Source organism: Lissotriton helveticus, chromosome 4_1 (assembly GCF_964261635.1).
Source record: "Lissotriton helveticus chromosome 4_1, aLisHel1.1, whole genome shotgun sequence".
NCBI lineage: Eukaryota > Metazoa > Chordata > Amphibia > Caudata > Salamandridae > Lissotriton > Lissotriton helveticus.
Genome location: NC_136063.1, coordinates 81,975,305 through 82,044,705, shown reverse-complemented (window position 1 = coordinate 82,044,705; position 69,401 = coordinate 81,975,305). Strand labels below are relative to the sequence as shown.

At 50.7% G+C, this 69,401-nt stretch overlaps 7 protein-coding genes and 1 pseudogene across 7 annotated transcripts; 2 read left to right on the top strand and 6 right to left on the bottom strand.

Annotated features, from left to right (window-relative positions):
• The first annotated feature begins 278 nt into the window (after positions 1 to 278).
• On the top strand, positions 279 to 659 carry LOC144827911 (histone H2B 1.2-like). Its single transcript, XM_078686073.1, has one exon. It carries the CDS (start codon positions 279 to 281, stop codon positions 657 to 659), a length of 381 nt encoding a protein of 126 aa, XP_078542199.1.
• An 894-nt stretch (positions 660 to 1,553) lies between these two features.
• Positions 1,554 to 2,530, bottom strand: LOC144827910 (histone H3-like; annotated as a pseudogene).
• A 267-nt stretch (positions 2,531 to 2,797) lies between these two features.
• On the bottom strand, positions 2,798 to 3,588 carry LOC144827010 (histone H1.3-like). Its single transcript, XM_078685474.1, has one exon. It carries the CDS (start codon positions 3,574 to 3,576, stop codon positions 2,932 to 2,934), a length of 645 nt encoding a protein of 214 aa, XP_078541600.1. The 5' UTR covers positions 3,577 to 3,588; the 3' UTR covers positions 2,798 to 2,931.
• Positions 3,589 to 41,682: 38,094 nt separating this feature from the next.
• Positions 41,683 to 42,084, bottom strand: LOC144827909 (histone H4-like). The gene has a single exon (XM_078686072.1). It carries the CDS (start codon positions 42,082 to 42,084, stop codon positions 41,683 to 41,685), a length of 402 nt encoding a protein of 133 aa, XP_078542198.1.
• Positions 42,085 to 43,115: 1,031 nt separating this feature from the next.
• On the bottom strand, positions 43,116 to 43,514 carry LOC144827908 (histone H2A type 2-C-like). The gene has a single exon (XM_078686070.1). It carries the CDS (start codon positions 43,512 to 43,514, stop codon positions 43,116 to 43,118), a length of 399 nt encoding a protein of 132 aa, XP_078542196.1.
• A 284-nt stretch (positions 43,515 to 43,798) lies between these two features.
• LOC144827907 (histone H2B 1.2-like) lies at positions 43,799 to 44,179 on the top strand. Its single transcript, XM_078686069.1, has one exon. It carries the CDS (start codon positions 43,799 to 43,801, stop codon positions 44,177 to 44,179), a length of 381 nt encoding a protein of 126 aa, XP_078542195.1.
• Positions 44,180 to 45,073: 894 nt separating this feature from the next.
• LOC144827009 (histone H3) lies at positions 45,074 to 45,550 on the bottom strand. Its single transcript, XM_078685473.1, has one exon. The coding sequence runs from the start codon at positions 45,534 to 45,536 to the stop codon at positions 45,126 to 45,128; it is 411 nt and encodes a 136-aa protein (XP_078541599.1). The 5' UTR covers positions 45,537 to 45,550; the 3' UTR covers positions 45,074 to 45,125.
• Positions 45,551 to 46,492: 942 nt separating this feature from the next.
• LOC144827008 (histone H1.4-like) lies at positions 46,493 to 47,271 on the bottom strand. Its single transcript, XM_078685472.1, has one exon. It carries the CDS (start codon positions 47,269 to 47,271, stop codon positions 46,627 to 46,629), a length of 645 nt encoding a protein of 214 aa, XP_078541598.1. The 3' UTR covers positions 46,493 to 46,626.
• Positions 47,272 to 69,401: the final 22,130 nt, after the last annotated feature.

Here is a 69,401-nt window from a genome sequence, read left to right as displayed (position 1 = left end):
GTTGTGTCTGGTGCCCTGCGGCTGGTCTTCAAGTAATACTTCTCTTTCTGCTGGACTCGGTTATATAAAGACTTCGGGAGCGTCTGATTGGTTGACAGCTAGGCGCTGATAGTACTTCTCATTGGAGGAGGGCTTAACATAGGAAGTGGGGAGCCTGCCAATGAGAAGGGAGAGCCGGGAAGGAGACTGCTTTGCAGGCCAAGCCCATAAATACAAGTGCCGGGCCCTCCTTCCGTATTTCTCTCGGCTTCACAGCAAGCAGTGAAAGAGCGTCCACCATGCCTGAACCAGCCAAGTCCGCGCCGGCTCCCAAGAAGGGCTCCAAGAAAGCGCTCTCCAAGCCGCCCAAGAAGGACGGGAAGAAGCGCAGGAAGAGCAGGAAGGAAAGCTATGCCATCTACATTTACAAAGTGATGAAGCAGGTGCACCCAGATACCGGCATTTCCTCCAAGGCCATGGGCATCATGAACTCCTTCGTGAACGACATCTTCGAGCGCATCGCTAACGAGTCTTCCAAACTGGCTCTCTACAACTCGCGGCGCACCATCACCTCCCGGGAGATCCAGACCGCAGTCCGCCTTCTGCTGCCCGGAGAGCTGGCCAAGCACGCCGTGTCGGAGGGCACCAAGGCCGTCACCAAGTACACCAGCGCCAAGTAAGGCTTCGAGGCGCATCACCAACAAACACAACGGCTCTTTTAAGGGCCAATCACTTCCTCCTCTAAGAGCTAATGTGCTTCTGTTATCACTTGAGAAATATGTGTTTTAGAAGGGTAATGTTGAGTGCAGAAAGGCCCGCTCTCACGGGGCTTGCTGCAGACCGAGGGCCGACAGAGCAGTCAACCCGTTTTTCCTCTTTAAATCAACATGTATATGAATGAGCCCTCGTTGGGACCAAGTGTCACATAAGCACTGCAACGATGAGGTTACATAAACCCACTGGGAATTCGCGCATCTGCCCGTGGGCTTATTCTTTTCCATGTATGGGGCGAACAGTGTTTGTGTGAGCGGGTTTAACGTTGTGTTAGTACTTTTAAGACCCTGGGGAACGGCTATAATCCGCCCCGGGGCAAACGTTCCTGAAATCGGACACATGAACCCGATGTACCGGGAGCACAGATGCGCCATAGCGCTGGCTTGTGACCAGCGGATCCCTACACAATCCTCTACCCCCGAAGAAGCTCTCTATTAAATGAAGGACACGTTTAAGAGGTGTTTGTGCACTGTGAACACGGAGTGCTCTGGTTCCCCCCCAGAGCCGGTATAAGTTGCCCAGTAATCGAGGTACTCTCAGAACCCGACGTACCGGGGGCACAGATGCCCCATAGTGCTGGCTTGTGACCCGCGGATCCCGACCACAACCCTCTACCCAAACAACGCTTTAAAATGAAGGACACATTGGAGAGGTGTTGGTGCACTGTGAACACAGAGTGCTCTGGTTTCTCAAGAGCCGGCGGTATAAGTTGCCCAGTGCTCGTGGTACTCACAGCCCACCCTCCCTGACGTGTTAAAACACATGCCATGACAGATAAGATAAGCTCGTAGGTGACAGGGTGGTGGCCCTTAAAAGAGCCGTTGTGGTGGTTGTTCGGGTCGGTCCGTCGCCTTAGGCCCTCTCGCCTCGGATGCGACGTGCCAGCTGGATGTCCTTGGGCATGATGGTCACCCTCTTGGCGTGGATGGCGCACAGGTTGGTGTCCTCGAAGAGCCCGACCAGGTAGGCCTCGCTGGCCTCCTGCAGGGCCATGACGGCGGAGCTCTGGAAGCGCAGGTCCGTCTTGAAGTCCTGGGCGATCTCCCTCACCAGGCGCTGGAAGGGCAGCTTGCGGATGAGGAGCTCGGTGGACTTCTGGTAGCGGCGGATCTCGCGGAGGGCCACGGTGCCGGGCCGGTAGCGGTGAGGCTTCTTGACGCCGCCGGTGGCAGGCGCGCTCTTGCGGGCAGCCTTGGTGGCCAGCTGCTTGCGGGGCGCTTTGCCGCCGGTGGACTTGCGGGCTGTCTGCTTGGTGCGGGCCATGGCGGGAGCGGTCTCTCTCGGCGAAGGCAGAGAAGAATGGCGTCGAACGGGGAAAGAGCCCTATTTATGCGCTCACAGACGGAGGGCTGCTCTGATTGGCTGAGGAGACCGCCCCACGTTCGAAAATAGCCCGCGGTGTGCAACGATTGGTTACTGGACCGGAGGCTGCAGCCTAGGTGTCCAATGAGCTGTGGATAAAAGAGAACCCTCCGGTTGGATGATGTAGCCGGAGCCCGCGCCCCGGCCAGCCTTTGTCTCCGTGTCCGTCCGTCCACTGGTGGTCCACCCGACCCCGGTCAACCGGGAGAGGAGCCCGAGATGTCATGAGCACGCCGCCCTGGAACACTCCCCGTTACCTGCGCTCGATGGAAAGTTCACAATCGTCTGCTTTATGCAGACACTATGTCGAGTCTGCCCGGGTACAGTGAAAGCACCAACACACACACACACGTTAGCACACGTTTATAATAAACTGAGGTCTCATAACTCCCAGACCCCCTTTTACCCGCCCCATGTCACCCTGGAGCACGCAGTGCCCTGCGCTCCATTTAAAGTTCACAATCGTCTGCCTTATGCAGACACTATGTCGAGTCTGCCCGGGTACAGTGAAAGCACCGAGACACAAACACGTTATTGCACATGTACTATGAACGGAGGTCTTATAACTCCCGGACCCCCTTGTTTTCTATGTGATAACGATTTCAATCCACTCAGCACCGAAAGAGCCGTTTTATATGGCCAAGATCACACGCAGCACTCGCCTGTGAAACGGTGCGCTGGGATGTATTGTGCGGTTTATTTTTGGAAAAGTGGGGCATTGGGTGGGTGCAAAGGTGGGGATGAACACGCTCTCTTCTAGACAGGGTGGTGGCCCTTAAAAGAGCCTTTGTGTTTGCAGTGTCTCGGTGCAAGCCCTTACTTCTTCTTGGGTGCTGCCTTTTTGGGCTTGGCTGCTTTGGGCTTGGCTGCCTTGGGTTTGACTACCTTGGCAGGGCTTTTCTTGGCTACTTTGGGCTTCGCCGCCTTGGCTTTCGCTGGGCTCTTGGCAGCCTTCTTGGCGGGGGCAGCCTTGGGCTTCTTGGGGCTCTTGGCTGCCGCCGGCTTCTTGACCTTCTTCGGGCTCTTCTTGACCCCCGCGGGAGCCTTTTTGGGCTTCTTGGCGGCAGGGGCAGCTTTCTTGGCCGCTGGCTTCTTGGTGGCTGTCTTCTTTGCCGCCTTCTTGCCCACCAGCTGCTTCTTGTTCACCTTGAAGGAGCCGGAGGCCCCGGTGCCCTTCAGCTGGGCTAGGGCGCCTTTGCTGACCAGGCTCTTCAGGGAGACCTTTACTCGGCCCTTGTTCTTGTCCGCATCGTAGCCGGCGGCGAGCAGCCCCTTCTTCAGGGCCGACAGGGAGACTCCCTTCCTCTCGGCCGAGGCAGTCACCACCTTCATAATCATGTCGGACACGCTGGGACCGGAAGGCTTCTTGGCCTTGGAGGCCCCCGCTGCTTTCTTCTGCTGCTTCTTCTTGGGGGCGACCTCAGCGGGAGGCGCCGCGACGGCTGGAGCGGTTTCTGCCATGGTAACGCAAGTCTGGGCGCAGGCACTGTCAGAGAACAGAAATGTACCGCCCGAGCCGAGCCCCGTGCATATATAGGGAGGAGCCAGCCCCTGATTGGTCCCGGGGAGAGAGGGCTGTGCGAGGCGCACTCGGCTCCCTGCTCCCAGCTGACTTTTGTGTTTCCTACCATCGGAATAACTAAGTTTTAAAACACAATCAGTTAAACACACGCTCGCAGGCACACATGAAAAGAAGCCCAGCTTCAGCCCCTTCCCGCGCCCGCCCCCGTTTCAGCTGCCCCCGTCCTCAGAGGCTCGTAATGCCCCGTGGATCTCTGCCCTCCCCCGATGGCTGACGCCTCCGTGCCTGGAATCCCGGGCCCCGGGCCCCTTTTCCCCGGTCCACCCTCGCGCTCCGAGGCCGGGAGCGGCGGCCCGCGGGCGGGAGGGGCCTCCTGCAGGGAGCGGGCCCTGTGGCGGCGCAGTGGGGCTCCGGGGGCCGCGGGGAGCGGGTTCTGGAACGGGCCGAAGTAACACAGGGCTCCGCCGGCCGAGCGCGGGGAGTGGAGACAATGCCCGGGGTCCAGGGGGGCCCTCGCCGCGCGCCCGCACCCTCGGCTGTGGCACCCACGAGTCGGGGGCAGCCGGGGGACTTTTACAAGCAGCGGGGCAAGGTCCGGGCTCAGGCATCACCAGGGGTGCTGCGCGCTGATAGCTGCACATGGAGGCAGAGGGCATTCACTGCCAAGCGCCGAGCTGGAGGAGACGGGCGCAGACTCAACATCATAAACACACAGTGGCACGGTGAAGGCAGGCGGCCGAGTCAGGCCTGCATGTTTAACGGCACCCAGAGTGAGAGCAGAGGGTGTGAATGCACCTGAAATGGTGACCCCCCCAGTACCTGCATGGAGGCACTCTGCTGAGCTGCTTTTTTACAGCTGGAGTTAGGTTTACCACTCAGGTGACGTACCTAGAAGGGAACCGACCTTAACAACGCGGTCAAAACACCGCAGTACATTTAGATCTCTGCATTTACCCCGCAAATCGTTTCCACGACTTGCACTGGAGGGCGCTCTACACTAAGGAATAGTGTGATTTACTATTCCAACACCTTCCCTCCCTGGCATAGTAAATCATACTATTCCTAAGTCTAGATCGCCCTCCCGTGCAAGTTGTGGAAAGCGCCTAAAAAAGCAATGTAATGTACCGCAATCTAATTCTTACATCATACATCCCACAGTACAGAGTGAGGCCTGTGACTATCACCGTTGTAGTGAGCCCGATTGCTGGCGTGGGGACCACTCCTGAATCAAATGGTCTGTCAAGAGTGCGACCTGCGCCCACAAATCAGATTCTGCGCCTGGCAGCCTGATTGAGATCTACTTCTAAATACCGGTTTTCGCCTTGGATGTAGGTAGAGTGAACCACAAATCAAACACTTCTCACAGTACAAAACGTACATCAACAGTTTCAGATCTTAGCCTTCAGGTACTCTGGCCCATCCCTAGCTTGTCACAGGTATAACTAAAACTGGTGCCTGTAGGCTGGAAACACTCCCAAGGCCTTGCAAGCCTTTCCTGATAATGTGAACAGGCGAAGTACACTTTACTGGACATGTGAAGTGTTTTGCTTTAACACCTCCAGTCATGGGTGAAGCCTGAAATCTTACCCTGCGCTGAGCTCCATAACCCTGGGTAGAAGGTGTGACTTCTTCCCCTTGAAGCTTACCACCACCAAATGTCACAGGTATCAGTAACATTGGTGCCTGGAGGCTGGAAGTAGGCCCAAGGCCTTGCAGGCCTTTCCTGATACTGGGAAAGGGTGAAATACACTGTACTGGGCATGTGAGGTGTTTTGCTTTAACACCTCCAGCCAGGGGGATAACCTGAAATCTTACCCTGCGCTGAGCTCCATAACCCTGGGTAAAAGGTGCGACTTCATCCCCTTGAAGCTTAACACCACCAAATGTCACAGGTATCAGTAAAATTGGTGCCTGGAAGCTGGAAGTAGGCCCAAGGCCTTGCAGGCCTTTCCTGATACTGTGAAAGGTGTGAAATAGACTTTATTGGGCATGTGAAGTGTTTTGCTTTAACACCTCAAGCCAGGGGGATAACCTGGAATCTTACCCTGCGCTGAGCTCCGTAACCCTGGGTAAAAGGTGTGCCTTCATCCCCTTGAAGCTCAACACCTCCAAATGTCACAAGTATCACAAAAACAGGTGCCTGGGGGCTGGAAGTAGGCCCAAGGACTTTCCTGATACTGTGAAGGGGTGAAATACAATTTATTGGGCATGTGAAGTTTTTTGCATTAACACCTCAAGCCAAGGGGATAACCTGAGATCATACCCTGCACTGAGCTCCATAACCCTGGGTAGAAGGTGTGACTTCATCCCCTTGAAGCTTAACACCACCAAATGTCACAGGTATCAGTAACATTGGTGCCTGGAGGCTGGAAGTAGGCCCAAGGCCTTGCAGGCCTTTCCTGATACTGTGAAGGGGTGAAATAGACTTTATTGGGCATGTGACGTGTTTTGCTTTAAAATCTCCAGCCTGGGGGATAACCTGAATTCTTACCCTGCACTGAGCTCCATAAGCCTGGGTAGGAGGTGTGACTTCTTCCCCTTGAAGCTTAACACCACCAAATGTCACAGGTATCAGTAACTTTGGTGCCTGGAGGCTGGAAGTAGGCACAAGGCCTTGCAGGCCTTTCCTGATACTGGGAAAGGGTGAAATAGACTTTATTGGGCATGTGGAGTGTTTTGCTTTAACACCTCCAGCCAGGGGCATAACCTGAAATCTTACCCTGCACTGAGCTCCATAACCCTGGGTAGAAGGTGTGACTTCATCCCCTTGAAGCTTAACACCACCAAATGTCACAGGTATCAGTAACATTGGTGCCTGGAGGCTGGAAGTAGGACCAAGGCCTTGCAGGTCCTTCCTGATACTGTGAAGGGGTGAAATAGACTTTATTGGGCATGTGAAGTGTTTTGCTTTAACACCTCAAGCCAGGGGGATAACCTGGAATCTTACCCTGCGCTGAGCTCCATAACCCTGGGTAAAAGGTGTGACTTCATCCCCTTGAAGCTTAACACCACCAAATGTCACAGGTATCAGTAACATTGGTGCCTGGAAGTAGGCCCAAGGCCTTGCCGGCCTTTCCTGATACTGTGAAGGGGTGAAATAGACTTTATTGGGCATGCAGAGTGTTTTCCTTTAACACCTCCAGCAAGGGGGATAACCTGAAATCTTACCCTGCGCTGAGCTCCATAACCCTGGGTAGAAAGTGTGACTTCATCCCCTTGACGCTTAACACCACCGAATATCACAGGTATAAGTACAATTGGTGCCTGGAGGCTGGAAGTAGGCCCAAGGCCTTGCAGGTCCTTCCTGATACTGTGAAGGGGTGAAATAGACTTTATTGGGCATGTGGAGTGTTTTGCTTTAACACCTCCAGCCAGGGGGATAACCTGAATTCTTACCCTGCGCTGAGCTCCATAACCCTGGGTAAAAGGTGTGACTTCATCCCCTTGAAGCTTAGCACCTCCAAATGTCACAGGTATCAGTAAAATTGGTGCCTGGAGGCTGGAAGTAGGCCCAAGGCCTTGCAGGCCTCTACTGATACTGTGAAGGGGTGAAATAGACTTTATTGGGCATGTGGAGTGTTTTGCTTTAACACCTCCAGCCAGGGGGATAACCTGAATTCTTACCCTGCACTGAGCTCCATAACCCTGGGTAGAAGGTGTGACTTCATCCCCTTGAAGCTTAGCACCTCCAAATGTCACAGGTATCAGTAAAATTGGTGCCTGGAGGCTGGAAGTAGGCCCAAGGCCTTCCAGGCCTCTACTGATACTGTGAAGGGGTGAAATAGACTTTATTGGGCATGTGGAGTGTTTTGCTTTAACACCTCCAGCCAGGGGGATAACCTAAAATCTTACCCTGCGCTGAGCTCCATAACCCTGGGTAGAAGGTGTGACTTCTTCCCCTTGAAGCTTACCACCACCAAATGTCACAGGTATCAGTAACATTGGTGCCTGGAGGCTGGAAGTAGGCCCAAGGCCTTGCAGGCCTTTCCTGATACTGTGAAGGGGTGAAATAGACTTTATTGGGCATGTGGTGTGTTTTGCTTTAACACCTCCAGTCAGGGGTGAAGCCTGAATTCTTACCCTGCGCTGAGCTCCATAACCCTGGGTAGAAGGTGCAACTTCATCCCCTTGAAGCTGAACACCTCCAAATGTCTCAAGTATCACAAAAACAGGTGCCTGGAGGCTGGAAACAGGCACAAGGCCTTGCAGGCCTTTCCTGATACTGTGAAGGGGTGAAATAGACTGTGTTGGGCATGTGAAGTGTTTTGCTTTAACACCTGCAGCCAGGGGGATAACCTGAATTGTTACCCCGCACTGAGCTCCATAACCCTGGGTAGAAGGTGTGACTTCTTCCCCTTGAAGCTTAACACCACCAAATGTCACAGGTATCAGTAACATTGGTGCCTGGAGGATGGAAGTAGGCCCAAGGCCTTGCAGGCCTTTCCTGATACTGTGAAGGGGTGAAATAGACTTTATTGGGCATGTGAAGTGTTTTGCTTTAACACCTCCAGCCAGGGGGATAATCTGAAATCTTACCCTGCGCTGAGCTCCATAGCCCTGGATAAAAGGTGTGCCTTCATCCCCTTGAAGCTCAACACCACCAAATGTCACAGGTATCAGTAACATTGGTGCCTGGAGGCTGGAAGTAGGACCAAGGCCTTGCAGGTCCTTCCTGATACTGTGAAAGGGGTGAAATAGACTTTATTGGGAATGAGAAGTGTTTTGCTTCAACACATCCAGCTAGGGGTGAAAAGCTGAAATCTTACCCTCCGCTGAGCTCCATAACCCTGGGTAGAAGGTGTGACTTCATCCCCTTGAAGTTGAACAACACCAAATGTCACAGTTATCAGTACAATTGGTGTCTGGAGGCTGGAAGTAGGCCCAAGGCCTTGCAGGTCCTTCCTGATACTGTGAAGGGGTGAAATTGACTTTATTGGGAATGAGAAGTGTTTTGCTTCAACACATCCAGCTAGGGGTGAAAAGCTGAAATCTTACCCTCCGCTGAGCTCCATAACCCTGGGTAGAAGGTGTGACTTCATCCCCTTGAAGTTGAACAACACCAAATGTCACAGGTATCAGTACAATTGGTGTCTGGAGGCTGGAAGTAGGCCCAAGGCCTTGCAGGCCTTTCCTGATACTGTGAAGGGGTGAAATACAATTTATTGGGCATGTGAAGTGTTTTGCATTAACACCTCAAGCCAAGGGGGATAACCTGAAATCTTACCCTGCGCTGAGCTCCATAACCCTGGGTCGAAAGTGTGACTTCATCCCCTTGAAGTTGAACAACACCAAATGTCACAGGTATCAGTACAATTGGTGTCTGGAGGCTGGAAGTAGGCCCAAGGCCTTGCAGGCATTTCCTGATACTGTGAAGGGGTGAAATACAATTTATTGGGCATGTGGAGTGTTTTGCTTTAACACCTCCAGCCAGGGGGATAACCTGGAATCTTACCCTGCGCTGAGCTCCATAACCCTGGGTAAAAGGTGTGACTTCATCCCCTTGAAGCTTAACACCACCAAATGTCACAGGTATCAGTAACATTGGTGCCTGGAGGCTGGAAGTAGGCCCAAGGCCTTGCAGGCCTTTCCTGATACTGTGAAGGGGTGAAATAGACTTTATTGGGCATGTGGTGTGTTTTGCTTTAACACCTCCAGTCAGGGGTGAAGCCTGAATTCTTACCCTGCGCTGAGCTCCATAACCCTGGGTAGAAGGTGCAACTTCATCCCCTTGAAGCTGAAAACCTCCAAATGTCTCAAGTATCACAAAAACAGGTGCCTGGAGGCTGGAAACAGGCACAAGGCCTTGCAGGCCTTTCCTGATACTGTGAAGGGGTGAAATAGACTGTGTTGGGCATGTGAAGTGTTTTGCTTTAACACCTGCAGCCAGGGGGATAACCTGAATTGTTACCCCGCACTGAGCTCCATAACCCTGGGTAGAAGGTGTGACTTCTTCCCCTTGAAGCTTAACACCACCAAATGTCACAGGTATCAGTAACATTGGTGCCTGGAGGATGGAACTAGGCCCAAGGCCTTGCAGGCCTTTCCTGATACTGTGAAGGGGTGAAATAGACTTTATTGGGCATGTGAAGTGTTTTGCTTTAACACCTCCAGCCAGGGGGATAATCTGAAATCTTACCCTGCGCTGAGCTCCATAACCCTGGGTAAAAGGTGTGCCTTCATCCCCTTGAAGCTCAACACCACCAAATGTCACAGGTATCAGTAACATTGGTGCCTGGAGGCTGGAAGTAGGACCAAGGCCTTGCAGGTCCTTCCTGATACTGTGAAGGGGTGAAATTGACTTTATTGGGAATGAGAAGTGTTTTGCTTCAACACATCCAGCTAGGGGTGAAAAGCTGAAATCTTACCCTCCGCTGACCTCCATAACCCTGGGTAGAAGGTGTGACTTCATCCCCTTGAAGTTGAACAACACCAAATGTCACAGGTATCAGTACAATTGGTGTCTGGAGGCTGGAAGTAGGCCCAAGGCCTTGCAGGCCTTTCCTGATACTGTGAAGGGGTGAAATACAATTTATTGGGCATGTGAAGTGTTTTGCATTAACACCTCAAGCCAAGGGGGATAACCTGAAATCTTACCCTGCGCTGAGCTCCATAACCCTGGGTCGAAAGTGTGACTTCATCCCCTTGAAGTTGAACAACACCAAATGTCACAGGTATCAGTACAATTGGTGTCTGGAGGCTGGAAGTAGGCCCAAGGCCTTGCAGGCATTTCCTGATACTGTGAAGGGGTGAAATACAATTTATTGGGCATGTGGAGTGTTTTGCTTTAACACCTCCAGCCAGGGGGATAACCTGGAATCTTACCCTGCGCTGAGCTCCATAACCCTGGGTAAAAGGTGTGACTTCATCCCCTTGAAGCTTAACACCACCAAATGTCACAGGTATCAGTAACATTGGTGCCTGGAGGCTGGAAGTAGGCCCAAGGCCTTGCAGGCCTTTCCTGATACTGTGAAGGGGTGAAATAGACTTTATTGGGCATGTGGAGTGTTTTGCTTTAACGCCTCCAGTCAGGGGTGAAGCCTGAATTCTTACCCTGCGCTGAGCTCCATAACCCTGGGTAGAAGGTGCAACTTCATCCCCTTGAAGCTGAAAACCTCCAAATGTCTCAAGTATCACAAAAACAGGTGCCTGGAGGCTGGAAACAGGCACAAGGCCTTGCAGGCCTTTCCTGATACTGTGAAGGGGTGAAATAGACTTTATTGGGCATGTGGAGTGTTTTGCTTTAACACCTCCAGCCAGGGGGATAACCTGAAATCTTACCCTGCGCTGAGCTCCATAACCCTGGGTAAAAGGTGCGACTTCATCCCCTCGAAGCTTAACACCACCAAATGTCACAGGTATCAGTAAAATGTGTGCCTGGAGGCTGGAAGTAGGCCCAAGGCCTTGCAGGCCTATCCTGATACTGTGAAAGGGGTGAAATAGACTTTATTGGGCATGTGGAGTGTTTTGCTTTAACACCTCCAGCCAGGGGGATAACCCCAATTCTTACCCTGCGCTGAGCTCCATAACCCTGGGTAGAAAGTGTGACTTCATCCCCTTGAAGCTGAACACCACCAAATGTCACCGGTATCAGTAAAATTGGTGCCTGGAAGCTGGAAGTAGGCCCAAGGCCTTGCAGGCCTTTCCTGATACTGTGAAAGGGGTGAAATAGACTTTATTGGGCATGTGGAGTGTTTTGCTTTAACACCTCCAGCCAGGGGGATAACCTAAAATCTTACCCTGCGCTGAGCTCCATAACCCTGGGTAGAAAGTGTGACTTCATCCCCTTGAAGCTTAACACCACCAAATGTCACAGGTATCAGTAAAATTGGTGCCTGGAAGCTGGAAGTAGGCCCAAGGCCTTGCAGGCCTTTCCTGATACTGTGAAAGGTGTGAAATAGACTTTATTGGGCATGTGAAGTGTTTTGCTTTAACACCTCAAGCCAGGGGGATAACCTGGAATCTTACCCTGCGCTGAGCTCCGTAACCCTGGGTAGAAGGTGTGACTTCTTCCCCTTTAAGATTAACACCACCAAAAGTCACAGGTGTCAGTAACATTGGTGCCTGGAGGCTGGAAGTAGGCACAAGGCCTTGCAGGCCTTTCCTGATACTGGGAAAGGGTGAAATACACTGTACTGGGCATGTGAGGTGTTTTGCTTAAACACCTCCAGCCAGGGGGATAACCTGAATTCTTACCCTGCGCTGAGCTCCATAACCCTGGGTAGAAGATGTGACTTCTTCCCCTTGAAGCTTAACACCACCAAATGTCACAGGTATCAGTAACATTGGTGCCTGGAGGCTGGAAGTAGGCACAAGGCCTTGCAGGCCTTCCCTGATACTGTGGAGGGGTGAAATAGACTTTATTGGGCATGAGAAGTGTTTTGCTTCAACACATCCAGCTAGGGGTGAAAAGCTGAAATCTTACCCTGCGCTGAGCTCCATAACCCTGGGTAGAAGGTGTGACTTCTTCCCCTTGAAGCTTAACAGCACCAAATGTCACAGGTATCAGTAACATTGGTGCCTGGAGGATGGAAGTAGGCCCAAGGCCTTGCAGGCCTTTCCTGATACTGTGAAGGGGTGAAATAGACTTTATTGGGCATGTGAAGTGTTTTTCTTTAACACCTCCAGCCAGGGGGATAACCCGAATTCTTACCCTGCACTGAGCTCCATAACCCTGGGTAGAAGGTGTGACTTCATCCCCTTGACGCTTAGCACCTCCAAATGTCACAGGTATCAGTAAAATTGGTGCCTGGAGGCTGGAAGTAGGCCCAAGGCCTTGCAGGCCTTTCCTGATACTGTGGAGGGGTGAAATAGACTTTAATGGGCATGTGGAGTGTTTTGCTTTAACACCTCCAGCCAGTGGGATAACCTAAAATCTTACCCTGCGCTGAGCTCCATAACCCTGGGTAGAAAGTGTGACTTCATCCCCTTGAAGCTTAACACCACCAAATGTCACAGGTATCAGTAAAATTGGTGTCTGGAAGCTGGAAGTAGGCCCAAGGCAATGCAGGCCTTTCCTGATACTGTGAAAGGGGTGAAATAGACTTTATTGGGCATGTGAAGTGTTTTGCTTTAACACCTCAAGCCAGGGGGATAACCTGGAATCTTACCCTGCGCTGAGCTCCATAACCCTGGGTAAAAGGTGTGACTTCATCCCCTTGAGGCTTAACACCACCAAATGTTACTGGTATCAGTAACATTGGTGCCTGGAGGCCTGAAGTAGGCACAAGGCCTTGCAGGCCTTTCCTGATACTGGGAAAGGGTGAAATACACTGTACTGGGCATGTGAGGTGTTTTGCTTAAACACCTCCAGCCAGGGGGATAACCTGAATTCTTACCCTGCGCTGAGCTCCATAACCCTGGGTAGAAGATGTGACTTCTTCCCCTTGAAGCTTAACACCACCAAATGTCACAGGTATCAGTAACATTGGTGCCTGGAGGCTGGAAGTAGGCACAAGGCCTTGCAGGCCTTCCCTGATACTGTGGAGGGGTGAAATAGACTTTATTGGGCATGAGAAGTGTTTTGCTTCAACACATCCAGCTAGGGGTGAAAAGCTGAAATCTTACCCTGCGCTGAGCTCCATAACCCTCGGTAGAAGGTGTGACTTCTTCCCCTTGAAGCTTAACACCACCAAATGTCACAGATATCAGTAACATTGGTGCCTGGAGGCTGGAAGTAGGCACAAGGCCTTGCAGGCCTTTCCTGATACTGTGAAGGGGTGAAATAGACTTTATTGGGCATGTGAAGTGTTTTGCTTTAACACCTCAAGCTTGGGGTATAACTTGAAATCTTACCCTGCGCTGAGCTCCATAACCCTGGGTAAAAGGTGTTACCTCATCCCCTTGAAGCTTAACACCACCACATGTCACAGGTATCAGTAACATTGGTGACTTGAGGCTGGAAGTAGGCACAAGGCCTTGCAGGCCTTTCCTGATACTGGGAAAGGGTGAAATACACTGTACTGGGCATGTGAGGTGTTTTGCTTAAACACCTCCAGCCAGGGGGATAACCTGAATTCTTACCCTGCGCTGAGCTCCATAACCCTGGGTAGAAGATGTGACTTCTTCCCCTTGAAGCTTAACACCACCAAATGTCACAGGTATCAGTAACATTGGTGCCTGGAGGCTGGAAGTAGGCACAAGGCCTTGCAGGCCTTCCCTGATACTGTGGAGGGGTGAAATAGACTTTATTGGGCATGAGAAGTGTTTTGCTTCAACACATCCAGCTAGGGGTGAAAAGCTGAAATCTTACCCTGCGCTGAGCTCCATAACCCTGGGTAGAAGGTGTGACTTCTTCCCCTTGAAGCTTAACACCACCAAATGTCACAGATATCAGTAACATTGGTGCCTGGAGGCTGGAAGTAGGCACAAGGCCTTGCAGGCCTTTCCTGATACTGTGAAGGGGTGAAATAGACTTTATTGGGCATGTGAAGTGTTTTGCTTTAACACCTCAAGCTTGGGGTATAACCTGAAATCTTACCCTGCGCGGAGCTCCATAACCCTGGGTAGAAGGTGCGACTTCATCCCCTTGAAGCTTAACACCACCAAATGTCACAGGTATCAGTAACATTGGTGCCTGGAGGCTGGAAGTAGGACCAAGGCCTTGCAGGTCCTTCCTGATACTGTGAAGGGGTGAAATAGACTTTATTGGGCATGTGAAGTGTTTTGCTTTAACACCTCAAGCCAGGGGGATAACCTGGAATCTTACCCTGCGCTGAGCTCCATAACCCTGGGTAAAAGGTGTGACTTCATTCCCTTGAAGCTTAGCACCTCCAAATGTCACAGGTATCAGTAAAATTGGTGCCTGGAGGCTGGAAGTAGGCCCAAGGTCTTGCAGGCCTTTCCTGATACTGTGAAGGGGTAAAATAGACTTTAATGGGCATGTGGAGTGTTTTGCTTTAACACCTCCAGCCAGGGGGATAACCTGAATTCTTACCCTGCGCGGAGCTCCATAACCCTGGGTAGAAGGTGTGACTTCATCCCCTTGACGCTTAGCACCTCCAAATGTCACAGGTATCAGTACAATTGGTGCCTGGAGGCTGGAAGTAGGCCCAAGGTCTTGCAGGCCTTTCCTGATACTGTGAAAGGGGTGAAATAGACTTTATTGGGCATGTGAAGTGTTTTGCTTTAACGCCTCAAGACAGGGGGATAACCCGGAATCTTACCCTGCGCTGAGCTCCATAACCCTGGGTAGAAGGTGTGACTTCATCCCCTTGACGCTTAGCACCTCCAAATGTCACAGGTATCAGTAACATTGGTGCCTGGAGGCTGGAAGTAGGCCCAAGGCCTTGCAGGCCTTTCCTGATACTGTGAAGGGGTGAAATACAATTTATTGGGCATGTGAGGTGTTTTGCTTTAACACCTCCAGCCAGGGTTGAAACTTGAAATCTTACCCTTCGCTGAGCTCCATAACCCTGGGTAGAAAGTGTGACTTCTTCCCCTTGAAGCTTAACACCTCCAAATGTCACAGGTATCAGTGTAATTGGTGCCAGGAGGCTGGAAGTAGGCCCAAGGCCTTGTAGGCCTTTTACTGATACTGTGAAGGGGTGAAATAGACGTTAATGGGCATGTGAAGTGTTTTGCTTTAACACCTCCAGCCAGGGGGATAAACTGAAATCTTACCCTGCACGGAGCTCCATAACCCTGGGTAGAAGGTGCAACTTCATCCCCTTGAAGCTGAACACCTCCAAATGTCTCAAGTATCACAAAAACAGGTGCCTGGAGGCTGGAAACTGGCACTAGGCCTTGCAGGCCTTTCCTGATACTATGAAAGGGGTGAAATAGACTTTATTGGGCATGTGGAGTGTTTTGCTTTAACACCTCCAGCCAGGGGGATAACCTGGAATCTTACCCTGCACTGAGTTCCATAACCCTGGGTAAAAGTGCGACTTCTTCCCCTTTAAGCTTAACACCACCAAATGTCACAGGTGTCAGTAACATTGGTGCCTGGGGGCTGGAAGTAGGCCCAAGGCCTTGCAGGCCTTTCCTGATACTGTGAAAGGGGTGAAATAGACTTTATTGGGCATGTGAAGTGTTTTGCTTTAACACCTCAAGCCAGGGGGATAACCTGGAATCTTACCCTGCGCTGAGCTCCAGAACCCTGGGTAAAAGGTGTGACTTCATTCCCTTGAAGCTTAACACCACCAAATGTCACAGGTATCAGTAACATTAGTGCCTGGAGGCCTGAAGTAGGCACAAGGCCTTGCAGGCCTTTCCTGATACTGGGAAAGGGTGAAATAGACTTTATTGGGCATGTGGAGTGTTTTGCTTTAACACCTCCAGCCAGGGGCATAACCTGAAATCTTACCCTGCACTGAGCTCCATAACCCTGGGTAGAAGGTGTGACTTCATCCCCTTGAAGCTTAACACCACCAAATGTCACAGGTATCAGTAACATTGGTGCCTGGAGGCTGGAAGTAGGACCAAGGCCTTGCAGGTCCTTCCTGATACTGTGAAGGGGTGAAATAGACTTTATTGGGCATGTGAAGTGTTTTGCTTTAACACCTCCAGCCAGGGGGATAACCTGGAATCTTACCCTGCGCTGAGCTCCATAACCCTGGGTAAAAGGTGTGACTTCATCCCCTTGAAGCTTAGCACCTCCAAATGTCACAGGTATCAGTAACATTGGTGCCTGGAGGCTGGAAGTAGGACCAAGGCCTTGCAGGTCCTTCCTGATACTGTGAAGGGGTGAAATAGACTTTATTGGGCATGTGAAGTGTTTTGCTTTAACACCTCAAGCCAGGGGGATAACCTGGAATCTTACCCTGCGCTGAGCTCCATAACCCTGGGTAAAAGGTGTGACTTCATCCCCTTGAAGCTTAGCACCTCCAAATGTCACAGGTATCAGTAAAATTGGTGCCTGGAGGCTGGAAGTAGGCCCAAGGTCTTGCAGGCCTTTCCTGATACTGTGAAGGGGTAAAATAGAGTTTAATGGGCATGTGGAGTGTTTTGCTTTAACACCTCCAGCCAGGGGGATAACCTGAATTCTTACCCTGCGCTGAGCTCCATAACCCTGGGTAGAAGGTGTGACTTCATCCCCTTGACGCTTAGCACCTCCAAATGTCACAGGTATGAGTACAATTGGTGCCTGGAGGCTGGAAGTAGGCCCAAGGCCTTGCAGGCCTTTCCTGATACTGTGAAGGGGTGAAATACAATTTATTGGGCATGTGAGGTGTTTTGCTTTAACACCTCAAGCTTGGGGTATAACTTGAAATCTTACCCTGCGCTGAGCTCCATAACCCTGGGTAAAAGGTGTTACCTCATCCCCTTGAAGCTTAACACCACCACATGTCACAGGTATCAGTAACATTGGTGACTTGAGGCTGGAAGTAGGCACAAGGCCTTGCAGGCCTTTCCTGATACTGGGAAAGGGTGAAATACACTGTACTGGGCATGTGAGGTGTTTTGCTTAAACACCTCCAGCCAGGGGGATAACCTGAAATCTTACCCTGCACGGAGCTCCATAACCCTGGGTAGAAGATGTGACTTCTTCCCCTTGAAGCTGAACACCTCCAAATGTCTCAAGTATCACAAAAACAGGTGCCTGGAGGCTGGAAACTGGCACTAGGCCTTGCAGGCCTTTCCTGATACTATGAAAGGGGTGAAATAGACGTTATTGGGCATGTGGAGTGTTTTGCTTTAACACCTCCAGCCAGGGGGATAACCTGGAATCTTACCCTGCACTGAGTTCCATAACCCTGGGTAAAAGGTGCGACTTCTTCCCCTTTAAGCTTAACACCACCAAATGTCACAGGTGTCATTAACATTGGTGCCTGGGGGCTGGAAGTAGGCCCAAGGCCTTGCAGGCCTTTCCTGATACTGTGAAATGGGTGAAATAGACTTTATTGGGCATGTGAAGTGTTTTGCTTTAACACCTCAAGCCAGGGGGATAACCTGGAATCTTACCCTGCGCTGAGCTCCAGAACCCTGGGTAAAAGGTGTGACTTCATTCCCTTGAAGCTTAACACCACCAAATGTCACAGGTATCAGTAACATTAGTGCCTGGAGGCCTGAAGTAGGCACAAGGCCTTGCAGGCCTTTCCTGATACTGGGAAAGGGTGAAATAGACTTTATTGGGCATGTGGAGTGTTTTGCTTTAACACCTCCAGCCAGGGGCATAACCTGAAATCTTACCCTGCACTGAGCTCCATAACCCTGGGTAGAAGGTGTGACTTCATCGCCTTGAAGCTTAGCACCTCCAAATGTCACAGGTATCAGTAAAATTGGTGCCTGGAGGCTGGGAGTAGGCCCAAGGCCTTGCAGGTCCTTCATGATACTGTGAAGGGGTGAAATAGACTTTAATGGGCATGTGGAGTGTTTTGCTTTAACACCTCCAGCCAGGGGGATAACCTGAATTCTTACCCTGCGCGGAGCTCCATAACCCTGGGTAGAAGGTGTGACTTCATCCCCTTGACGCTTAGCACCTCCAAATGTCACAGGTATCAGTACAATTGGTGCCTGGAGGCTGGAAGTAGGCCCAAGGTCTTGCAGGCCTTTCCTGATACTGTGAAAGGGGTGAAATAGACTTTATTGGGCATGTGAAGTGTTTTGCTTTAACGCCTCAAGACAGGGGGATAACCCGGAATCTTACCATGCGCTGAGCTCCATAACCCTGGGTAGAAGGTGTGACTTCATCCCCTTGACGCTTAGCACCTCCAAATGTCACAGGTATCAGTAACATTGGTGCCTGGAGGCTGGAAGTAGGCCCAAGGCCTTGCAGGCCTTTCCTGATACTGTGAAGGGGTGAAATACAATTTATTGGGCATGTGAGGTGTTTTGCTTTAACACCTCCAGCCAGGGTTGAAACTTGAAATCTTACCCTTCGCTGAGCTCCATAACCCTGGGTAGAAAGTGTGACTTCTTCCCCTTGAAGCTTAACACCTCCAAATGTCACAGGTATCAGTAACATTGGTGCCTGGAGGCTGGAAGTAGGCCCAAGGCCTTGTAGGCCTTTTACTGATACTGTGAAGGGGTGAAATAGACGTTAATGGGCATGTGAAGTGTTTTGCTTTAACACCTCCAGCCAGGGGGATAAACTGAAATCTTACCCTGCACGGAGCTCCATAACCCTGGGTAGAAGGTGCAACTTCATCCCCTTGAAGCTGAACACCTCCAAATGTCTCAAGTATCACAAAAACAGGTGCCTGGAGGCTGGAAACTGGCACTAGGCCTTGCAGGCCTTTCCTGATACTATGAAAGGGGTGAAATAGACTTTATTGGGCATGTGGAGTGTTTTGCTTTAACACCTCCAGCCAGGGGGATAACCTGGAATCTTACCCTGCACTGAGTTCCATAACCCTGGGTAAAAGGTGCAACTTCTTCCCCTTTAAGCTTAACACCACCAAATGTCACAGGTGTCAGTAACATTGGTGCCTGGGGGCTGGAAGTAGGCCCAAGGCCTTGCAGGCCTTTCCTGATACTGTGAAAGGGGTGAAATAGACTTTATTGGGCATGTGAAGTGTTTTGCTTTAACACCTCAAGCCAGGGGGATAACCTGGAATCTTACCCTGCGCTGAGCTCCAGAACCCTGGGTAAAAGGTGTGACTTCATTCCCTTGAAGCTTAACACCACCAAATGTCACAGGTATCAGTAACATTAGTGCCTGGAGGCCTGAAGTAGGCACAAGGCCTTGCAGGCCTTTCCTGATACTGGGAAAGGGTGAAATAGACTTTATTGGGCATGTGGAGTGTTTTGCTTTAACACCTCCAGCCAGGGGCATAACCTGAAATCTTACCCTGCACTGAGCTCTATAACCCTGGGTAGAAGGTGTGACTTCATCCCCTTGAAGCTTAACACCACCAAATGTCACAGGTATCAGTAACATTGGTGCCTGGAGGCTGGAAGTAGGACCAAGGCCTTGCAGGTCCTTCCTGATACTGTGAAGGGGTGAAATAGACTTTATTGGGCATGTGAAGTGTTTTGCTATAACACCTCAAGCCAGGGGGATAACCTGGAATCTTACCCTGCGCTGAGCTCCATAACCCTGGGTAAAAGGTGTGACTTCATCCCCTTGAAGCTTAGCACCTCCAAATGTCACAGGTATCAGTAAAATTGGTGCCTGGAGGCTGGAAGTAGGCCCAAGGTCTTGCAGGCCTTTCCTGATACTGTGAAGGGGTAAAAATGACTTTAATGGGCATGTGGAGTGTTTTGCTTTAACACCTCCAGCCAGGGGGATAACCTGAATTCTTACCCTGCGCGGAGCTCCATAACCCTGGGTAGAAGGTGTGACTTCATCCCCTTGACGCTTAGCACCTCCAAATGTCACAGGTATGAGTACAATTGGTGCCTGGAGGCTGGAAGTAGGCCCAAGGCCTTGCAGGCCTTTCCTGATACTGTGAAGGGGTGAAATACAATTTATTGGGCATGTGAGGTGTTTTGCTTTAACACCTCCAGCCAGGGTTGAAACTTGAAATCTTACCCTTCGCTGAGCTCCATAACCCTGGGTAGAAAGTGTGACTTCTTCCCCTTGAAGCTTAACACTTCCAAATGTCACAGGTATCAGTGTAATTGGTGCCAGGAGGCTGGAAGTAGGCCCAAGGCCTTGTAGGCCTTTTACTGATACTGTGAAGGGGTGAAATAGACGTTAATGGGCATGTGAAGTGTTTTGCTTTAACACCTCCAGCCAGGGGGATAAACTGAAATCTTACCCTGCACGGAGCTCCATAACCCTGGGTAGAAGGTGCAACTTCATCCCCTTGAAGCTGAACACCTCCAAATGTCTCAAGTATCACAAAAACAGGTGCCTGGAGGCTGGAAACTGGCACTAGGCCTTGCAGGCCTTTCCTGATACTATGAAAGGGGTGAAATAGACTTTATTGGGCATGTGGAGTGTTTTGCTTTAACACCTCCAGCCAGGGGGATAACCTGGAATCTTACCCTGCACTGAGTTCCATAACCCTGGGTAAAAGGTGCGACTTCTTTCCCTTTAAGCTTAACACCACCAAATGTCACAGGTGTCAGTAACATTGGTGCCTGGGGGCTGGAAGTAGGCCCAAGGCCTTGCAGGCCTTTCCTGATACTGTGAAAGGGGTGAAATAGACTTTATTGGGCATGTGAAGTGTTTTGCTTTAACACCTCAAGCCAGGGGGATAACCTGGAATCTTACCCTGCGCTGAGCTCCAGAACCCTGGGTAAAAGGTGTGACTTCATTCCCTTGAAGCTTAACACCACCAAATGTCACAGGTATCAGTAACATTAGTGCCTGGAGGCCTGAAGTAGGCACAAGGCCTTGCAGGCCTTTCCTGATACTGGGAAAGGGTGAAATAGACTTTATTGGGCATGTGGAGTGTTTTGCTTTAACACCTCCAGCCAGGGGCATAACCTGAAATCTTACCCTGCGCTGAGCTCCATAACCCTGGGTAAAAGGTGTGACTTCATCCCCTTGACGCTTAACTCCACCGAATGTCACAGGTATAAGTACAATTGGTGCCTGGAGGCTGGAAGTAGGCCCAAGGCCTTGCAGGTCCTTCCTGATACTGTGAAGGGGTGAAATAGACTTTATTGGGCATGTGGAGTGTTTTGCTTTAACACCTCCAGCCAGGGGGATAACCTGAATTCTTACCCTGCGCTGAGCTCCATAACCCTGGGTAGAAGGTGTGACTTCATCCCCTTGAAGCTTAGCACCTCCAAATGTCACAGGTATCAGTAAAATTGGTGCCTGGAGGCTGGAAGTAGGCCCAAGGCCTTGCAGGCCTCTACTGATACTGTGAAGGGGTGAAATAGACTTTATTGGGCATGGGGAGTGTTTTGCTTTAACACCTCCAGCCAGGGGGATAACCTGAATTCTTACCCTGCACTGAGCTCCATAACCCTGGGTAGAAGGTGTGACTTCATCCCCTTGAAGCTTAGCACCTCCAAATGTCACAGGTATCAGTAAAATTGGTGCCTGGAGGCTGGAAGTGGGCCCAAGGCCTTCCAGGCCTCTACTGATACTGTGAAGGGGTGAAATAGACTTTATTGGGCATGTGGAGTGTTTTGCTTTAACACCTCCAGCCAGGGGGATAACCTAAAATCTTACCCTGCGCTGAGCTCCATAACCCTGGGTAGAAGGTGTGACTTCTTCCCCTTGAAGCTTAACACCACCAAATGTCACAGGTATCAGTAACATTGGTGCCTGGAGGATGGAAGTAGGCCCAAGGCCTTGCAGGCCTTTCCTGATACTGTGAAGGGGTGAAATAGACTTTATTGGGAATGAGAAGTGTTTTGCTTTAACACCTCCAGCCAGGGGGATAATCTGAAATCTTACCCTGCGCTGAGCTCCATAACCCTGGGTAAAAGGTGGGCCTTCATCCCCTTGAAGCTCAACACCACCAAATGTCACAGGTATCAGTAACATTGGTGCCTGGAGGCTGGAAGTAGGACCAAGGCCTTGCAGGTCCTTCCTGATACTGTGAAGGGGTGAAATTGACTTTATTGGGAATGAGAAGTGTTTTGCTTTAACACATCCAGCTAGGGGTGAAAAGCTGAAATCTTACCCTCCGCTGAGCTCCATAACCCTGGGTAGAAGGTGTGACTTCATCCCCTTGAAGTTGAACAACACCAAATGTCACAGGTATCAGTACAATTGGTGTCTGGAGGCTGGAAGTAGGCCCAAGGCCTTGCAGGCCTTTCCTGATACTGTGAAGGGGTGAAATACAATTTATTGGGCATGTGAAGTGTTTTGCATTAACACCTCAAGCCAAGGGGGATAACCTGAAATCTTACCCTGCGCTGAGCTCCATAACCCTGGGTCGAAAGTGTGACTTCATCCCCTTGAAGTTGAACAACACCAAATGTCACAGGTATCAGTACAATTGGTGTCTGGAGGCTGGAAGTAGGCCCAAGGCCTTGCAGGCATTTCCTGATACTGTGAAGGGGTGAAATACAATTTATTGGGCATGTGGAGTGTTTTGCTTTAACACCTCCAGCCAGGGGGATAACCTGGAATCTTACCCTGCGCTGAGCTCCATAACCCTGGGTAAAAGGTGTGACTTCATCCCCTTGAAGCTTAACACCACCAAATGTCACAGGTATCAGTAACATTGGTGCCTGGAGGCTGGAAGTAGGCCCAAGGCCCTGCAGGCCTTTCCTGATACTGTGAAGGGGTGAAATAGACTTTATTGGGCATGTGGAGTGTTTTGCTTTAACGCCTCCAGTCAGGGGTGAAGCCTGAATTCTTACCCTGCGCTGAGCTCCATAACCCTGGGTAGAAGGTGCAACTTCATCCCCTTGAAGCTGAAAACCTCCAAATGTCTCAAGTATCACAAAAACAGGTGCCTGGAGGCTGGAAACAGGCACAAGGCCTTGCAGGCCTTTCCTGATACTGTGAAGGGGTGAAATAGACTTTATTGGGCATGTGGAGTGTTTTGCTTTAACACCTCCAGCCAGGGGGATAACCTGAAATCTTACCCTGCGCTGAGCTCCATAACCCTGGGTAAAAGGTGTGACTTCATCCCCTTGAAGCTCAACACCACCTTATGTCACAGGTATCAGTAACATTGGTGCCTGGAGGCTGGAAGTAGGCACAAGGCCTTGCAGGCCTTTCCTGATACTGTGAAGGGGTGAAATAGACGTTATTGGGCATGTGGAGTGTTTTGCTTTAACACCTCCAGCCAGGGGGATAACCTGAAATCTTACCCTGCGCTGAGCTCCATAACCCTGGGTAGAAGGTGTGACTTCATCCCCTTGAAGCTTAACACCACCAAATGTCACAGGTATCAGTACCATTGGTGCCTGGAGGCTGGAAGTAGGCACAAGGCCTTGCAGGCCTTTCCTGATACTGTGAAGGGGTGAAATAGACGTTATTGGGCATGTGGAGTGTTTTGCTTTAACACCTCCAGCCAGGGGGATAACCTGAAATCTTACCCTGCGCTGAGCTCCATAACCTTGGGTAGAAGGTGTGACTTCTTCCCCTTGAAGCTTAACACCACCAAATGTCACAGGTGTCAGTAACATTGGTGCCTGGAGGCTGGAAGTAGGCACAAGGCCTTGCAGGCCTTTCCTGATACTGGGAAAGGGTGAAATAGACTTTAATGGGCATGTGGAGTGTTTTGCTTTAACACCTCCAGCCAGGGGGATAACCTAAAATCTTACCCTGCGCTGAGCTCCATAACCCTGGGTAGAAAGTGTGACTTCTTCCCCTTGAAGCTTAACACCACCAAATGTCACAGGTATCAGTAACATTGGTGCCTGGAGGCCTGAAGTAGGCACAAGGCCTTGCAGGCCTTTCCTGATACTGGGAAAGGGTGAAATACACTGTACTGGGCATGTGAGGTGTTTTGCTTTAACACCTCTAGCCAGGGGGATAACCTGAAATCTTACCCTGCGCTGAGCTCCATAACCCTGGGTAGAAGGTGTGACTTCATCCCCTTGAAGCTTAACACCACCAAATGTCACAGGTATGAGTAACATTGGTGCCTGGAGGCTGGAAGTAGGCCCAAGGCCTTGCATGCCTTTCCTGATACTGTGAAGGGGTGAAATAGACTTTAATGGGCATGTGGAGTGTTTTGCTTTAACACCTCCAGCCAGGGGGATAACCTAAAATCTTACCCTGCGCTGAGCTCCATAACCCTGGGTAGAAAGTGTGACTTCATCCCCCTGAAGCTTAACACCACCAAATGTCACAGGTATCAGTAAAATTGGTGCCTGGAAGCTGGAAGTAGGCCCAAGGCCTTGCATGCCTTTCCAGATACTGTGGAGGGGTGAAATAGACTTTATTGGGCATGTGGAGTGTTTTGCTTTAACACCTCCAGCCAGGGGGATAACCTGAATTCTTACCCTGCGCGGAGCTCCATAACCCTGGGTAGAAGGTGTGACTTCATCCCCTTGACGCTTAGCACCTCCAAATGTCACAGGTATGAGTACAATTGGTGCCTGGAGGCTGGAAGTAGGCCCAAGGCCTTGCAGGCCTTTCCTGATACTGTGAAGGGGTGAAATACAATTTATTGGGCATGTGAGGTGTTTTGCTTTAACACCTCCAGCCAGGGTTGAAACTTGAAATCTTACCCTTCGCTGAGCTCCATAACCCTGGGTAGAAAGTGTGACTTCTTCCCCTTGAAGCTTAACACCTCCAAATGTCACAGGTATCAGTGTAATTGGTGCCAGGAGGCTGGAAGTAGGCCCAAGGCCTTGTAGGCCTTTTACTGATACTGTGAAGGGGTGAAATAGACGTTAATGGGCATGTGAAGTGTTTTGCTTTAACACCTCCAGCCAGGGGGATAAACTGAAATCTTACCCTGCACGGAGCTCCATAACCCTGGGTAGAAGGTGCAACTTCATCCCCTTGAAGCTGAACACCTCCAAATGTCTCAAGTATCACAAAAACAGGTGCCTGGAGGCTGGAAACTGGCACTAGGCCTTGCAGGCCTTTCCTGATACTATGAAAGGGGTGAAATAGACTTTATTGGGCATGTGGAGTGTTTTGCTTTAACACCTCCAGCCAGGGGGATAACCTGGAATCTTACCCTGCACTGAGTTCCATAACCCTGGGTAAAAGGTGCGACTTCTTCCCCTTTAAGCTTAACACCACCAAATGTCACAGGTGTCAGTAACATTGGTGCCTGGGGGCTGGAAGTAGGCCCAAGGCCTTGCAGGCCTTTCCTGATACTGTGAAAGGGGTGAAATAGACTTTATTGGGCATGTGAAGTGTTTTGCTTTAACACCTCAAGCCAGGGGGATAACCTGGAATCTTACCCTGCGCTGAGCTCCAGAACCCTGGGTAAAAGGTGTGACTTCATTCCCTTGAAGCTTAACACCACAAAATGTCACAGGTATCAGTAACATTAGTGCCTGGAGGCCTGAAGTAGGCACAAGGCCTTGCAGGCCTTTCCTGATACTGGGAAAGGGTGAAATAGACTTTATTGGGCATGTGGAGTGTTTTGCTTTAACACCTCCAGCCAGGGGCATAACCTGAAATCTTACCCTGCACTGAGCTCCATAACCCTGGGTAGAAGGTGTGACTTCATCCCCTTGAAGCTTAACACCACCAAATGTCACAGGTATCAGTAACATTGGTGCCTGGAGGCTGGAAGTAGGACCAAGGCCTTGCAGGTCCTTCCTGATACTGTGAAGGGGTGAAATAGACTTTATTGGGCATGTGAAGTGTTTTGCTTTAACACCTCCAGCCAGGGGGATAACCTGGAATCTTACCCTGCGCTGAGCTCCATAACCCTGGGTAAAAGGTGTGACTTCATCCCCTTGAAGCTTAGCACCTCCAAATGTCACAGGTATCAGTAACATTGGTGCCTGGAGGCTGGAAGTAGGACCAAGGCCTTGCAGGTCCTTCCTGATACTGTGAAGGGGTGAAATAGACTTTATTGGGCATGTGAAGTGTTTTGCTTTAACACCTCAAGCCAGGGGGATAACCTGGAATCTTACCCTGCGCTGAGCTCCATAACCCTGGGTAAAAGGTGTGACTTCATCCCCTTGAAGCTTAGCACCTCCAAATGTCACAGGTATCAGTAAAATTGGTGCCTGGAGGCTGGAAGTAGGCCCAAGGTCTTGCAGGCCTTTCCTGATACTGTGAAGGGGTAAAATAGAGTTTAATGGGCATGTGGAGTGTTTTGCTTTAACACCTCCAGCCAGGGGGATAACCTGAATTCTTACCCTGCGCTGAGCTCCATAACCCTGGGTAGAAGGTGTGACTTCATCCCCTTGACGCTTAGCACCTCCAAATGTCACAGGTATGAGTACAATTGGTGCCTGGAGGCTGGAAGTAGGCCCAAGGCCTTGCAGGCCTTTCCTGATACTGTGAAGGGGTGAAATACAATTTATTGGGCATGTGAGGTGTTTTGCTTTAACACCTCAAGCTTGGGGTATAACTTGAAATCTTACCCTGCGCTGAGCTCCATAACCCTGGGTAAAAGGTGTTACCTCATCCCCTTGAAGCTTAACACCACCACATGTCACAGGTATCAGTAACATTGGTGACTTGAGGCTGGAAGTAGGCACAAGGCCTTGCAGGCCTTTCCTGATACTGGGAAAGGGTGAAATACACTGTACTGGGCATGTGAGGTGTTTTGCTTAAACACCTCCAGCCAGGGGGATAACCTGAAATCTTACCCTGCACGGAGCTCCATAACCCTGGGTAGAAGATGTGACTTCTTCCCCTTGAAGCTGAACACCTCCAAATGTCTCAAGTATCACAAAAACAGGTGCCTGGAGGCTGGAAACTGGCACTAGGCCTTGCAGGCCTTTCCTGATACTATGAAAGGGGTGAAATAGACGTTATTGGGCATGTGGAGTGTTTTGCTTTAACACCTCCAGCCAGGGGGATAACCTGGAATCTTACCCTGCACTGAGTTCCATAACCCTGGGTAAAAGGTGCGACTTCTTCCCCTTTAAGCTTAACACCACCAAATGTCACAGGTGTCAGTAACATTGGTGCCTGGGGGCTGGAAGTAGGCCCAAGGCCTTGCAGGCCTTTCCTGATACTGTGAAATGGGTGAAATAGACTTTATTGGGCATGTGAAGTGTTTTGCTTTAACACCTCAAGCCAGGGGGATAACCTGGAATCTTACCCTGCGCTGAGCTCCAGAACCCTGGGTAAAAGGTGTGACTTCATTCCCTTGAAGCTTAACACCACCAAATGTCACAGGTATCAGTAACATTAGTGCCTGGAGGCCTGAAGTAGGCACAAGGCCTTGCAGGCCTTTCCTGATACTGGGAAAGGGTGAAATAGACTTTATTGGGCATGTGGAGTGTTTTGCTTTAACACCTCCAGCCAGGGGCATAACCTGAAATCTTACCCTGCACTGAGCTCCATAACCCTGGGTAGAAGGTGTGACTTCATCGCCTTGAAGCTTAGCACCTCCAAATGTCACAGGTATCAGTAAAATTGGTGCCTGGAGGCTGGGAGTAGGCCCAAGGCCTTGCAGGTCCTTCCTGATACTGTGAAGGGGTGAAATAGACTTTAATGGGCATGTGGAGTGTTTTGCTTTAACACCTCCAGCCAGGGGGATAACCTGGAATCTTACCCTGCGCTGAGCTCCATAACCCTTGGTAAAAGGTGTGACTTCATCCCCTTGAAGCTTAGCACCTCCAAATGTCACAGGTATCAGTAAAATTGGTGCCTGGAGGCTGGAAGTAGGCCCAAGGTCTTGCAGGCCTTTCCTGATACTGTGAAGGGGTAAAAATGACTTTAATGGGCATGTGGAGTGTTTTGCTTTAACACCTCCAGCCAGGGGGATAACCTGAATTCTTACCCTGCGCGGAGCTCCATAACCCTGGGTAGAAGGTGTGACTTCATCCCCTTGACGCTTAGCACCTCCAAATGTCACAGGTATGAGTACAATTGGTGCCTGGAGGCTGGAAGTAGGCCCAAGGCCTTGCAGGCCTTTCCTGATACTGTGAAGGGGTGAAATACAATTTATTGGGCATGTGAGGTGTTTTGCTTTAACACCTCCAGCCAGGGTTGAAACTTGAAATCTTACCCTTCGCTGAGCTCCATAACCCTGGGTAGAAAGTGTGACTTCTTCCCCTTGAAGCTTAACACTTCCAAATGTCACAGGTATCAGTGTAATTGGTGCCAGGAGGCTGGAAGTAGGCCCAAGGCCTTGTAGGCCTTTTACTGATACTGTGAAGGGGTGAAATAGACGTTAATGGGCATGTGAAGTGTTTTGCTTTAACACCTCCAGCCAGGGGGATAAACTGAAATCTTACCCTGCACGGAGCTCCATAACCCTGGGTAGAAGGTGCAACTTCATCCCCTTGAAGCTGAACACCTCCAAATGTCTCAAGTATCACAAAAACAGGTGCCTGGAGGCTGGAAACTGGCACTAGGCCTTGCAGGCCTTTCCTGATACTATGAAAGGGGTGAAATAGACTTTATTGGGCATGTGGAGTGTTTTGCTTTAACACCTCCAGCCAGGGGGATAACCTGGAATCTTACCCTGCACTGAGTTCCATAACCCTGGGTAAAAGGTGCGACTTCTTCCCCTTTAAGCTTAACACCACCAAATGTCACAGGTGTCAGTAACATTGGTGCCTGGGGGCTGGAAGTAGGCCCAAGGCCTTGCAGGCCTTTCCTGATACTGTGAAAGGGGTGAAATAGACTTTATTGGGCATGTGAAGTGTTTTGCTTTAACACCTCAAGCCAGGGGGATAACCTGGAATCTTACCCTGCGCTGAGCTCCAGAACCCTGGGTAAAAGGTGTGACTTCATTCCCTTGAAGCTTAACACCACCAAATGTCACAGGTATCAGTAACATTAGTGCCTGGAGGCCTGAAGTAGGCACAAGGCCTTGCAGGCCTTTCCTGATACTGGGAAAGGGTGAAATAGACTTTATTGGGCATGTGGAGTGTTTTGCTTTAACACCTCCAGCCAGGGGCATAACCTGAAATCTTACCCTGCGCTGAGCTCCATAACCCTGGGTAAAAGGTGTGACTTCATCCCCTTGACGCTTAACTCCACCGAATGTCACAGGTATAAGTACAATTGGTGCCTGGAGGCTGGAAGTAGGCCCAAGGCCTTGCAGGTCCTTCCTGATACTGTGAAGGGGTGAAATAGACTTTATTGGGCATGTGGAGTGTTTTGCTTTAACACCTCCAGCCAGGGGGATAACCTGAATTCTTACCCTGCGCTGAGCTCCATAACCCTGGGTAGAAGGTGTGACTTCATCCCCTTGAAGCTTAGCACCTCCAAATGTCACAGGTATCAGTAAAATTGGTGCCTGGAGGCTGGAAGTAGGCCCAAGGCCTTGCAGGCCTCTACTGATACTGTGAAGGGGTGAAATAGACTTTATTGGGCATGGGGAGTGTTTTGCTTTAACACCTCCAGCCAGGGGGATAACCTGAATTCTTACCCTGCACTGAGCTCCATAACCCTGGGTAGAAGGTGTGACTTCATCCCCTTGAAGCTTAGCACCTCCAAATGTCACAGGTATCAGTAAAATTGGTGCCTGGAGGCTGGAAGTGGGCCCAAGGCCTTCCAGGCCTCTACTGATACTGTGAAGGGGTGAAATAGACTTTATTGGGCATGTGGAGTGTTTTGCTTTAACACCTCCAGCCAGGGGGATAACCTAAAATCTTACCCTGCGCTGAGCTCCATAACCCTGGGTAGAAGGTGTGACTTCTTCCCCTTGAAGCTTAACACCACCAAATGTCACAGGTATCAGTAACATTGGTGCCTGGAGGATGGAAGTAGGCCCAAGGCCTTGCAGGCCTTTCCTGATACTGTGAAGGGGTGAAATAGACTTTATTGGGCATGTGAAGTGTTTTGCTTTAACACCTCCAGCCAGGGGGATAATCTGAAATCTTACCCTGCGCTGAGCTCCATAACCCTGGGTAAAAGGTGGGCCTTCATCCCCTTGAAGCTCAACACCACCAAATGTCACAGGTATCAGTAACATTGGTGCCTGGAGGCTGGAAGTAGGACCAAGGCCTTGCAGGTCCTTCCTGATACTGTGAAGGGGTGAAATTGACTTTATTGGGAATGAGAAGTGTTTTGCTTTAACACATCCAGCTAGGGGTGAAAAGCTGAAATCTTACCCTCCGCTGAGCTCCATAACCCTGGGTAGAAGGTGTGACTTCATCCCCTTGAAGTTGAACAACACCAAATGTCACAGGTATCAGTACAATTGGTGTCTGGAGGCTGGAAGTAGGCCCAAGGCCTTGCAGGCCTTTCCTGATACTGTGAAGGGGTGAAATACAATTTATTGGGCATGTGAAGTGTTTTGCATTAACACCTCAAGCCAAGGGGGATAACCTGAAATCTTACCCTGCGCTGAGCTCCATAACCCTGGGTCGAAAGTGTGACTTCATCCCCTTGAAGTTGAACAACACCAAATGTCACAGGTATCAGTACAATTGGTGTCTGGAGGCTGGAAGTAGGCCCAAGGCCTTGCAGGCATTTCCTGATACTGTGAAGGGGTGAAATACAATTTATTGGGCATGTGGAGTGTTTTGCTTTAACACCTCCAGCCAGGGGGATAACCTGGAATCTTACCCTGCGCTGAGCTCCATAACCCTGGGTAAAAGGTGTGACTTCATCCCCTTGAAGCTTAACACCACCAAATGTCACAGGTATCAGTAACATTGGTGCCTGGAGGCTGGAAGTAGGCCCAAGGCCTTGCAGGCCTTTCCTGATACTGTGAAGGGGTGAAATAGACTTTATTGGGCATGTGGAGTGTTTTGCTTTAACGCCTCCAGTCAGGGGTGAAGCCTGAATTCTTACCCTGCGCTGAGCTCCATAACCCTGGGTAGAAGGTGCAACTTCATCCCCTTGAAGCTGAAAACCTCCAAATGTCTCAAGTATCACAAAAACAGGTGCCTGGAGGCTGGAAACAGGCACAAGGCCTTGCAGGCCTTTCCTGATACTGTGAAGGGGTGAAATAGACTTTATTGGGCATGTGGAGTGTTTTGCTTTAACACCTCCAGCCAGGGGGATAACCTGAAATCTTACCCTGCGCTGAGCTCCATAACCCTGGGTAAAAGGTGTGACTTCATCCCCTTGAAGCTCAACACCACCTTATGTCACAGGTATCAGTAACATTGGTGCCTGGAGGCTGGAAGTAGGCACAAGGCCTTGCAGGCCTTTCCTGATACTGTGAAGGGGTGAAATAGACGTTATTGGGCATGTGGAGTGTTTTGCTTTAACACCTCCAGCCAGGGGGATAACCTGAAATCTTACCCTGCGCTGAGCTCCATAACCCTGGGTAGAAGGTGTGACTTCATCCCCTTGAAGCTTAACACCACCAAATGTCACAGGTATCAGTACCATTGGTGCCTGGAGGCTGGAAGTAGGCACAAGGCCTTGCAGGCCTTTCCTGATACTGTGAAGGGGTGAAATAGACGTTATTGGGCATGTGGAGTGTTTTGCTTTAACACCTCCAGCCAGGGGGATAACCTGAAATCTTACCCTGCGCTGAGCTCCATAACCTTGGGTAGAAGGTGTGACTTCTTCCCCTTGAAGCTTAACACCACCAAATGTCACAGGTGTCAGTAACATTGGTGCCTGGAGGCTGGAAGTAGGCACAAGGCCTTGCAGGCCTTTCCTGATACTGGGAAAGGGTGAAATAGACTTTAATGGGCATGTGGAGTGTTTTGCTTTAACACCTCCAGCCAGGGGGATAACCTAAAATCTTACCCTGCGCTGAGCTCCATAACCCTGGGTAGAAAGTGTGACTTCTTCCCCTTGAAGCTTAACACCACCAAATGTCACAGGTATCAGTAACATTGGTGCCTGGAGGCCTGAAGTAGGCACAAGGCCTTGCAGGCCTTTCCTGATACTGGGAAAGGGTGAAATACACTGTACTGGGCATGTGAGGTGTTTTGCTTTAACACCTCTAGCCAGGGGGATAACCTGAAATCTTACCCTGCGCTGAGCTCCATAACCCTGGGTAGAAGGTGTGACTTCATCCCCTTGAAGCTTAACACCACCAAATGTCACAGGTATGAGTAACATTGGTGCCTGGAGGCTGGAAGTAGGCCCAAGGCCTTGCATGCCTTTCCTGATACTGTGAAGGGGTGAAATAGACTTTAATGGGCATGTGGAGTGTTTTGCTTTAACACCTCCAGCCAGGGGGATAACCTAAAATCTTACCCTGCGCTGAGCTCCATAACCCTGGGTAGAAAGTGTGACTTCATCCCCCTGAAGCTTAACACCACCAAATGTCACAGGTATCAGTAAAATTGGTGCCTGGAAGCTGGAAGTAGGCCCAAGGCCTTGCATGCCTTTCCAGATACTGTGGAGGGGTGAAATAGACTTTATTGGGCATGTGGAGTGTTTTGCTTTAACACCTCCAGCCAGGGGGATAACCTGAATTCTTACCCTGCGCGGAGCTCCATAACCCTGGGTAGAAGGTGTGACTTCATCCCCTTGACGCTTAGCACCTCCAAATGTCACAGGTATGAGTACAATTGGTGCCTGGAGGCTGGAAGTAGGCCCAAGGCCTTGCAGGCCTTTCCTGATACTGTGAAGGGGTGAAATACAATTTATTGGGCATGTGAGGTGTTTTGCTTTAACACCTCCAGCCAGGGTTGAAACTTGAAATCTTACCCTTCGCTGAGCTCCATAACCCTGGGTAGAAAGTGTGACTTCTTCCCCTTGAAGCTTAACACCTCCAAATGTCACAGGTATCAGTGTAATTGGTGCCAGGAGGCTGGAAGTAGGCCCAAGGCCTTGTAGGCCTTTTACTGATACTGTGAAGGGGTGAAATAGACGTTAATGGGCATGTGAAGTGTTTTGCTTTAACACCTCCAGCCAGGGGGATAAACTGAAATCTTACCCTGCACGGAGCTCCATAACCCTGGGTAGAAGGTGCAACTTCATCCCCTTGAAGCTGAACACCTCCAAATGTCTCAAGTATCACAAAAACAGGTGCCTGGAGGCTGGAAACTGGCACTAGGCCTTGCAGGCCTTTCCTGATACTATGAAAGGGGTGAAATAGACTTTATTGGGCATGTGGAGTGTTTTGCTTTAACACCTCCAGCCAGGGGGATAACCTGGAATCTTACCCTGCACTGAGTTCCATAACCCTGGGTAAAAGGTGCGACTTCTTCCCCTTTAAGCTTAACACCACCAAATGTCACAGGTGTCAGTAACATTGGTGCCTGGGGGCTGGAAGTAGGCCCAAGGCCTTGCAGGCCTTTCCTGATACTGTGAAAGGGGTGAAATAGACTTTATTGGGCATGTGAAGTGTTTTGCTTTAACACCTCAAGCCAGGGGGATAACCTGGAATCTTACCCTGCGCTGAGCTCCAGAACCCTGGGTAAAAGGTGTGACTTCATTCCCTTGAAGCTTAACACCACCAAATGTCACAGGTATCAGTAACATTAGTGCCTGGAGGCCTGAAGTAGGCACAAGGCCTTGCAGGCCTTTCCTGATACTGGGAAAGGGTGAAATAGACTTTATTGGGCATGTGGAGTGTTTTGCTTTAACACCTCCAGCCAGGGGCATAACCTGAAATCTTACCCTGCGCTGAGCTCCATAACCCTGGGTAAAAGGTGTGACTTCATCCCCTTGACGCTTAACTCCACCGAATGTCACAGGTATAAGTACAATTGGTGCCTGGAGGCTGGAAGTAGGCCCAAGGCCTTGCAGGTCCTTCCTGATACTGTGAAGGGGTGAAATAGACTTTATTGGGCATGTGGAGTGTTTTGCTTTAACACCTCCAGCCAGGGGGATAACCTGAATTCTTACCCTGCGCTGAGCTCCATAACCCTGGGTAGAAGGTGTGACTTCATCCCCTTGAAGCTTAGCACCTCCAAATGTCACAGGTATCAGTAAAATTGGTGCCTGGAGGCTGGAAGTAGGCCCAAGGCCTTGCAGGCCTCTACTGATACTGTGAAGGGGTGAAATAGACTTTATTGGGCATGGGGAGTGTTTTGCTTTAACACCTCCAGCCAGGGGGATAACCTGAATTCTTACCCTGCACTGAGCTCCATAACCCTGGGTAGAAGGTGTGACTTCATCCCCTTGAAGCTTAGCACCTCCAAATGTCACAGGTATCAGTAAAATTGGTGCCTGGAGGCTGGAAGTGGGCCCAAGGCCTTCCAGGCCTCTACTGATACTGTGAAGGGGTGAAATAGACTTTATTGGGCATGTGGAGTGTTTTGCTTTAACACCTCCAGCCAGGGGGATAACCTAAAATCTTACCCTGCGCTGAGCTCCATAACCCTGGGTAGAAGGTGTGACTTCTTCCCCTTGAAGCTTAACACCACCAAATGTCACAGGTATCAGTAACATTGGTGCCTGGAGGATGGAAGTAGGCCCAAGGCCTTGCAGGCCTTTCCTGATACTGTGAAGGGGTGAAATAGACTTTATTGGGCATGTGAAGTGTTTTGCTTTAACACCTCCAGCCAGGGGGATAATCTGAAATCTTACCCTGCGCTGAGCTCCATAACCCTGGGTAAAAGGTGGGCCTTCATCCCCTTGAAGCTCAACACCACCAAATGTCACAGGTATCAGTAACATTGGTGCCTGGAGGCTGGAAGTAGGACCAAGGCCTTGCAGGTCCTTCCTGATACTGTGAAGGGGTGAAATTGACTTTATTGGGAATGAGAAGTGTTTTGCTTTAACACATCCAGCTAGGGGTGAAAAGCTGAAATCTTACCCTCCGCTGAGCTCCATAACCCTGGGTAGAAGGTGTGACTTCATCCCCTTGAAGTTGAACAACACCAAATGTCACAGGTATCAGTACAATTGGTGTCTGGAGGCTGGAAGTAGGCCCAAGGCCTTGCAGGCCTTTCCTGATACTGTGAAGGGGTGAAATACAATTTATTGGGCATGTGAAGTGTTTTGCATTAACACCTCAAGCCAAGGGGGATAACCTGAAATCTTACCCTGCGCTGAGCTCCATAACCCTGGGTCGAAAGTGTGACTTCATCCCCTTGAAGTTGAACAACACCAAATGTCACAGGTATCAGTACAATTGGTGTCTGGAGGCTGGAAGTAGGCCCAAGGCCTTGCAGGCATTTCCTGATACTGTGAAGGGGTGAAATACAATTTATTGGGCATGTGGAGTGTTTTGCTTTAACACCTCCAGCCAGGGGGATAACCTGGAATCTTACCCTGCGCTGAGCTCCATAACCCTGGGTAAAAGGTGTGACTTCATCCCCTTGAAGCTTAACACCACCAAATGTCACAGGTATCAGTAACATTGGTGCCTGGAGGCTGGAAGTAGGCCCAAGGCCTTGCAGGCCTTTCCTGATACTGTGAAGGGGTGAAATAGACTTTATTGGGCATGTGGAGTGTTTTGCTTTAACGCCTCCAGTCAGGGGTGAAGCCTGAATTCTTACCCTGCGCTGAGCTCCATAACCCTGGGTAGAAGGTGCAACTTCATCCCCTTGAAGCTGAAAACCTCCAAATGTCTCAAGTATCACAAAAACAGGTGCCTGGAGGCTGGAAACAGGCACAAGGCCTTGCAGGCCTTTCCTGATACTGTGAAGGGGTGAAATAGACTTTATTGGGCATGTGGAGTGTTTTGCTTTAACACCTCCAGCCAGGGGGATAACCTGAAATCTTACCCTGCGCTGAGCTCCATAACCCTGGGTAAAAGGTGTGACTTCATCCCCTTGAAGCTCAACACCACCTTATGTCACAGGTATCAGTAACATTGGTGCCTGGAGGCTGGAAGTAGGCACAAGGCCTTGCAGGCCTTTCCTGATACTGTGAAGGGGTGAAATAGACGTTATTGGGCATGTGGAGTGTTTTGCTTTAACACCTCCAGCCAGGGGGATAACCTGAAATCTTACCCTGCGCTGAGCTCCATAACCCTGGGTAGAAGGTGTGACTTCATCCCCTTGAAGCTTAACACCACCAAATGTCACAGGTATCAGTACCATTGGTGCCTGGAGGCTGGAAGTAGGCACAAGGCCTTGCAGGCCTTTCCTGATACTGTGAAGGGGTGAAATAGACGTTATTGGGCATGTGGAGTGTTTTGCTTTAACACCTCCAGCCAGGGGGATAACCTGAAATCTTACCCTGCGCTGAGCTCCATAACCTTGGGTAGAAGGTGTGACTTCTTCCCCTTGAAGCTTAACACCACCAAATGTCACAGGTGTCAGTAACATTGGTGCCTGGAGGCTGGAAGTAGGCACAAGGCCTTGCAGGCCTTTCCTGATACTGGGAAAGGGTGAAATAGACTTTAATGGGCATGTGGAGTGTTTTGCTTTAACACCTCCAGCCAGGGGGATAACCTAAAATCTTACCCTGCGCTGAGCTCCATAACCCTGGGTAGAAAGTGTGACTTCTTCCCCTTGAAGCTTAACACCACCAAATGTCACAGGTATCAGTAACATTGGTGCCTGGAGGCCTGAAGTAGGCACAAGGCCTTGCAGGCCTTTCCTGATACTGGGAAAGGGTGAAATACACTGTACTGGGCATGTGAGGTGTTTTGCTTTAACACCTCTAGCCAGGGGGATAACCTGAAATCTTACCCTGCGCTGAGCTCCATAACCCTGGGTAGAAGGTGTGACTTCATCCCCTTGAAGCTTAACACCACCAAATGTCACAGGTATGAGTAACATTGGTGCCTGGAGGCTGGAAGTAGGCCCAAGGCCTTGCATGCCTTTCCTGATACTGTGAAGGGGTGAAATAGACTTTAATGGGCATGTGGAGTGTTTTGCTTTAACACCTCCAGCCAGGGGGATAACCTAAAATCTTACCCTGCGCTGAGCTCCATAACCCTGGGTAGAAAGTGTGACTTCATCCCCCTGAAGCTTAACACCACCAAATGTCACAGGTATCAGTAAAATTGGTGCCTGGAAGCTGGAAGTAGGCCCAAGGCCTTGCATGCCTTTCCAGATACTGTGGAGGGGTGAAATAGACTTTATTGGGCATGTGGAGTGTTTTGCTTTAACACCTCCAGCCAGGGGGATAACCTGAATTCTTACCCTGCGCGGAGCTCCATAACCCTGGGTAGAAGGTGTGACTTCATCCCCTTGACGCTTAGCACCTCCAAATGTCACAGGTATGAGTACAATTGGTGCCTGGAGGCTGGAAGTAGGCCCAAGGCCTTGCAGGCCTTTCCTGATACTGTGAAGGGGTGAAATACAATTTATTGGGCATGTGAGGTGTTTTGCTTTAACACCTCCAGCCAGGGTTGAAACTTGAAATCTTACCCTTCGCTGAGCTCCATAACCCTGGGTAGAAAGTGTGACTTCTTCCCCTTGAAGCTTAACACCTCCAAATGTCACAGGTATCAGTGTAATTGGTGCCAGGAGGCTGGAAGTAGGCCCAAGGCCTTGTAGGCCTTTTACTGATACTGTGAAGGGGTGAAATAGACGTTAATGGGCATGTGAAGTGTTTTGCTTTAACACCTCCAGCCAGGGGGATAAACTGAAATCTTACCCTGCACGGAGCTCCATAACCCTGGGTAGAAGGTGCAACTTCATCCCCTTGAAGCTGAACACCTCCAAATGTCTCAAGTATCACAAAAACAGGTGCCTGGAGGCTGGAAACTGGCACTAGGCCTTGCAGGCCTTTCCTGATACTATGAAAGGGGTGAAATAGACTTTATTGGGCATGTGGAGTGTTTTGCTTTAACACCTCCAGCCAGGGGGATAACCTGGAATCTTACCCTGCACTGAGTTCCATAACCCTGGGTAAAAGGTGCGACTTCTTCCCCTTTAAGCTTAACACCACCAAATGTCACAGGTGTCAGTAACATTGGTGCCTGGGGGCTGGAAGTAGGCCCAAGGCCTTGCAGGCCTTTCCTGATACTGTGAAAGGGGTGAAATAGACTTTATTGGGCATGTGAAGTGTTTTGCTTTAACACCTCAAGCCAGGGGGATAACCTGGAATCTTACCCTGCGCTGAGCTCCAGAACCCTGGGTAAAAGGTGTGACTTCATTCCCTTGAAGCTTAACACCACCAAATGTCACAGGTATCAGTAACATTAGTGCCTGGAGGCCTGAAGTAGGCACAAGGCCTTGCAGGCCTTTCCTGATACTGGGAAAGGGTGAAATAGACTTTATTGGGCATGTGGAGTGTTTTGCTTTAACACCTCCAGCCAGGGGGATAACCCCAATTCTTACCCTGCGCTGAGCTCCATAACCCTGGGTAGAAAGTGTGACTTCATCCCCTTGAAGCTGAACACCACCAAATGTCATCGGTATCAGTAAAATTGGTGCCTGGGGGCTGGAAGTAGCTACGCCCAAGGCCTTGCAGGCCTTTCCTGATACTGTGAAGGGGTGAAATAGACTGTGTTGGGCAAGTGAAGTGTTTTGCTTTAACACCTGTTGCCAGGGGGATAACCTGAATTGTTACCCTGCACTGAGCTCCATAACCCTGGGTAGAAGGTGTGACTTCTTCCCCTTGAAGCTTAACACCACCAAATGTCACAGGTATCAGTAACATTGGTGCCTGGAGGATGGAAGTAGGCCCAAGGCCTTGCAGGCCTTTCCTGATACTGTGAAGGGGTGAAATAGACTTCAATGGGCATGTGAAGTGTTTGGCTTTAACACCTCCAGCCAGGGGGATAAACTGAAATCTTACCCTGCGCGGAGCTCCATAACCCTGGGTAGAAGGCGCGACTTCATCCCCTTGAAGCCTTACAGCTCCAAATGTCACAGGTATTTGTTAAACTGGTACCTGGAGGCTGGAAGTAGGCCCATGGCCTAGCAGGCCTTGTCCTGATACTGTAAAAGGGGTTAAAAACATTGTATTGACCACGTGACGTGTCTCCTTTTCACACCTCAAGCCAGGGGGTCAGCCTGAAGCCTTACCCTGCGCAGAGCTCCTTAACCCTAGGTAGAAGGTGTGACTTCATCCCCTTGAAGCCTTACACCTCCAAATCTCACAGGTATCAGTAAAACTGGTGCTTGGAGGCTGGAAGAAGTTCCATGGCCTTGCTGGCCTCACCTGACACTGTTAAGGGGTGACATACACTTTATTGGACTTTTGAAGTGTGTTGTTTTCACACCCCCAGCCAGGAGTATAACCCTAAATATTACCCTGCGCGGAGTTCCTTAACCCTGGGTAGGAGGAGTGACTTTGTCCCCTTGAAGCTGCAGGCTTCATAATGTCACAAGTATCACGAAAATAGGTGCCTGGAGGCTGGAAATGTGCCTATGGTCTTGCAGGCCTGGGTCTGATACTGTAAAGGGGTTAGATACAGTGTTGGAATAAATAACTCTTTCGTTTTCCCACCTCCAGCCAGGGGTGGAACCTGAAATCTTACTCTGCGCGGAGGTCCATAGCCCAGGTTAGTAGGAGCAACTGTATCCCCTTTGAAGATTAACTCCGCCGAATGTTACAAGTATCCCTAAAAGAGGTGTTTGGAGGCTAGGAATGGGCCCACAGCCTTGTGCTGATACTGTAACAGGGGGGAATCTCACCCTGCGCGGAGCTCCATAGCCCTGTGCAGAAATAGACACTTTGTGCCTGCAGGCTAGAAATGGGCTTGGGACACTGAAGGCTAGGATCTGATAATGCAAAGGGCTTTATATACCTTTTGAATGACTTTTTTTTTTTTCTCCGCCTCCAGCCAAAGGGGAAATCCTGAAATATTACCCTAATCGGAGCTCCATAGCCCTGAGTAGAAAAAGTGACTTAGTCCCCTAGAACCTAAACATTGAGCAAAATATATATATATATATTTTGTATTAACAGTTTTAAATGGGTAAATTGTACCCGGGTCGGAGATCCATAGGCCGGGTAGAAAAAGTGACTTTGTCCCCTTCAACCTAGAGTTATTTGAAGAAGAAGAAAAAAATTGTATGTGTATATATATTTTTTTTATTTATTTTGGACCACCTTCAGCTTAGGGGGAAAACCTGAAGTTTTACCCGGATCGGAGCTCCACATCCTCGGGTAGAAACAGTGACGTTGTCCCCTTGAACCTAAAGTTAGTAAAAAAAAAAAAAAGTTTAGATTTTTTTTTTGCCGACCTCCGGCTAAGGGGGGAAACCCGAAATTGTACCCGAATCGGAGCTCCCCAGCCCTGGGTAGAACAAGTGACTTTGTCCCCTTGAAACTAAGGAAATAGTAAAAAAAAAAAATATGTATATATATATAGTTATTTTTTTTGCCGACCTCCAGCTAAGGGGGGAAACCGGAAATGTTACCCGAATCGGAGCTCATCAGCCCTGGGTAGAAAAAGTGACTTTGTCCCCTTGAACATAAAGTTAGAAAAAAAGAAGAAAAAATGTATGTATCGTTTTTTTTTTTTTTTTTTTTTTTGCCGACCTCCAGCTACGGGGGAAATGCGGAAATTTTACCCGAATCGGAGCTCACCAGCCCTGGGTAGAAGTAGTGCCCACGTCCCCTTGAACCAAAATGTCCACACACAAAAAAAGAAAAATACTGAAAGCGTTGTTTAAAGGCCCACAGGGACCCGTAAACGGACATGGTGGTTCGCCACATCATTTAGGACCCCACACCCTCTTCCTATGGGCCTGCATGGGAACCCTATTGTATCGACTATTAAGCCCCTAGGGCTTATGCTCCTGGGCGGAAGACAAAGTTGGAGTTAGCACGGCCATTCCGCCGCCCGGCCATCTGGTCGCCGTAGCTGACTGGGCCATCTGGTCGCCGACCAGATGGCCCAGTGAGTTGCGGCGACCAGATGGCCGGGCGGCGGAATGGCCGCGCTAACTCCAACTTTGTCTCCCAGCCAGGCGCTGTAAGCCCCCACTACGTGGGGGGCTTAATAGTCGGTGAACTGCGTGACTCGTGGGGCCCTGAGCCGGGCTAAACCCACTTTAGGTCCCCAGGCAAGGGCTCCATGATGGCGGGCCCCTGGGCCATGCTAAACCCACCGTAGGTCCCCAGTCCAGGGCTCCATGATGGCAGGCCCCTGGACCGGGCTGAACCCACCTTAGGTCCCCAGGCAAGGGCTCCATGATGGCGGGCCCCTGGGCCGGGCTAAACCCACCGTAGGTCCCCAGTCCAGGGCTCCATGATGGCAGGCCCCTGGACCGGACTGAACCCACCTTAGGTCCCCAGGCAAGGGCTCCATGATGGCGGGCCCCTGGGCCGTGCTAAACCCACCTTAGGTCCCCAGTCCAGGGCTCCATGATGGCAGGCCGCTGGACCGGGCTGAACCCACAGTAGGTCCCCAGGCAAGGGCTCCATGTTGGCGTGCACCTGGGCCGGGCTAAACCTGCCTTATCTCCCCAGTGAAGGGCTCCAGGATAACGGGACCCTGGGACGGGCTAAACACGAATTAGGTCCCCAGTCCAGGGCTCCGTGGTGGCGGGCCCCTGGACCGGGCTGAGCCCGCCTTAGGTCACCAGTTTAGGGCTCCATGGTTGCGGGCCCCTGGGCCGGGCTAAACACGCCTTAGGTCCCCAGTTTAGAGCTCCAGGAAAACGGGACCCTGGGCCGGGCTAAACCCACCGTAGGTCCCCAGGCAAGGGCTCCATAATGGCGGGCACCTGGGCCGGTCTAAACACCCCCTTAGGGACCCAGTCCAGGGCTCCTGAATGGCGGGCTCCTGGGGCCACGGGACAGCGCCCGACATGGTAGGGTGGCACCGGAGCAAATCCCCTGGTATTGGGCTAGCGAGTAGCCGATCCCGGCTCTGCGGGAACAATAGTGCATAGACACAGCTCTCCCATGACATCGTGGTCGGCTCTTAAAAGAGCCTTTGGGTTGGTGTTTTGCGTTTTTCCGAGGGCAAGTCGAGTGTTTAACCGCCGAATCCGTAGAGGGTGCGGCCCTGGCGCTTCAGGGCATAGACCACATCCATGGCGGTGACGGTCTTCCGCTTGGCGTGCTCGGTGTAGGTGACGGCGTCCCGGATCACGTTCTCCAGGAAAACCTTGAGCACCCCGCGGGTCTCCTCGTAGATGAGGCCGGAGATGCGCTTGACTCCGCCACGGCGCGCCAGGCGGCGAATGGCCGGCTTGGTGATGCCCTGGATGTTGTCCCGGAGCACCTTGCGGTGCCTCTTGGCGCCGCCTTTGCCGAGCCCCTTCCCTCCTTTGCCGCGTCCAGACATGTTCTCCTCTCGATGATGTGAGCAGAAATGAAATCTCGACCAGCAGCGGCTGCTTATATTGAGGAGCAGCGGACCTGCGCGGGAGCCCATGTAGAGCCCGGCCCCGTCCCGCCCTCTGCAGGGAGCGGGGGCTGGAGCGGCCGTTGCCGTTTGAAAAAGAGCGGGCTCCCAGCCCGCCTTTGTCATGGGCTGGCTCAGCAGCTGCCGCCGGTGCACAGATCACAGTCAAACACACCCCTTCCCGGCCCCTACTTGTGACCGCGGCCCGCCTAAACCTCTCCTTCCTTCCCCCCTCCCAATATGAACAGCCTCGGGCATGTTTTAATAAAGCCCACACACGTTAAACCGGACTCACCGGCACCACCCCGCTGTGTGTCACCGCCTGCAACCCCGCAACACTGTCCACGTCTCGCGCCCAAGGCACCTCCCTTCCCGGCCCCCACTTGTGACCGCGGCCCGCCTAACCCTCTCGTTCGGTGGCCCCTCCCAATATGAAGAAGAAGAAAAAAAAACATGGATACGTTTTAATGGAGCCCAACACACGTTAAAGTCCTCACCGGCACCACCTGCCTTCAACCTCGCAACACTGCCCACATCTCGCTCCCGGCTGGGGCAAGCCTGCACAATGTGTCCCCCAAAAATGAAAAAATATATATGTATATATTGATTGAAAAAGAGCGCGCTCCCAGCCCGCCTCTTTGTCAGGGGCTCCCGATCGGGCTCAGCAGCTGCCGCCGGTGCACCGATCAGTCAAACACGCACACTCCTCCCTGCCAGGCCCCCACTTGTCACCGCGGCCCGCCTAACCCTCGCCTTCGGTGCCCGCTCGGCTGGGGCAAGTCTGCAAAATGTGTCCCTGAAAATTCAAATTATACATGTATATACTAAAAAAAAAAACATTAATATGGTCGGCCTCATGCTAGGCTTCGGGAAGGAACAACAGTGCACGGCCAGAGCTTGGGCATGCCCCCCTATGAAGCTACGGTAGCGGGCGCTGCCGCATCTATGAAGCCGCCAGAGAGTAACACCTCGGCACGGATACGCTCTTTGATGGAGTCTGTGGATGGCCCTGAAAAGAGCCTTTGTGTTTAGGGTGTGTTTCCACGGGGGTCTGCGGGCCTTTACTTGCTTGCTTTGCCCTGTGCCTTGTGGCTCTCGGTTTTCTTGGGCAGCAGCACGGCCTGGATGTTGGGCAGGACTCCTCCCTGGGCGATGGTGACTCGGCCCAGCAGCTTGTTCAGCTCCTCGTCGTTGCGGATGGCCAACTGGAGGTGTCTGGGGATGATGCGGGTCTTCTTGTTGTCCCGGGCGGCGTTGCCGGCCAGCTCCAGGATCTCAGCGGTCAGGTACTCCAGCACTGCAGCCAGATAGACGGGGGCACCGGCTCCCACCCTCTCGGCGTAGCTTCCCTTCCGGAGCAGCCTGTGCACACGGCCCACGGGGAACTGGAGCCCGGCTCTGGAAGAGCGTGTCTTGGCCTTGGCGCGGGCCTTTCCTCCCTGCTTTCCTCTTCCAGACATGGCGATCGATCTAGGGTCTCAGTCACACAACAGAGAGAAGAATACTTCTCTTTCTGCTGGACTCGGTTATATAAAGACTTCGGGAGCGTCTGATTGGTTGACAGCTAGGCGCTGATAGTACTTCTCATTGGAGGAGGGCTTAACATAGGAAGTGGGGAGCCTGCCAATGAGAAGGGAGAGCCGGGAAGGAGACTGCTTTGCAGGCCAAGCCCATAAATACAAGTGCCGGGCCCTCCTTCCGTATTTCTCTCGGCTTCACAGCAAGCAGTGAAAGAGCGTCCACCATGCCTGAACCAGCCAAGTCCGCGCCGGCTCCCAAGAAGGGCTCCAAGAAAGCGCTCTCCAAGCCGCCCAAGAAGGACGGGAAGAAGCGCAGGAAGAGCAGGAAGGAAAGCTATGCCATCTACATTTACAAAGTGATGAAGCAGGTGCACCCAGATACCGGCATTTCCTCCAAGGCCATGGGCATCATGAACTCCTTCGTGAACGACATCTTCGAGCGCATCGCTAACGAGTCTTCCAAACTGGCTCTCTACAACTCGCGGCGCACCATCACCTCCCGGGAGATCCAGACCGCAGTCCGCCTTCTGCTGCCCGGAGAGCTGGCCAAGCACGCCGTGTCGGAGGGCACCAAGGCCGTCACCAAGTACACCAGCGCCAAGTAAGGCTTCGAGGCGCATCACCAACAAACACAACGGCTCTTTTAAGGGCCAATCACTTCCTCCTCTAAGAGCTAATGTGCTTCTGTTATCACTTGAGAAATATGTGTTTTAGAAGGGTAATGTTGAGTGCAGAAAGGCCCGCTCTCACGGGGCTTGCTGCAGACCGAGGGCCGACAGAGCAGTCAACCCGTTTTTCCTCTTTAAATCAACATGTATATGAATGAGCCCTCGTTGGGACCAAGTGTCACATAAGCACTGCAACGATGAGGTTACATAAACCCACTGGGAATTCGCGCATCTGCCCGTGGGCTTATTCTTTTCCATGTATGGGGCGAACAGTGTTTGTGTGAGCGGGTTTAACGTTGTGTTAGTACTTTTAAGACCCTGGGGAACGGCTATAATCCGCCCCGGGGCAAACGTTCCTGAAATCGGACACATGAACCCGATGTACCGGGAGCACAGATGCGCCATAGCGCTGGCTTGTGACCAGCGGATCCCTACACAATCCTCTACCCCCGAAGAAGCTCTCTATTAAATGAAGGACACGTTTAAGAGGTGTTTGTGCACTGTGAACACGGAGTGCTCTGGTTCCCCCCCAGAGCCGGTATAAGTTGCCCAGTAATCGAGGTACTCTCAGAACCCGACGTACCGGGGGCACAGATGCCCCATAGTGCTGGCTTGTGACCCGCGGATCCCGACCACAACCCTCTACCCAAACAACGCTTTAAAATGAAGGACACATTGGAGAGGTGTTGGTGCACTGTGAACACAGAGTGCTCTGGTTTCTCAAGAGCCGGCGGTATAAGTTGCCCAGTGCTCGTGGTACTCACAGCCCACCCTCCCTGACGTGTTAAAACACATGCCATGACAGATAAGATAAGCTCGTAGGTGACAGGGTGGTGGCCCTTAAAAGAGCCGTTGTGGTGGTTGTTCGGGTCGGTCCGTCGCCTTAGGCCCTCTCGCCTCGGATGCGACGTGCCAGCTGGATGTCCTTGGGCATGATGGTCACCCTCTTGGCGTGGATGGCGCACAGGTTGGTGTCCTCGAAGAGCCCGACCAGGTAGGCCTCGCTGGCCTCCTGCAGGGCCATGACGGCGGAGCTCTGGAAGCGCAGGTCGGTCTTGAAGTCCTGGGCGATCTCCCTCACCAGGCGCTGGAAGGGCAGCTTGCGGATGAGGAGCTCGGTGGACTTCTGGTAGCGGCGGATCTCGCGGAGGGCCACGGTGCCGGGCCGGTAGCGGTGAGGCTTCTTGACGCCGCCGGTGGCAGGCGCGCTCTTGCGGGCAGCCTTGGTGGCCAGCTGCTTGCGGGGCGCTTTGCCGCCGGTGGACTTGCGGGCTGTCTGCTTGGTGCGAGCCATGGCGGGAGCGGTCTCTCTCGGCGAAGGCAGAGAAGAATGGCGTCGAACGGGGAAAGAGCCCTATTTATGCGCTCACAGACGGAGGGCTGCTCTGATTGGCTGAGGAGACCGCCCCACGTTCGAAAATAGCCCGCGGTGTGCAACGATTGGTTACTGGACCGGAGGCTGCAGCCTAGGTGTCCAATGAGCTGTGGATAAAAGAGAACAGTCCGGTTGGATGATGTAGCCGGAGCCCGCGCCCCGGCCAGCCTTTGTCTCCGTGTCCGTCCGTCCACTGGTGGTCCACCCGACCCCGGTCAACCGGGAGAGGAGCCCGAGATGTCATGAGCACGCCGCCCTGGAACACTCCCCGTTACCTGCGCTCGATGGAAAGTTCACAATCGTCTGCTTTATGCAGACACTATGTCGAGTTTGCCCGGGTACAGTGAAAGCACCAACACACACACACACACGTTAGCACACGTTTATAATAAACTGAGGTCTCATAACTCCCAGACCCCCTTTTACCCGCCCCATGTCACCCTGGAGCACGCAGTGCCCTGCGCTCCATTTAAAGTTCACAATCGTCTGCTTTATGCAGACACTATGTCGAGTTTGCCCGGGTACAGTGAAAGCACCAACACACACACACACACGTTTATAATAAAATGAGGTCTCATAACTCCCAGACCCCCTTTTACCCGCCCCATGTCACCCTGGAGCACGCAGTGCCCTGCGCTCCATTTAAAGTTCACAATCGTCTGCCTTATGCAGACACTATGTCGAGTCTGCCCGGGTACAGTGAAAGCACCGAGACACAAACACGTTATTGCACATGTACTATGAACGGAGGTCTTATAACTCCCGGACCCCCTTGTTTTCTATGTGATAACGATTTCAATCCACTCAGCACCGAAAGAGCCGTTTTATATGGCCAAGATCACACGCAGCACTCGCCTGTGAAACGGTGCGCTGGGATGTATTGTGCGGTTTATTTTTGGAAAAGTGGGGCATTGGGTGGGTGCAAAGGTGGGGATGAACACGCTCTCTTCTAGACAGGGTGGTGGCCCTTAAAAGAGCCTTTGTGTTTGCAGTGTCTCGGTGCAAGCCCTTACTTCTTCTTGGGTGCTGCCTTTTTGGGCTTGGCTGCTTTGGGCTTGGCTGCCTTGGGTTTGACTACCTTGGCAGGGCTTTTCTTGGCTACTTTGGGCTTCGCCGCCTTGGCTTTCGCTGGGCTCTTGGCAGCCTTCTTGGCGGGGGCAGCCTTGGGCTTCTTGGGGCTCTTGGCTGCCGCCGGCTTCTTGACCTTCTTCGGGCTCTTCTTGACCCCCGCGGGAGCCTTTTTGGGCTTCTTGGCGGCAGGGGCAGCTTTCTTGGCCGCTGGCTTCTTGGTGGCTGTCTTCTTTGCCGCCTTCTTGCCCACCAGCTGCTTCTTGTTCACCTTGAAGGAGCCGGAGGCCCCGGTGCCCTTCAGCTGGGCTAGGGCGCCTTTGCTGACCAGGCTCTTCAGGGAGACCTTTACTCGGCCCTTGTTCTTGTCCGCATCGTAGCCGGCGGCGAGCAGCCCCTTCTTCAGGGCCGACAGGGAGACTCCCTTCCTCTCGGCCGAGGCAGTCACCACCTTCATAATCATGTCGGACACGCTGGGACCGGAAGGCTTCTTGGCCTTGGAGGCCCCCGCTGCTTTCTTCTGCTGCTTCTTCTTGGGGGCGACCTCAGCGGGAGGAGCCGCGGCGACTGGAGCGGTTTCTGCCATGGTAACGCAAGTCTGGGCGCAGGCACTGTCAGAGAACAGAAATGTACCGCCAGAGCCGAGCCCCGTGCATATATAGGGAGGAGCCAGCCCCTGATTGGTCCCGGGGAGAGAGGGCTGTGCGAGGCGCACTCGGCTCCCTGCTCCCAGCTGACTTTTGTGTTTCCTACCATCGGAATAACTAAGTTTTAAAACACAATCACTGAAACACACGCTCCCAGGCACACATGAAAAGAAGCCCAGCTTCAGCCCCTTCCCGCGCCCGCCCCTGTTTCAGCTGCCCCCGTCCTCAGAGGCTCGTAATGCCCCGTGGATCTCTGCCCTCCCCCGATGGCTGACGCCTCCGTGCCTGGAATCCCGGGCCCCGGGCCCCTTTTCCCCGGTCCACCCTCGCGCTCCGAGGCCGGGAGCGGCGGCCCGCGGGCGGGAGGGGCCTCCTGCAGGGAGCGGGCCCTGTGGCGGCGCAGTGGGGCTCCGGGGGCCGCGGGGAGCGCGTGCTGGAACGGGCCGAAGTAGCACAGGGCTCCGCCGGCCGAGCGCGGGGAGCGGAGACAATGCCAGGGGGCCAGGGGGGCCCTCACGGCGCGCCTGCACCCTCGGCTTTGGCACCCACGAGTCGGGGCCAGCCGGGGGACTTTTACAAGCAGCGGGGCACGGTCCGGGCTCAGGCATCACCAGGGGTGCTGCGCGCTGATAGCTGCACATGCAGGCAGAGGGCATTCACTGCCAAGCGCCGAGCTGGAGGAGACGGGCGCAGACTCAACATCATAAACACACAGTGGCACGGTGAAGGCAGGCGGCCGAGTCAGGCCTGCATGTTTAACGGCACCCAGAGTGAGAGCAGAGGGTGTGAATGCACCTGAAATGGTGACCCCCCCAGTACCTGCATGGAGGCACTCTGCTGTGCTGCTTTTTTACAGCTGGAGTTAGGTTTACCACTCAGGTGACGTACCTAGAAGGGAACCGACCTTAACAACGCGGTCAAAACACCGCAGTACATTTAGATCTCTGCATTTACCCCGCAAGTCGTTTCCACGACTTGCACTGGAGGGCGCTCTACACTAAGGAATAGTGTGATTTACTATTCCAACACCTTCCCTCCCTGGCATAGTAAATCATACTATTCCTAAGTCTAGATCGCCCTCCCGTGCAAGTTGTGGAAAGCGCCTAAAAAAGCAATGTAATGTACCGCAATCTAATTCTTACATCATACATCCCACAGTACAGAGTGAGGCCTGTGACTATCACCGTTGTAGTGAGCCCGATTGCTGGCGTGGGGACCACTCCTGAATCAAATGGTCTGTCAAGAGTGCGACCTGCGCCCACATATCAGATTCTGCGCCTGGCAGCCTGATTGAGATCTACTTCTAAATACCGGTTTTCGCCTTGGATGTAGGTAGAGTGAACCACAAATCAAACACTTCTCACAGTACAAAACGTACATCAACAGTTTCAGATCTTAGCCTTCAGGTACTCTGGCCCATCCCTAGCTTGTCACAGGTATCACTAAAACTGGTGCCTGTAGGCTGGAAACACTCCCAAGGCCTTGCAAGCCTTTCCTGATAATGTGAACAGGCGAAGTACACTTTACTGGACATGTGAAGTGTTTTGCTTTAACACCTCCAGTCATGGGTGAAGCCTGCAATCTTACCCTGCGCTGAGCTCCATAACCCTGGGTAGAAGGTGTGACTTCATCCCCTTGAAGCTTAACACCACCAAATGTCACAGGTATGAGTAACATTGGTGCCTGGAGGCTGGAAGTAGGCCCAAGGCCTTGCATGCCTTTCCTGATACTGTGAAGGGGTGAAATAGACTTTAATGGGCATGTGGAGTGTTTTGCTATAACACCTCCAGCCAGGGGGATAACCTAAAATCTTACCCTGCGCTGAGCTCCATAACCCTGGGTAGAAAGTGTGACTTCATCCCCTTGAAGCTTAACACCACCAAATGTCACAGGTATCAGTAAAATTGGTGCCTGGGAGCTGGAAGTAGGCCCAAGGCCTTGCATGCCTTTCCAGATACTGTGGAGGGGTGAAATAGACTTTATTGGGCATGTGGTGTGTTTTGCTTTAACACCTCAAGCCGGGGGGATAACCTGGAATCTTACCCTGCGCTGAGCTCCATAACCCTGGGTAAAAGGTGTGACTTCATCCCCTTGAAGCTTAACACCACCAAATGTCACAGGTGTCAGTAACATTGGTGCCTGGGGGCTGGAAGTAGGCCCAAGGCCTTGCAGGCCTTTCCTGATACTGTGAAGGGGTGAAATAGACTTTTTTGGGCATGTGGAGTGTTTTGCTTTAACACCTCTAGCCAGGGGGATAACCTGAAATCTTACCCTGCGCTGAGCTCCATAACCCTGGGTAAAAGGTGTGACTTCATCCCCTTGAAGCTTAGCACCTCCAAATGTCACAGGTATCAGTAAAATTGGTGCCTGGAGGCTGGAAGTAGGCCCAAGGTCTTGCAGGCCTTTCCTGATACTGTGAAGGGGTAAAATAGACTTTAATGGGCATGTGGAGTGTTTTGCTTTAACACCTCCAGCCAGGGGAATAACCTGAATTCTTACCCTGCGCGGAGCTCCATAACCCTGGGTAGAAGGTGTGACTTCATCCCCTTGACGCTTAGCACCTCCAAATGTCACAGGTATCAGTACAATTGGTGCCTGGAGGCTGGAAGTAGGCCCAAGGTCGTGCAGGCCTTTCCTGATACTGTGAAGGGGTAAAATAGACTTTATTGGGCATGTGAAGTGTTTTGCTTTAACACCTCAAGCCAGGGGGATAACCTGGAATCTTACCGTGCGCTGAGCTCCATAACCCTGGGTAAAAGGTGTGACTTCATCCCCTTGAAGCTTAGCACCTCCAAATGTCACAGGTATCAGTAAAATTGGTGCCTGGAGGCTGGAAGTAGGCCCAAGGTCTTGCAGGCCTTTCCTGATACTGTGAAGGGGTGAAATACACATTGTTGTGTATGGTAATTGTTCTATTTTCACGCCTCCAACCTGGGGAGAAGCATGAAATCTTACCCTGCGCGGAGCTCCATAACCCTGGGTAGAAGGTGCGACTTCATCCCCTTGAAGCTTAACACCACCAAATGTCACAGGTATCAGTAACATTGGTGCCTGGAGGCTGGAAGTAGGACCAAGGCCTTGCAGGTCCTTCCTGATACTGTGAAGGGGTGAAATAGACTTTATTGGGCATGTGAAGTGTTTTGCTTTAACACCTCAAGCCAGGGGGATAACCTGGAATCTTACCCTGCGCTGAGCTCCATAACCCTGGGTAAAAGGTGTGACTTCATCCCCTTGAAGCTTAGCACCTCCAAATGTCACAGGTATCAGTAAAATTGGTGCCTGGAGGCTGGAAGTAGGCCCAAGGTCTTGCAGGCCTTTCCTGATACTGTGAAGGGGTAAAATAGACTTTAATGGGCATGTGGAGTGTTTTGCTTTAACACCTCCAGCCAGGGGGATAACCTGAATTCTTACCCTGCGCGGAGCTCCATAACCCTGGGTAGAAGGTGTGGCTTCATCCCCTTGACGCTTAGCACCTCCAAATGTCACAGGTATCAGTACAATTGGTGCCTGGAGGCTGGAAGTAGGCCCAAGGTCTTGCAGGCCTTTCCTGATACTGTGAAGGGGTAAAATAGACTTTAATGGGCATGTGGAGTGTTTTGCTTTAACACCTCCAGCCAGGGGGATAACCTAAAATCTTACCCTGCGCTGAGCTCCATAACCCTGGGTAGAAAGTGTGACTTCATCCCCTTGAAGCTTAACACCACCAAATGTCACAGGTATCAGTAACATTGGTGCCTGGAGGCCTGAAGTAGGCACAAGGCCTTGCAGGCCTTTCCTGATACTGGGAAAGGGTGAAATACACTGTACTGGGCATGTGAGGTGTTTTGCTTAAACACCTCAAGCCAGGGGGATAACCTGAAATATTACCCTGCGCTGAGCTCCATAACCCTGGGTAGAAGGTGTGACTTCTTCCCCTTTAAGCTTAACACCACCAAATGTCACAGGTGTCAGTAACATTGGTGCCTGGGGGCTGGAAGTAGGCCCAAGGCCTTGCAGTCCTTTCCTGATACTGTGAAGGGGTGAAATAGACTGTGTTGGGCAAGTGAAGTTTTTTGCTTTAACACCTGCAGCCAGGGAGATAACCTGAATTGTTACCCTGCACTGAGCTCCATAACCCTGGGTAGAAGGTGTGACTTCTTCCCCTTGAAGCTTAACACCACCAAATGTCACAGGTATCAGTAACATTGGTGCCTGGAGGATGGAAGTAGGCCCAAGGCCTTGCAGGCCTTTCCTGATACTGTGAAGGGGTGAAATAGACTTTATTGGGCATGTGAAGTGTTTTGCTTTAACACCTCCAGCCAGGGGGATAATCTGAAATCTTACCCTGCGCTGAGCTCCATAACCCTGGGTAAAAGGTGTGCCTTCATCCCCTTGAAGCTCAACACCACCAAATGTCACAGGTATCAGTAACATTGGTGCCTGGAGGCTGGAAGTAGGACCAAGGCCTTGCAGGTCCTTCCTGATACTGTGAAGGGGTGAAATAGACTTTATTGGGCATGTGAAGTGTTTTGCTTTAACACCTCCAGCCAGGGGGATAACCCCAATTCTTACCCTGCGCTGAGCTCCATAACCCTGGGTAGAAAGTGTGACTTCATCCCCTTGAAGCTGAACACCACCAAATGTCACCGGTATCAGTAAAATTGGTGCCTGGAAGCTGGAAGTAGGCCCAAGGCCTTGCAGGCCTTTCCTGTTACTGTGAAAGGGGTGAAATAGACTTTATTGGGCATGTGGAGTGTTTTGCTTTAACACCTCCAGCCAGGGGGATAACCCCAATTCTTACCCTGCGCTGAGCTCCATTACCCTGGGTAAAAGGTGTGACTTCATCCCCTTGAAGCTGAACACCTCCAAATGTCTCAAGTATCACAAAAACAGGTGCCTGGAGGCTGGAAACTGGCACTAGGCATTGCAGGCCTTTCCTGATACTATGAAAGGGGTGAAATAGACTTTATTGGGCATGTGAAGTGTTTTTCTTTAACACCTCCAGCCAGGGGGATAACCCGAATTCTTACCCTGCACTGAGCTCCATAACCCTGGGTAGAAGGTGTGACTTCATCCCCTTGACGCTTAGCACCTCCAAATGTCACAGGTATCAGTAAAATTGGTGCCTGGAGGATGGAAGTAGGCCCAAGGCCTTGCAGGCCTTTCCTGATACTGTGAAGGGGTGAAATAGACTTTATTGGGATGGTGGAGTGTTTTGCTTTAACACCTCCAGCCAGGGGGATAATCTGAAATCTTACCCTGCGCTGAGCTCCATAACCCTGGGTAAAAGGTGTGCCTTCATCCCCTTGAAGCTCAACACCACCTTATGTCACAGGTATCAGTAACATTGGTGCCTGGAGGCTGGAAGTAGGACCAAGGCCTTGCAGGTCCTTCCTGATACTGTGAAAGGGTGAAATAGACTTTATTGGGCATGTGAAGTGTTTTTCTTTAACACCTCCAGCCAGGGGGATAACCCCAATTCTTACCCTGCACTGAGCTCCATAACCCTGGGTAGAGGGTGTGACTTCATCCCCTTGAAGCTTAACACTACCAAATGTCACAGGTATCAGTAACATTGGTGCCTGGAGGCCTGAAGTAGGCACAAGGCCTTGCAGGCCTTTCCTGATACCGTGAAGGGGTGAAATAGACTTTATTGGGCAGTTGAAGTGTTTTGCTTTAACACCTCAGGCCAGGGGGATAAACTGAAATCTTACCCTGCGCTGAGCTCCATAACCCTGGGTAAAAGGTGTGACTTCATCCCCTCGAAGCTTAACACCACCAAATGTCACAGGTATCAGTAAAATTGGTGCCTGTAGGCTGGAAGTAGGCCCAAGGCCTTGAAGGCCTTTCCTGATACTGTGAATGGGTGAAATACACTGTACTGGGCATGTGAGGTGTTTTGCTTAAACACCTCAAGCCAGGGGGATAACCTGAATTGTTACCCTGCGCTGAGCTCCATAACCCTGGGTAAAAGGTGTGCCTTCATCCCCTTGAAGCTCAACACCACCAAATGTCACAGGTATCAGTAACATTGGTGCCTGGAGGCTGGAAGTAGGCACAAGGCCTTGCAGGCCTTTCCTGATACTGGGAAAGGGTAAAATACACTGTACTGGGCATGTGAGGTGTTTTGCTTAAACACCTCCTGCCAGGGGGATAACCTGAATTCTTACCCTGCGCTGAGCTCCATAACCCTGGGTAGAAGATGTGACTTCTTCCCCTTGAAGAATAACACCACCAATTGTCACAGGTATTAGTAACATTGGCGCCTGGAGGCTGGAAGTAGGCACAAGGCCTTGCAGGCCTTTCCTGATACTGTGGAGGGGTGAAATAGACTTTATTGGGCATGTGAGGTGTTTTGATTTAACACCTCCAGCCAAGGGGATAACCTGAATTCTTACCCAGCGCTGAGCTCCATAACCCTGGGTAGAAGGTGCAACTTCTTCCCCTTGAAGCTTAACACCACCAAATGTCACAGGTATCAGTAACATTGGTGCCTGGAGGATGGAAGTAGGCCCAAGGCCTTGCAGGCCTTTCCTGATACTGTGAAGGGGTGAAATAGACTTTATAGGGCATGTGAAGTGTTTTGCTTTAACACCTCAGGCCAGGGAGATAAACTGAAATCTTACCCTGCACTGAGCTCCATAACTCTGGGTAGAAGGTGTGACTTCATCCCCTTGAAGCTGAACACCTCCAAATGTCACAAGTATCACAAAAACAGGTGTCTGGGGGCTGGAAGTAGGCCTAAGGCCTTGCAGGCCTTTCCTGATACTGTGGAGGGGTGAAATAGACTTTATTGGGCATGTGGAGTGTTTTGCTTTAACACCTCGAGCCAGGGGGATAACCTGAAATCATACCCTGCGGTGAGCTCCATAACCCTGGGTAGAAGATGTGACTGCTTCCCCTTGAAGCTTAACACCACCAAATGTCACAGGTATCAGTAACATTGGTGCCTGGAGGCTGGTAGTAGGCCCAAGGCCTTGCAGGCCTTTTCCTGATACTGTAAAAGGGGTGAAATAGACTTTATTGGGCATGTGAAGTGTTTTGCTTAAACACCTCCAGCCAGGGGGATAACCTAAAATATTACCCTGCGCTGAGCTCCATAACCCTGGGTAGAAGATGTGACTTCTTCCCCTTGAAGCTTAACACCACCAAATGTCACAGGTATCAGTAACATTGGTGCCTGGAGGCTGGAAGTAGGCACAAGGCCTTTTAGGCCTTCCCTGATACTGTGGAGGGGTGAAATAGACTTTATTGGGCATGTGAGGTGTTTTGCTTTAACACCTCCAGCCAGGGGGATAACCTGAAATCTTACCCTGCGCTGAGCTCCATAACCCTGGGTAAAAGGTGTGACTTCATCCCCTTGAAGTTTAACACCACCAAATGTCACAGGTATCAGTAACATTGGTGCCTGTGGGCTGGAAGTAGGCCCAAGGCCTTGCAGGCCTTTCCTGATACTGGGAAAGGGTGAAATACACTGTACTGGGCATGTGAGGTGTTTTGCTTAAACACCTCCAGCCAGGGGGGATAACCTAAAATCTTACCCTGCGCTGAGCTCCATAACCCTGGGTAGAAAGTGTGACTACATCCCCTTGAAGCTTAACACCTCCAAATGCCACAGGTATCAGTAAAATTGGTGCCTGGAGGCTGGAAGTAGGCAGAAGGCCTTGCAGGCCTTTCCTGATACTGGGAAAGGGTGAAATACACTGTACTGGGCATGTGAGGTGTTTTGCTTAAACACCTCCAGCCAGGGGGATAACCTAAAATCTTACCCTGCGCTGAGCTCCATAACCCTGGGTAGAAAGTGTGACTTCATCCCCTTGAAGCTTAACACCACCAAATGTCACAGGTATCCGTAAAATTGGTGCCTGGAGGCTGGAAGTAGGCCCAAGGCCTTGTAGGCCTTTCCTGATACTGTGAAAGGGTGGAATACCATTTATTGGGCATGTGAAGTGTTTTGCTTTAACACCTCAAGCCAGGGGGATAACCTGGAATCTTACCCTGCGCTGAGCTCCATAACCCTGGGTAAAAGGTGTGACTTCATCCCCTTGAGGCTTAACACCACCAAATGTTACTGGTATCAGTAACATTGGTGCCTGGAGGCCTGAAGTAGGCACAAGGCCTTGCAGGCCTTTCCTGATACTGGGAAAGGGTGAAATACACTGTACTGGGCATGTGAGGTGTTTTGCTTAAACACCTCCAGCCAGGGGGATAACCTGAATTCTTACCCTGCGCTGAGCTCCATAACCCTGGGTAGAAGATGTGACTTCTTCCCCTTGAAGCTTAACACCACCAAATGTCACAGGTATCAGTAACATTGGTGCCTGGAGGCTGGAAGTAGGCACAAGGCCTTGCAGGCCTTCCCTGATACTGTGGAGGGGTGAAATAGACTTTATTGGGCATGAGAAGTGTTTTGCTTCAACACATCCAGCTAGGGGTGAAAAGCTGAAATCTTACCCTGCGCTGAGCTCCATAACCCTCGGTAGAAGGTGTGACTTCTTCCCCTTGAAGCTTAACACCACCAAATGTCACAGATATCAGTAACATTGGTGCCTGGAGGCTGGAAGTAGGCACAAGGCCTTGCAGGCCTTTCCTGATACTGTGAAGGGGTGAAATAGACTTTATTGGGCATGTGAAGTGTTTTGCTTTAACACCTCAAGCTTGGGGTATAACCTGAAATCTTACCCTGCGCGGAGCTCCATAACCCTGGGTAGAAGGTGCGACTTCATCCCCTTGAAGCTTAACACCACCAAATGTCACAGGTATCAGTAACATTGGTGCCTGGAGGCTGGAAGTAGGACCAAGGCCTTGCAGGTCCTTCCTGATACTGTGAAGGGGTGAAATAGACTTTATTGGGCATGTGAAGTGTTTTGCTTTAACACCTCAAGCCAGGGGGATAACCTGGAATCTTACCCTGCGCTGAGCTCCATAACCCTGGGTAAAAGGTGTGACTTCATTCCCTTGAAGCTTAGCACCTCCAAATGTCACAGGTATCAGTAAAATTGGTGCCTGGAGGCTGGAAGTAGGCCCAAGGTCTTGCAGGCCTTTCCTGATACTGTGAAGGGGTAAAATAGACTTTAATGGGCATGTGGAGTGTTTTGCTTTAACACCTCCAGCCAGGGGGATAACCTGAATTCTTACCCTGCGCGGAGCTCCATAACCCTGGGTAGAAGGTGTGACTTCATCCCCTTGACGCTTAGCACCTCCAAATGTCACAGGTATCAGTACAATTGGTGCCTGGAGGCTGGAAGTAGGCCCAAGGTCTTGCAGGCCTTTCCTGATACTGTGAAAGGGGTGAAATAGACTTTATTGGGCATGTGAAGTGTTTTGCTTTAACGCCTCAAGACAGGGGGATAACCCGGAATCTTACCCTGCGCTGAGCTCCATAACCCTGGGTAGAAGGTGTGACTTCATCCCCTTGACGCTTAGCACCTCCAAATGTCACAGGTATCAGTAACATTGGTGCCTGGAGGCTGGAAGTAGGCCCAAGGCCTTGCAGGCCTTTCCTGATACTGTGAAGGGGTGAAATACAATTTATTGGGCATGTGAGGTGTTTTGCTTTAACACCTCCAGCCAGGGTTGAAACTTGAAATCTTACCCTTCGCTGAGCTCCATAACCCTGGGTAGAAAGTGTGACTTCTTCCCCTTGAAGCTTAACACCTCCAAATGTCACAGGTATCAGTGTAATTGGTGCCAGGAGGCTGGAAGTAGGCCCAAGGCCTTGTAGGCCTTTTACTGATACTGTGAAGGGGTGAAATAGACGTTAATGGGCATGTGAAGTGTTTTGCTTTAACACCTCCAGCCAGGGGGATAAACTGAAATCTTACCCTGCACGGAGCTCCATAACCCTGGGTAGAAGGTGCAACTTCATCCCCTTGAAGCTGAACACCTCCAAATGTCTCAAGTATCACAAAAACAGGTGCCTGGAGGCTGGAAACTGGCACTAGGCCTTGCAGGCCTTTCCTGATACTATGAAAGGGGTGAAATAGACTTTATTGGGCATGTGGAGTGTTTTGCTTTAACACCTCCAGCCAGGGGGATAACCTGGAATCTTACCCTGCACTGAGTTCCATAACCCTGGGTAAAAGGTGCGACTTCTTCCCCTTTAAGCTTAACACCACCAAATGTCACAGGTGTCAGTAACATTGGTGCCTGGGGGCTGGAAGTAGGCCCAAGGCCTTGCAGGCCTTTCCTGATACTGTGAAAGGGGTGAAATAGACTTTATTGGGCATGTGAAGTGTTTTGCTTTAACACCTCAAGCCAGGGGGATAACCTGGAATCTTACCCTGCGCTGAGCTCCAGAACCCTGGGTAAAAGGTGTGACTTCATTCCCTTGAAGCTTAACACCACCAAATGTCACAGGTATCAGTAACATTATTGCCTGGAGGCCTGAAGTAGGCACAAGGCCTTGCAGGCCTTTCCTGATACTGGGAAAGGGTGAAATAGACTTTATTGGGCATGTGGAGTGTTTTGCTTTAACACCTCCAGCCAGGGGCATAACCTGAAATCTTACCCTGCACTGAGCTCCATAACCCTGGGTAGAAGGTGTGACTTCATCCCCTTGAAGCTTAACACCACCAAATGTCACAGGTATCAGTAACATTGGTGCCTGGAGGCTGGAAGTAGGACCAAGGCCTTGCAGGTCCTTCCTGATACTGTGAAGGGGTGAAATAGACTTTATTGGGCATGTGAAGTGTTTTGCTTTAACACCTCCAGCCAGGGGGATAACCTGGAATCTTACCCTGCGCTGAGCTCCATAACCCTGGGTAAAAGGTGTGACTTCATCCCCTTGAAGCTTAGCACCTCCAAATGTCACAGGTATCAGTAACATTGGTGCCTGGAGGCTGGAAGTAGGACCAAGGCCTTGCAGGTCCTTCCTGATACTGTGAAGGGGTGAAATAGACTTTATTGGGCATGTGAAGTGTTTTGCTTTAACACCTCAAGCCAGGGGGATAACCTGGAATCTTACCCTGCGCTGAGCTCCATAACCCTGGGTAAAAGGTGTGACTTCATCCCCTTGAAGCTTAGCACCTCCAAATGTCACAGGTATCAGTAAAATTGGTGCCTGGAGGCTGGAAGTAGGCCCAAGGTCTTGCAGGCCTTTCCTGATACTGTGAAGGGGTAAAATAGAGTTTAATGGGCATGTGGAGTGTTTTGCTTTAACACCTCCAGCCAGGGGGATAACCTGAATTCTTACCCTGCGCTGAGCTCCATAACCCTGGGTAGAAGGTGTGACTTCATCCCCTTGACGCTTAGCACCTCCAAATGTCACAGGTATGAGTACAATTGGTGCCTGGAGGCTGGAAGTAGGCCCAAGGCCTTGCAGGCCTTTCCTGATACTGTGAAGGGGTGAAATACAATTTATTGGGCATGTGAGGTGTTTTGCTTTAACACCTCAAGCTTGGGGTATAACTTGAAATCTTACCCTGCGCTGAGCTCCATAACCCTGGGTAAAAGGTGTTACCTCATCCCCTTGAAGCTTAACACCACCACATGTCACAGGTATCAGTAACATTGGTGACTTGAGGCTGGAAGTAGGCACAAGGCCTTGCAGGCCTTTCCTGATACTGGGAAAGGGTGAAATACACTGTACTGGGCATGTGAGGTGTTTTGCTTAAACACCTCCAGCCAGGGGGATAACCTGAAATCTTACCCTGCACGGAGCTCCATAACCCTGGGTAGAAGATGTGACTTCTTCCCCTTGAAGCTGAACACCTCCAAATGTCTCAAGTATCACAAAAACAGGTGCCTGTAGGCTGGAAACTGGCACTAGGCCTTGCAGGCCTTTCCTGATACTATGAAAGGGGTGAAATAGACGTTATTGGGCATGTGGAGTGTTTTGCTTTAACACCTCCAGCCAGGGGGATAACCTGGAATCTTACCCTGCACTGAGTTCCATAACCCTGGGTAAAAGGTGCGACTTCTTCCCCTTTAAGCTTAACACCACCAAATGTCACAGGTTTATTGGGCATGTGAAGTGTTTTGCTTTAACACCTCCAGCCAGGGGGATAATCTGAAATCTTACCCTGCGCTGAGCTCCATAACCCTGGGTAAAAGGTGTGCCTTCATCCCCTTGAAGCTCAACACCACCAAATGTCACAGGTATCAGTAACATTGGTGCCTGGAGGCTGGAAGTAGGACCAAGGCCTTGCAGGTCCTTCCTGATACTGTGAAGGGGTGAAATAGACTTTATTGGGCATGTGAAGTGTTTTGCTTTAACACCTCCAGCCAGGGGGATAACCCCAATTCTTACCCTGCGCTGAGCTCCATAACCCTGGGTAGAAAGTGTGACTTCATCCCCTTGAAGCTGAACACCACCAAATGTCACCGGTATCAGTAAAATTGGTGCCTGGAAGCTGGAAGTAGGCCCAAGGCCTTGCAGGCCTTTCCTGTTACTGTGAAAGGGGTGAAATAGACTTTATTGGGCATGTGGAGTGTTTTGCTTTAACACCTCCAGCCAGGGGGATAACCCCAATTCTTACCCTGCGCTGAGCTCCATTACCCTGGGTAAAAGGTGTGACTTCATCCCCTTGAAGCTGAACACCTCCAAATGTCTCAAGTATCACAAAAACAGGTGCCTGGAGGCTGGAAACTGGCACTAGGCATTGCAGGCCTTTCCTGATACTATGAAAGGGGTGAAATAGACTTTATTGGGCATGTGAAGTGTTTTTCTTTAACACCTCCAGCCAGGGGGATAACCCGAATTCTTACCCTGCACTGAGCTCCATAACCCTGGGTAGAAGGTGTGACTTCATCCCCTTGACGCTTAGCACCTCCAAATGTCACAGGTATCAGTAAAATTGGTGCCTGGAGGATGGAAGTAGGCCCAAGGCCTTGCAGGCCTTTCCTGATACTGTGAAGGGGTGAAATAGACTTTATTGGGCATGTGGAGTGTTTTGCTTTAACACCTCCAGCCAGGGGGATAATCTGAAATCTTACCCTGCGCTGAGCTCCATAACCCTGGGTAAAAGGTGTGCCTTCATCCCCTTGAAGCTCAACACCACCTTATGTCACAGGTATCAGTAACATTGGTGCCTGGAGGCTGGAAGTAGGACCAAGGCCTTGCAGGTCCTTCCTGATACTGTGAAAGGGTGAAATAGACTTTATTGGGCATGTGAAGTGTTTTTCTTTAACACCTCCAGCCAGGGGGATAACCCCAATTCTTACCCTGCACTGAGCTCCATAACCCTGGGTAGAGGGTGTGACTTCATCCCCTTGAAGCTTAACACTACCAAATGTCACAGGTATCAGTAACATTGGTGCCTGGAGGCCTGAAGTAGGCACAAGGCCTTGCAGGCCTTTCCTGATACCGTGAAGGGGTGAAATAGACTTTATTGGGCAGTTGAAGTGTTTTGCTTTAACACCTCAGGCCAGGGGGATAAACTGAAATCTTACCCTGCGCTGAGCTCCATAACCCTGGGTAAAAGGTGTGACTTCATCCCCTCGAAGCTTAACACCACCAAATGTCACAGGTATCAGTAAAATTGGTGCCTGTAGGCTGGAAGTAGGCCCAAGGCCTTGAAGGCCTTTCCTGATACTGTGAATGGGTGAAATACACTGTACTGGGCATGTGAGGTGTTTTGCTTAAACACCTCAAGCCAGGGGGATAACCTGAATTGTTACCCTGCGCTGAGCTCCATAACCCTGGGTAAAAGGTGTGCCTTCATCCCCTTGAAGCTCAACACCACCAAATGTCACAGGTATCAGTAACATTGGTGCCTGGAGGCTGGAAGTAGGCACAAGGCCTTGCAGGCCTTTCCTGATACTGGGAAAGGGTAAAATACACTGTACTGGGCATGTGAGGTGTTTTGCTTAAACACCTCCTGCCAGGGGGATAACCTGAATTCTTACCCTGCGCTGAGCTCCATAACCCTGGGTAGAAGATGTGACTTCTTCCCCTTGAAGAATAACACCACCAATTGTCACAGGTATTAGTAACATTGGCGCCTGGAGGCTGGAAGTAGGCACAAGGCCTTGCAGGCCTTTCCTGATACTGTGGAGGGGTGAAATAGACTTTATTGGGCATGTGAGGTGTTTTGATTTAACACCTCCAGCCAAGGGGATAACCTGAATTCTTACCCAGCGCTGAGCTCCATAACCCTGGGTAGAAGGTGCAACTTCTTCCCCTTGAAGCTTAACACCACCAAATGTCACAGGTATCAGTAACATTGGTGCCTGGAGGATGGAAGTAGGCCCAAGGCCTTGCAGGCCTTTCCTGATACTGTGAAGGGGTGAAATAGACTTTATAGGGCATGTGAAGTGTTTTGCTTTAACACCTCAGGCCAGGGAGATAAACTGAAATCTTACCCTGCACTGAGCTCCATAACTCTGGGTAGAAGGTGTGACTTCATCCCCTTGAAGCTGAACACCTCCAAATGTCACAAGTATCACAAAAACAGGTGTCTGGGGGCTGGAAGTAGGCCTAAGGCCTTGCAGGCCTTTCCTGATACTGTGGAGGGGTGAAATAGACTTTATTGGGCATGTGGAGTGTTTTGCTTTAACACCTCGAGCCAGGGGGATAACCTGAAATCATACCCTGCGGTGAGCTCCATAACCCTGGGTAGAAGATGTGACTGCTTCCCCTTGAAGCTTAACACCACCAAATGTCACAGGTATCAGTAACATTGGTGCCTGGAGGCTGGTAGTAGGCCCAAGGCCTTGCAGGCCTTTTCCTGATACTGTAAAAGGGGTGAAATAGACTTTATTGGGCATGTGAAGTGTTTTGCTTAAACACCTCCAGCCAGGGGGATAACCTAAAATATTACCCTGCGCTGAGCTCCATAACCCTGGGTAGAAGATGTGACTTCTTCCCCTTGAAGCTTAACACCACCAAATGTCACAGGTATCAGTAACATTGGTGCCTGGAGGCTGGAAGTAGGCACAAGGCCTTTTAGGCCTTCCCTGATACTGTGGAGGGGTGAAATAGACTTTATTGGGCATGTGAGGTGTTTTGCTTTAACACCTCCAGCCAGGGGGATAACCTGAAATCTTACCCTGCGCTGAGCTCCATAACCCTGGGTAAAAGGTGTGACTTCATCCCCTTGAAGTTTAACACCACCAAACGTCACAGGTATCAGTAACATTGGTGCCTGTGGGCTGGAAGTAGGCCCAAGGCCTTGCAGGCCTTTCCTGATACTGGGAAAGGGTGAAATACACTGTACTGGGCATGTGAGGTGTTTTGCTTAAACACCTCCAGCCAGGGGGGATAACCTAAAATCTTACCCTGCGCTGAGCTCCATAACCCTGGGTAGAAAGTGTGACTACATCCCCTTGAAGCTTAACACCTCCAAATGCCACAGGTATCAGTAAAATTGGTGCCTGGAGGCTGGAAGTAGGCAGAAGGCCTTGCAGGCCTTTCCTGATACTGGGAAAGGGTGAAATACACTGTACTGGGCATGTGAGGTGTTTTGCTTAAACACCTCCAGCCAGGGGGATAACCTAAAATCTTACCCTGCGCTGAGCTCCATAACCCTGGGTAGAAAGTGTGACTTCATCCCCTTGAAGCTTAACACCACCAAATGTCACAGGTATCCGTAAAATTGGTGCCTGGAGGCTGGAAGTAGGCCCAAGGCCTTGTAGGCCTTTCCTGATACTGTGAAAGGGTGGAATACCATTTATTGGGCATGTGAAGTGTTTTGCTTTAACACCTCAAGCCAGGGGGATAACCTGGAATCTTACCCTGCGCTGAGCTCCATAACCCTGGGTAAAAGGTGTGACTTCATCCCCTTGAGGCTTAACACCACCAAATGTTACTGGTATCAGTAACATTGGTGCCTGGAGGCCTGAAGTAGGCACAAGGCCTTGCAGGCCTTTCCTGATACTGGGAAAGGGTGAAATACACTGTACTGGGCATGTGAGGTGTTTTGCTTAAACACCTCCAGCCAGGGGGATAACCTGAATTCTTACCCTGCGCTGAGCTCCATAACCCTGGGTAGAAGATGTGACTTCTTCCCCTTGAAGCTTAACACCACCAAATGTCACAGGTATCAGTAACATTGGTGCCTGGAGGCTGGAAGTAGGCACAAGGCCTTGCAGGCCTTCCCTGATACTGTGGAGGGGTGAAATAGACTTTATTGGGCATGAGAAGTGTTTTGCTTCAACACATCCAGCTAGGGGTGAAAAGCTGAAATCTTACCCTGCGCTGAGCTCCATAACCCTCGGTAGAAGGTGTGACTTCTTCCCCTTGAAGCTTAACACCAACAAATGTCACAGATATCAGTAACATTGGTGCCTGGAGGCTGGAAGTAGGCACAAGGCCTTGCAGGCCTTTCCTGATACTGTGAAGGGGTGAAATAGACTTTATTGGGCATGTGAAGTGTTTTGCTTTAACACCTCAAGCTTGGGGTATAACCTGAAATCTTACCCTGCGCGGAGCTCCATAACCCTGGGTAGAAGGTGCGACTTCATCCCCTTGAAGCTTAACACCACCAAATGTCACAGGTATCAGTAACATTGGTGCCTGGAGGCTGGAAGTAGGACCAAGGCCTTGCAGGTCCTTCCTGATACTGTGAAGGGGTGAAATAGACTTTATTGGGCATGTGAAGTGTTTTGCTTTAACACCTCAAGCCAGGGGGATAACCTGGAATCTTACCCTGCGCTGAGCTCCATAACCCTGGGTAAAAGGTGTGACTTCATTCCCTTGAAGCTTAGCACCTCCAAATGTCACAGGTATCAGTAAAATTGGTGCCTGGAGGCTGGAAGTAGGCCCAAGGTCTTGCAGGCCTTTCCTGATACTGTGAAGGGGTAAAATAGACTTTAATGGGCATGTGGAGTGTTTTGCTTTAACACCTCCAGCCAGGGGGATAACCTGAATTCTTACCCTGCGCGGAGCTCCATAACCCTGGGTAGAAGGTGTGACTTCATCCCCTTGACGCTTAGCACCTCCAAATGTCACAGGTATCAGTACAATTGGTGCCTGGAGGCTGGAAGTAGGCCCAAGGTCTTGCAGGCCTTTCCTGATACTGTGAAAGGGGTGAAATAGACTTTATTGGGCATGTGAAGTGTTTTGCTTTAACGCCTCAAGACAGGGGGATAACCCGGAATCTTACCCTGCGCTGAGCTCCATAACCCTGGGTAGAAGGTGTGACTTCATCCCCTTGACGCTTAGCACCTCCAAATGTCACAGGTATCAGTAACATTGGTGCCTGGAGGCTGGAAGTAGGCCCAAGGCCTTGCAGGCCTTTCCTGATACTGTGAAGGGGTGAAATACAATTTATTGGGCATGTGAGGTGTTTTGCTTTAACACCTCCAGCCAGGGTTGAAACTTGAAATCTTACCCTTCGCTGAGCTCCATAACCCTGGGTAGAAAGTGTGACTTCTTCCCCTTGAAGCTTAACACCTCCAAATGTCACAGGTATCAGTGTAATTGGTGCAAGGAGGCTAGAAGTAGGCCCAAGGCCTTGTAGGCCTTTTACTGATACTGTGAAGGGGTGAAATAGACGTTAATGGGCATGTGAAGTGTTTTGCTTTAACACCTCCAGCCAGGGGGATAAACTGAAATCTTACCCTGCACGGAGCTCCATAACCCTGGGTAGAAGGTGCAACTTCATCCCCTTGAAGCTGAACACCTCCAAATGTCTCAAGTATCACAAAAACAGGTGCCTGGAGGCTGGAAACTGGCACTAGGCCTTGCAGGCCTTTCCTGATACTATGAAAGGGGTGAAATAGACTTTATTGGGCATGTGGAGTGTTTTGCTTTAACACCTCCAGCCAGGGGGATAACCTGGAATCTTACCCTGCACTGAGTTCCATAACCCTGGGTAAAAGGTGCGACTTCTTCCCCTTTAAGCTTAACACCACCAAATGTCACAGGTGTCAGTAACATTGGTGCCTGGGGGCTGGAAGTAGGCCCAAGGCCTTGCAGGCCTTTCCTGATACTGTGAAAGGGGTGAAATAGACTTTATTGGGCATGTGAAGTGTTTTGCTTTAACACCTCAAGCCAGGGGGATAACCTGGAATCTTACCCTGCGCTGAGCTCCAGAACCCTGGGTAAAAGGTGTGACTTCATTCCCTTGAAGCTTAACACCACCAAATGTCACAGGTATCAGTAACATTATTGCCTGGAGGCCTGAAGTAGGCACAAGGCCTTGCAGGCCTTTCCTGATACTGGGAAAGGGTGAAATAGACTTTATTGGGCATGTGGAGTGTTTTGCTTTAACACCTCCAGCCAGGGGCATAACCTGAAATCTTACCCTGCACTGAGCTCCATAACCCTGGGTAGAAGGTGTGACTTCATCCCCTTGAAGCTTAACACCACCAAATGTCACAGGTATCAGTAACATTGGTGCCTGGAGGCTGGAAGTAGGACCAAGGCCTTGCAGGTCCTTCCTGATACTGTGAAGGGGTGAAATAGACTTTATTGGGCATGTGAAGTGTTTTGCTTTAACACCTCCAGCCAGGGGGATAACCTGGAATCTTACCCTGCGCTGAGCTCCATAACCCTGGGTAAAAGGTGTGACTTCATCCCCTTGAAGCTTAGCACCTCCAAATGTCACAGGTATCAGTAACATTGGTGCCTGGAGGCTGGAAGTAGGACCAAGGCCTTGCAGGTCCTTCCTGATACTGTGAAGGGGTGAAATAGACTTTATTGGGCATGTGAAGTGTTTTGCTTTAACACCTCAAGCCAGGGGGATAACCTGGAATCTTACCCTGCGCTGAGCTCCATAACCCTGGGTAAAAGGTGTGACTTCATCCCCTTGAAGCTTAGCACCTCCAAATGTCACAGGTATCAGTAAAATTGGTGCCTGGAGGCTGGAAGTAGGCCCAAGGTCTTGCAGGCCTTTCCTGATACTGTGAAGGGGTAAAATAGAGTTTAATGGGCATGTGGAGTGTTTTGCTTTAACACCTCCAGCCAGGGGGATAACCTGAATTCTTACCCTGCGCTGAGCTCCATAACCCTGGGTAGAAGGTGTGACTTCATCCCCTTGACGCTTAGCACCTCCAAATGTCACAGGTATGAGTACAATTGGTGCCTGGAGGCTGGAAGTAGGCCCAAGGCCTTGCAGGCCTTTCCTGATACTGTGAAGGGGTGAAATACAATTTATTGGGCATGTGAGGTGTTTTGCTTTAACACCTCAAGCTTGGGGTATAACTTGAAATCTTACCCTGCGCTGAGCTCCATAACCCTGGGTAAAAGGTGTTACCTCATCCCCTTGAAGCTTAACACCACCACATGTCACAGGTATCAGTAACATTGGTGACTTGAGGCTGGAAGTAGGCACAAGGCCTTGCAGGCCTTTCCTGATACTGGGAAAGGGTGAAATACACTGTACTGGGCATGTGAGGTGTTTTGCTTAAACACCTCCAGCCAGGGGGATAACCTGAAATCTTACCCTGCACGGAGCTCCATAACCCTGGGTAGAAGATGTGACTTCTTCCCCTTGAAGCTGAACACCTCCAAATGTCTCAAGTATCACAAAAACAGGTGCCTGTAGGCTGGAAACTGGCACTAGGCCTTGCAGGCCTTTCCTGATACTATGAAAGGGGTGAAATAGACGTTATTGGGCATGTGGAGTGTTTTGCTTTAACACCTCCAGCCAGGGGGATAACCTGGAATCTTACCCTGCACTGAGTTCCATAACCCTGGGTAAAAGGTGCGACTTCTTCCCCTTTAAGCTTAACACCACCAAATGTCACAGGTTTATTGGGCATGTGAAGTGTTTTGCTTTAACACCTCCAGCCAGGGGGATAATCTGAAATCTTACCCTGCGCTGAGCTCCATAACCCTGGGTAAAAGGTGTGCCTTCATCCCCTTGAAGCTCAACACCACCAAATGTCACAGGTATCAGTAACATTGGTGCCTGGAGGCTGGAAGTAGGACCAAGGCCTTGCAGGTCCTTCCTGATACTGTGAAGGGGTGAAATAGACTTTATTGGGCATGTGAAGTGTTTTGCTTTAACACCTCCAGCCAGGGGGATAACCCCAATTCTTACCCTGCGCTGAGCTCCATAACCCTGGGTAGAAAGTGTGACTTCATCCCCTTGAAGCTGAACACCACCAAATGTCACCGGTATCAGTAAAATTGGTGCCTGGAAGCTGGAAGTAGGCCCAAGGCCTTGCAGGCCTTTCCTGTTACTGTGAAAGGGGTGAAATAGACTTTATTGGGCATGTGGAGTGTTTTGCTTTAACACCTCCAGCCAGGGGGATAACCCCAATTCTTACCCTGCGCTGAGCTCCATTACCCTGGGTAAAAGGTGTGACTTCATCCCCTTGAAGCTGAACACCTCCAAATGTCTCAAGTATCACAAAAACAGGTGCCTGGAGGCTGGAAACTGGCACTAGGCATTGCAGGCCTTTCCTGATACTATGAAAGGGGTGAAATAGACTTTATTGGGCATGTGAAGTGTTTTTCTTTAACACCTCCAGCCAGGGGGATAACCCGAATTCTTACCCTGCACTGAGCTCCATAACCCTGGGTAGAAGGTGTGACTTCATCCCCTTGACGCTTAGCACCTCCAAATGTCACAGGTATCAGTAAAATTGGTGCCTGGAGGATGGAAGTAGGCCCAAGGCCTTGCAGGCCTTTCCTGATACTGTGAAGGGGTGAAATAGACTTTATTGGGCATGTGGAGTGTTTTGCTTTAACACCTCCAGCCAGGGGGATAATCTGAAATCTTACCCTGCGCTGAGCTCCATAACCCTGGGTAAAAGGTGTGCCTTCATCCCCTTGAAGCTCAACACCACCTTATGTCACAGGTATCAGTAACATTGGTGCCTGGAGGCTGGAAGTAGGACCAAGGCCTTGCAGGTCCTTCCTGATACTGTGAAAGGGTGAAATAGACTTTATTGGGCATGTGAAGTGTTTTTCTTTAACACCTCCAGCCAGGGGGATAACCCCAATTCTTACCCTGCACTGAGCTCCATAACCCTGGGTAGAGGGTGTGACTTCATCCCCTTGAAGCTTAACACTACCAAATGTCACAGGTATCAGTAACATTGGTGCCTGGAGGCCTGAAGTAGGCACAAGGCCTTGCAGGCCTTTCCTGATACCGTGAAGGGGTGAAATAGACTTTATTGGGCAGTTGAAGTGTTTTGCTTTAACACCTCAGGCCAGGGGGATAACCTAAAATATTACCCTGCGCTGAGCTCCATAACCCTGGGTAGAAGATGTGACTTCTTCCCCTTGAAGCTTAACACCACCAAATGTCACAGGTATCAGTAACATTGGTGCCTGGAGGCTGGAAGTAGGCACAAGGCCTTTTAGGCCTTCCCTGATACTGTGGAGGGGTGAAATAGACTTTATTGGGCATGTGAGGTGTTTTGCTTTAACACCTCCAGCCAGGGGGATAACCTGAAATCTTACCCTGCGCTGAGCTCCATAACCCTGGGTAAAAGGTGTGACTTCATCCCCTTGAAGTTTAACACCACCAAATGTCACAGGTATCAGTAACATTGGTGCCTGTGGGCTGGAAGTAGGCCCAAGGCCTTGCAGGCCTTTCCTGATACTGGGAAAGGGTGAAATACACTGTACTGGGCATGTGAGGTGTTTTGCTTAAACACCTCCAGCCAGGGGGGATAACCTAAAATCTTACCCTGCGCTGAGCTCCATAACCCTGGGTAGAAAGTGTGACTACATCCCCTTGAAGCTTAACACCTCCAAATGCCACAGGTATCAGTAAAATTGGTGCCTGGAGGCTGGAAGTAGGCAGAAGGCCTTGCAGGCCTTTCCTGATACTGGGAAAGGGTGAAATACACTGTACTGGGCATGTGAGGTGTTTTGCTTAAACACCTCCAGCCAGGGGGATAACCTAAAATCTTACCCTGCGCTGAGCTCCATAACCCTGGGTAGAAAGTGTGACTTCATCCCCTTGAAGCTTAACACCACCAAATGTCACAGGTATCCGTAAAATTGGTGCCTGGAGGCTGGAAGTAGGCCCAAGGCCTTGTAGGCCTTTCCTGATACTGTGAAAGGGTGGAATACCATTTATTGGGCATGTGAAGTGTTTTGCTTTAACACCTCAAGCCAGGGGGATAACCTGGAATCTTACCCTGCGCTGAGCTCCATAACCCTGGGTAAAAGGTGTGACTTCATCCCCTTGAGGCTTAACACCACCAAATGTTACTGGTATCAGTAACATTGGTGCCTGGAGGCCTG

Coding starts and splice junctions, on each gene's coding strand:
- LOC144827911 (XM_078686073.1), top strand. CDS start 279: ATGCCTGAACCAGCCAAGTCCGCGCCGGCTCCCAAGAAGGGCTCCAAG.
- LOC144827010 (XM_078685474.1), bottom strand. CDS start 3,576: ATGGCAGAAACCGCTCCAGCCGTCGCGGCGCCTCCCGCTGAGGTCGCC.
- LOC144827909 (XM_078686072.1), bottom strand. CDS start 42,084: ATGGGCTCCCGCGCAGGTCCGCTGCTCCTCAATATAAGCAGCCGCTGC.
- LOC144827908 (XM_078686070.1), bottom strand. CDS start 43,514: ATGTCTGGAAGAGGAAAGCAGGGAGGAAAGGCCCGCGCCAAGGCCAAG.
- LOC144827907 (XM_078686069.1), top strand. CDS start 43,799: ATGCCTGAACCAGCCAAGTCCGCGCCGGCTCCCAAGAAGGGCTCCAAG.
- LOC144827009 (XM_078685473.1), bottom strand. CDS start 45,536: ATGGCTCGCACCAAGCAGACAGCCCGCAAGTCCACCGGCGGCAAAGCG.
- LOC144827008 (XM_078685472.1), bottom strand. CDS start 47,271: ATGGCAGAAACCGCTCCAGTCGCCGCGGCTCCTCCCGCTGAGGTCGCC.